Below are 72,089 nucleotides of genomic sequence, written 5' to 3'. Positions count from 1 at the left end.
GAGCTGCCATCGACAGAGAGCTGATATTGGGCTTTGCTCCTAGGCACTGTGGGCTGATGCGAGGGAACCCTAAAGTCAGATACGATACCATGCCCAAGAACGAAGAGTAGGCCAGTTGGAGAAGCCATGTCCCAGGGAGTACGTGCACACCAAGGGCTGGCAACACAGCAAAACACCAGAAGCCATTTGGACCCAGACGTGCCAAGAGGCTAGGATCAAATGAGAAAAGAAGACAGCAGAAGGTAAAATTTACCTCCTGAGCAGGTATGGATTTCTGGCTGTTGCGTGCTGGAAGCTGGGCTCCTAGATGAGGTAATGAGCCAGTTCTGTAAAGACCAGATCATGGTAAAGAGAAAATCACGGCCTATGAATGAATCTAGGAAGCCTCTGGGTGCATTACTTACCTTTGTGGCACAGAATGTAAAGCTAAGAATATAGATGATGATGATGATGAATGATGACATGATGGTGATGCTGATGATGGTGATGGTGATGCTGATGATGGTGATGGTGATGGTGTTAATGATGATGGAGATGATGGTGATGTTGGTGATGATGATGGAGATGATGACGATGGTGGTGAAGGTGATGATGTGATGGTGATGATGATGGTGATGATGGAGATTATGATGATGGTGGTGATGGTGATGAGTAACCAAGAGGGTAGATGATAAGTAGATAAATCATAAAGACATAGATACATAGTAAGATAGAGAGTAAGAAAGATAAACAAATAGGAAACAGTGTGGAATTTAGGACCAAAAAAATGGATTAGGGCTTAAAAGTAAAATATTCAAGTTTTGGTGCTTGCCTTGCCCTTAATTAACAATGTAATCTAAAGGAAATCATATATTTCTTAGAGACTGAGTTTTTTCCCCACCTGTAATATCAGGTGTCAGGTTTGATTTGTCATTTTTCAAACCTTCCATCAGGGCTGAGGTGAGCATTATATATATGAGAGTCCAAGATTCTCACCAAATTCCAAACCCAACTAATTTAGTATTTTAGCTTTTTTACAAAGTTTCATGAATGATGCCACTGCAAAAATAATAATTAAAAATACAGACCAGATAATCCCAAGGCCCTTACAAGATGAAGTGTTTGAGAATTGACGGTTTGGCCAGGTCTGGACATCCCAGTCCCCACACCTGAAAGGCACCTGAGACAGAGACCCAAAGAAATGGGGAGGCTTCCCTAATTACTGCCAGGAACCCCCAGAGTGTCACTCTGTCATTGCTATAACCTGCTACCTGTGCTGTCAGGTGACCTGGCCTGTAGCACATAGTAGTTGCCACATAAATGTTTGATGAAGGAAGATGAGAAATCCCATGAAATAGCGTTCACTCATTCCACAGTTACTGACAACCTGCCTTGCACCAGACAGCATGGTGGGTGCTAAAGTTAACAAAAGGTGTGATCCCTGCCCAGACAGTGCCCACTGGGTACACAATACAGTGTGAAGAGTTAAAGACGAAGACCCAGAGGCTGCAGAAGCAAGCAGGAAGGACACCCAGGTCTGCACGGCTGGGGAAGATGCCAAGGAGGCATCCAGGAGGGGTTGAGCTCTTCCCCAGGGCCTGGATGAGCCCCCTTGGATAAGTGGGCGGGACTAGAGGTGCCTCCTGGCAGAGGCGGTGAGGTGTGCTCAGACCAGGCACCAAGGGAGCAGGGGCTTTGGAAGACCATAAACAGTCCCACATGGTTGGAGAGTGGGAGAGGGCACGCTGGCGAGATAAGCTTCCCCCAACCCGGAGTGAGTGGTTGGCCTGGGTGTGACCCCCCCCCCCCGCCCCCGTGCCCCTGGTGGAGCCATCAGACGTAAGGCAGACCAGAAAGTGGTACACACATGCTCCAAACCTCGCTCCAGCTTCATGGGAGAGTTAGGGTCAGAGACACGAGATGAGGGACCCGGGCAGTCCTGGCGACCAGGGTAGGAGCCCCAGACTACGATAACGGCTTTGGTGATGGGGGAAAAAAAATAAGTGCGTTTGAGAGATAATATTAATTAGTAATTAATCAAATCATTGGAGAGAAAAGTTCTTCTGAGACCAGGCTGTGTGTTTGCAGAGCTCTCACCAACTATATTTTCTCTTGAAGCCCAAATTAGTATGTCGCTAAATCAGGGGAATAGACCTTTGTTTGTCATCACCAGGTAAATGAAAACAGCACTTCCCAGTAGGGCGTCTCTGTCTTTTAATGCTGCTGCTTCTCTTTCTTTTAGGCAGAAGATCTCTTCTGGTGAAGCGGACTGAAGGCCTGGGCCCGTGGTTACACATGAACAATAAATAGGAAAGAAGACGGATGCTGCCTACGACACGCGCGGCCCGACGTGACCTTCAGATTGTGCTTTGAAGCAAGTCCTGAGCGATTGATCAAAAAACCCACAAGGAATTGCTGCTGCTTAACACCAAAGACCTGCTCCGACACGGGCCCCACTCGAGCAGGGGAGACTAACTCGTGAGCGGCATGAAAGGAAAATGTTCTGGAATCCGACAAAGGCGGCGCCCTGGTGGGGAGGGGAGGCTGGCGGTGGGAAGGCCGGGATGAAGCCCCGGGCTCTGCGCCTGCCTCGGCATCCTCTTCTGCAAAATGGACCACACTCAAGTCGCGGTGCTGTTGTTAAAGACAAACTCCGCGAGGCCGGACGTGCAAGCACCCGCTCAGCAGGAAAGCTCCCCGGACGCCGAGATCCCTATGGGTTCTCTATGTTCTCCGCTGAGTGGGTTCTGAAGTACTTGAGACACACACCACACAGGTGACTTCTGAAGCAATCTTCTGTCTGGAAAGGAAAGCGGCGTGAAATCCGGACCTAAATCATTTCCATCCTTTATCTGACCGACAAAGACAGCCTTCCGTTCTGAAACAGAGGAGGAGTATAATCCGGGCAAAATTGGATTCCTGAGCTTCACAGACCCACTTTGGCCTGACACGCCAGCCATGCCATCGCAGCTCTCAGTGCACGCGGTCCGGCTGCCACCCTGAGGGACGAGGTCTGACGGGCCTTCCGGGACGATGGCAGGCTGCCCGGCACGGAGCGCCACTGATGGCGACTGTTCTGGCAATGAGCACCTTGGAGGACGTCAGAGGAAGTCTCTGTCCCCCCCACCTTCTAGAGCCACTGCAGGGAGGGCCGTGCTCCCGAGACATCAAATGTGACGACTTTCTCTGTCCCAGGCCATTTCTGTCCCATCTCCCCTAGAGCCACGCACACCTGTGAGATCTCTAAGATACGCTGAGCCCTGACTCTTGTGGCTCTCCACCTCCGAAGACAGCGTGACTCCTGCATCAACAGGCACGGGGGGACTTGGAATACTTTTCCCAGTTCAGTCCTACAAACTGTCCCTGGGCACCTGCGACGTCAGGTAGCATTCACCCTGAACACACGTGCACGTGTCAAAAATACACGTGGCAGCGTTTTCACACGTGGCTTCACCTGCATCCCAACCCTACTGGGTGCAGGGTATTTCCTGACTACGGAGGAAGAATTGGAAGCCTCGAGTGGCCAAATTGTCTGAAGCCACACCGCTGGCCAGTACAGCAGCCACACTCGAGCCTGTCTGCCTGGCTCCATGTTAATGCGACGTTCCCCACACAAGGCTGCCTTGTGGGCAGTGGGAGAGATGAGTTGCATTGATCCATCTGCTCATCACCAGAGAGCCTGCTGATTACTCCTGTATATCCGACTATGAAACTTGGCCACCATCCAGAGGGCTAGTGACATGTCAGATTCCTGGTGGAATTGAGAAGCGCAGCACTCAATACCCAGAAGAGCAGTGGGTGGGGAGGAGGGGGCTGGGAGCTGCAGGCCCTTCTGCAAATCATTGCACCTCCCCCCGAATGCCTGCTGATCAGCAGGGGACCGTGATGGGGCGGCAGGGTCCTTTCAGATTCCCTGATTCTGCTACTATTGACAGAGAAGGGAGATTAATAACTTTGTGGGGAGCAAGGGACAAGCAAGGAAATAACTGGATCCACCCCCCTTTCTCCCAGGAAACAAAGGCGGGTGGTGCAGGCTAGCCCTCCAAAGATGTGTGCGCTCTGCCCTCTGCATGTGTCCCTGGCTCCGTACGCACAGGGACACGGAGGACCTAGTGCACAGATGGGGTGAAAGCACCGTGACAGCAGGTGCCACTACTGTTTGCCTTTCCCCACATCTGAGTTGGTCCCGGCATCCATCACTGCATTGGCTGCAGTCTCTCTGCCAATGTGAAATCCAAGTGATTGGATTGAAGTGTTCGGGGACTGAGGCTCCATCCACAGCTCTCCCAGGGTCCAGGCGTAGGACATCTCCTGTGCCCTCTCCATCCACTCGTTTTGTGTGCTCCCCAGAACTGAAGGGGAAATCAGTTCTCTCCAGCTTGACCTTTGTCCCTGGCCCCCAGGCCCTCCCTTAGCTCGTTATTCCATGGGCCCCAAACATGCCAGGTGTCCACATGTATGATGTCTCCGATGTGGTGGGATCGAGTCAAATGTAAATCAGACGGCAGGATGATAAGCTGGGCAGTCACACTGCTTTTCTACCACAGTCTCTAATCAAAACAAAACGAAACATGGGGACGCCTGGGTGGCTCAGCAGTTGGGCGTCTGCTTTTGGCTCAGAGTGTGATCCCGGGGTCCGGGGATCGAGTCCTTCAACAGGTTCCCTGCAGGGAGCCTGCTTCTCCCTCTACCTGTGTCCCTGCCTCTCTCTGTGCGTCTCTCATGAATAAATAAATAAAATCTTTAAAACAAAAACAAAAACTGTGCCTCTCTTTTCAAGAATAACAGTAAGCACTTACACTTTGCTAAACTCTGAAGATTTGGACGTTCGCGGTCTGCAGTCTTTGGGTTCATTAACTTCTTCAGTCCCTCCCAACCCCCTTCCCTCCTGCTAGGGACAAGTCATCCAGTGAAACCCCCTCATATCTCAACAGCCTGCTTCTCTCCCCAGTCCCAGGATCCCCACATACTGGTCCTCCAGCCCTCCCTGGCTCTGCAGATGTTTGCACAGAATAACTCTCACTGGCCTCTATCTGGCTTAGCCAACTCTCAGAATCTCTGCCCTGCATTTGCACATCGTAATCACCCCGTCAGAAAGGGGCCCCTGTAGACCTGCCCCGTATGCCACTGAAATCTCACCCTGCAATGGTCCCATAATTGCATCGCTGCAGGGTCTCCACAGACAGATGATCCTTCTGCCACCACTTCTGTGGCACTAGAATGACCATCCCTGCCTTTGTTTCCAAAGCCAGGCTGACCTTCTTGGCCAGTGGGGGTAATGGAGGTTGCCTGGGTTGCATTCAGAAAAGAGGTTGCTGGACTCATTAGAATGTCAGTGGCGTAGGTTCCCACAGCACAAATCCCACTGCCATCCCTTCCTAGACCAACTTTCCCCCCAACACTCACACACCACCCGGACTGAGGGAGAAGTCACTGAAGCCTGACAGACATAAGACGCAAGTGACAGAATGGTGCCCATGTGTAAGCACCCCCTGAACATGAAAGGTAAGGCTAAAAGGAAGAGCAAGCCAAGGGCACACCTTGCTGCTTATTGACCACGTGCCAAGCTGCTGACAGTGACACCATGACTCACAGTCATAACAACCTTCATCTTACAAATTACCACGGCTGAGAATTTGAGTGAACTGTCCAATACGGAACGTGGGTGGATAAACTAGGATTCTAATCTCTTTCCAAGGGAACCCCAAAGTCCCTGTGTTTTAACTACGCCTCCTCTATGGAATTCTTGCCAAAGACAGATGAGATCCCCATGCACAAGGGAGAGGACTGAGCCAGGTAGAGCTGGTACATGGAGACTCAAAGGTGCAGAACATGCAAGTGGGTCGTGCATGACTTCTATTACCCAGGTCACATGGCATAGGATTCCAGCCCCGACCTGAAGATGCACGTTCTTCACTATTCCCCTGGTGCCGGCTTTCATCTGCATCTTTTTACTTGTTCCAAGGTATTTCCACTTCCAGTCTATTTAGAAACATACTGAACTTTGAACATGTTTTAACCATAAATCATGAACATACTTCACATTAACCAGGAGCATGTTTCTTCCAGGTCACACTAATCTCATTTGTTAATTCTGAGGCAGTATTTGAAGAGTGTTTCGCAATGCATCCTTGATCAATGGAGATTCACTTAAAGAATGCCTACTCACATTGTTTTGACTGCCCATGTGGTCTTGCTACTATCTGGGATCTCATAGCTGGTATTAGAAGAATCACCCCATGGAAAACAACTTCAAATGTGGATAATGATTTTTGAAAGTGTTGGAAGGACCAGAGATCAATGAAGGCAACCAGAGTTTAGAGGGGGTGAAGAGGGGGTTCTACAAAGGTGAGAGTCCCTGAGGAATCATTCGAGAAGTCCACCTACCACAACTATTCAGAGAAAACTACTGTTTAGAGTAAAGTCCTAAAAAACAAAGAAAAAAACTCTTAAAAATAGTCAGTGGTATAAAAGAAACCTGTCCTTCAAAGGAGCAGCTATAAGACTGGCAGATGTCTATACAACACAAACAACAGAAGACAGAAGACAATAAAATGACCATTTTAAAATGCTCAAAGAAAATAATTTCCAAACTAGAATTAAATACAAGCAAAAGTCTTAAGTATCAAATAGATGAATGTATTTTTTAGACAAACAAGAATTTAGAATTCATCATGAATAGAAAAATACTAACAGAAATAAAGAAATTAAAAGGAATTTTCCAACAGAAGGAAAATGATCCCAGAAAAAAAGCACAGAAATGCAGGGAGGGTTGAAAATGCTAGAAAAGGTAAATATATGTTTGACTCTAATTAAATATGAAATATCATTAACACAAAGATTAAAAATTCTTATAGGATTCGGGTACTTGGGTGGTTCAATTGGTTGAGCATCTGACTCTTGGTTTCAGTTCAGGCCATGATCTCATGGGTTATGAGATCAAGCCCCACATCAGGTTCCAGTGGGGAGACTGCTTGGGGATTATCTCCCTCTGCCTCTCTTCTCTCTCTCTCTCTCTCTCACTCTCGCTCTCTCTCTAACAATAAATAAATCTTTTAAAAAATTCCCGTGGGATTTAAATTATTTGAAGAATTGAAATATATGACAACAATTGCACAAAAAGCAGGAGTCAAACTACAGCAATGTCTTTGATAATGTTAAAAGTAACAGTTTAACTTAAATGCAAATTAAGCAAAGGTGCACATTATAATCTCTACTGTAATCACTAAAAGATTAATAAAAGCATGAATAACTAATGGATTAACAAAGGGCAACTGTAAAGCTAAAAATATATACAATTAGTTAAAAACTTAGAAGGAAAACATAACAGCAGGTGTGCAAACAAAATATAGACGCTAGATTTAAATACAAGATTACAAGTAATATTTTACATGAAAGTATAAATAATACAAATTAAAAAACAAAGGTCTTATAAATTGTATTTTAAAATCCAAGTATATGTTGCTTTTCAGAGACATGTTTTAGATATAAGAATACAGAACATTTGAAGTAAACAATTGAAAGAAAAAAAAAAAACAATTGAAAGAAAGATATACATTGAAAATAGTAACCCAAAAACATTTGGTATAGTGCAACTTATATAAGATAAAGTAGTCTTTAAGGCCATGAGTATTTTAAAAACAGAGATTTCAACATTTAAAAAGGTATAATTTAATAGGAAGATTAGATCCTAAATTTATATGCACCTAACAACACAATTTTGAAATATATAAAGCAAGAGCTAAGACTTGGTAAAAAGAAAAGACATAGAAATATTGAAATGATTCTCTTAATAAAAACTAAGGTGAACAAACAAAAGATCAGTAACTATAGAAAATGTGAAAACACAATTAACAAAATGGACCTAACTTTTCAAATTCACATGGAATACTTACAAAAATTGCTTATATCATGAGCCAAAAAACAATGCTAAATTCATTTTAAGTGATTTAATATATTCTCTAACCACAGTAGGATTGAGCAAGAAATTAATAACATAACTAAAAATATTTTGGATTTTTACAAGTTAAACAGTATATTTCCAAATAAATGAGAAAAAATTTGAAAGGAAGCAAGAATATATTTTTAACTAAATGGTAATGAAAATATAACATATCAAAGCTTTTGATGTATAGCTGATATAGTGAGTAGAGGAAAATTTTAGAGTATGAACTTATATATTAAAAAAGAAATATTAAAAATCAAGGAGCCAGATATCCATTCCAAGAAGCTATTTCTAAAAAAGAACTGTAAATCATACCAAAAGAAGGTAGAAATGAATAATTTTAAAAATAGAAAAATGAAGTAAAGAAATAGCTAAAAGTTAATTCTTTACAAAGGCAAATAAGATGAATAAATTCCTAGCAATACTGATACTGCAGAAAAGAGCAGGCGTCTACTACCAACATGAGAAATGAAGGTTCAGACATCATGGGGGTGTAAATCTTTGTGACCTCAGATTAAGCAGCAGTTCCTTAAATATGACACCAAAACAACAGAAGAAACACTGATAGTTGGACTTCACCAAAATTAACAACTTTGTGCATCCAATGGCAGTATCAGAACCTAAAGCAACAACGCATGGAACATGAGCCACGTCTGTCAAGGTTCTGTGCATAGAATACAGAAAGGACTCATACCACACAACAGAATAAAACAAACAACTTCAGTAAAAAATAAAAAAAATAAAAAACAGGCAAAGGATTTGAATAAGCATTTCTGCAAAGCAGATGTGGAAATGGCCAATAAGTACATGAAAAGATGTTCGATATCCTTAGCAAGAAGTGCAAATTGAAACCACAGTGACGCAGCCCTTCATACCCTCTAGGAAGGCTATAATTTCTTAAAAATTTTTTAAAAGCCCAACCCATTAGAAACAACAAATACCCACCATTTGCTTCGACGTGGGTGGAACTGGAGGGTATTATGCTGAGTGAAGTAAGTCAATCGGAGAAGTATGTTCTCATTCATTTGGGGAATATAAAAAATAGTGAAAGGGAATAAAGGGGAAAGGAGAAAAATGAGTGGGAAATATCAGAAAGGGAGACAGACCATGAGAGACTCCTAACTCTGGGAAACGAACTAGGGGGGGTGGGAGGGGAGGTGGGCGGGGGGGTGGGGGTGACTGGGTGACGGGCACAGAGGGGGCACTTGGGATGAGCACTGGGTGTTATTCTATATGTTGGCAAATTGAGCACTAATTTAAAATAAACTTATAAAAAATAATTAAAAAATAAACAAAAAAGTCAGAATAAGTTGCTATACCCAAGAACAAAAATAAATGTTATAAAAATAAAAAATAATAATAAAAGCCCAACAACATAAAATAACAATGGTTAGCAAGGAGGTGTAGATACTATAACCCTCATACACTGCTGGTGGGGAGGTATAACCGTGCAGCCACTGTGGAAATCAGTTTGGCAGTTCCTCAAAAAGTTAAAATATGGAGTCACCATAGGATGCAGTAAGTCCATCCCTAGGTATATACCCAAGAGAAATGAAAACAAATCCACATAAAAACTTTAGAAGGGGCAATCCTCTCAGATCCCCACCCTCTTAGGGAGCTTTGTACTGTTTGCTCAATAAATTCTGCTTTACCAAATTAAAAAAAAAGAATAAATACAAAAACAAAAATAACAAAATAAAAACTTTTACACAAGTGTTCATGGCAGCGTAGTATAATGACCAAAAAGTGGAAACAACTTAACTATCCATGAATCGATGAATGGATAAACTACTTATGATACGTGTGTGTGCGCGCGTGTGTGTGTACATACAGCGGAATATTATTCAGATACGAAAAAGATCAAGTACTGACATACACTACAAAACAGATGAACCTTGAAAGCCTCACGGTAAGTGACAGGAGCCAGACATAAAGTCCACGTACTGTGTGACACGCAGTATCTGCCGATACGCAGGGTCCAGAACAGGAACACCCACGCAGACAGAAGGATTGGTGGCTGCCCTGCTAGTGGAGTACAAACTGCCACAACCACTTTGCAAAATTCGTTGGCCTTGTCTCCTAAGACTCCTAAGAGCGCATGCACGCCCGCCAGGACATCAGTTCCTCTCCGGACACGCGTCCAATACACACAGGTACGCTGGTGCGCTAACAGAGGGATTCCTGACTTAAGTGGCAGCACGAGTCTCAATATCCAAAAACTGAAAAGTCTGTCAACAGTAGAATAAAGAAACTGCAGTATCTTCAAAAATTGGAGTACGTCGTAGCGGTGACAGGAGCAAGCCACTGCTACATACAACCTGTGGGTCAACCTCAGGCAATGGTTTTGAGAGCAACGTCTTGCGGACTTCGGAACACATACTGCAGGAAGGAGTTCATTAATATAAGTTAAAAGCAGGCAAACCTACGATGATAGAAATCAGAACAATGAACACCTTTGGTGGGGGGAGAAGTAATGACCCGGAGGAGCATCAGGAGGGCTCCTAGGTTCTGGGAACGCTTCACATCTTGACCTGGGCTAAGCGGCCTGGGTGTGATCACTTTGTGAAAAACATTCACTGGGCCATTTACCCAAAATTCATGCAATTTACCTTATGCATGTTATAGATTTATTTTTACTTTTTATTTTTTATTTAAATTCAATTAGTTAACACACAGTGTATCATTAGCTTCAGAAGTAGAGGTCAGTGATTCATCCGTTGCATGGAACACCCGATGCTCATCACATCATGTGCCTCCCTCATGCCCATCGCCCAGTGGCCCCGTCCCTCCAACGCCCTCCCTTCCAGAGACCCTCAGTTTGTTTCCTAGAGTGAAGAGGCTCTTATGGTTTGTCGTGTTCTATTTTATTTTATCTTTTTTTAAATATTTTATTTATTTATTTGAGAGAGAGAGAGCGCACACGTGGGGAGGGGCAGAGGGAGAGAGAATCTGAAACAGACTCAGAGCTGAGCGCGAAGCCTGATGTGGGGCTTGATCCCACAACCGTGAGATCATGAGCTGAGCTGAAACCACGAGTTGGATGCTTAACCAACTGAGCCACCCAGGCACACACACACCCCCCTTTTTTTTTTTGTTTACAGATTTTATTCTTAAAAAACACTTTAATATATAAACAAGTATATATTTTGGAAAAGGGAACCTAACTCTTACTGGGGGAAAAGAAATATGTCCCCCTTCAACCTGATGCATGAAACATGATCAACACAATGTAGGTACTTGTTAAGGTTTGGTTTGGGTACGTGGGCTTGTTATTTATTATTTAATCTCTTTACTTTAGTGCATGTTTGAATATTTCATAATAAGAGGGTTTTTTTTAGAAGTTGTATCATTGTTTTATTTTTTTAGATTTATTTTTATTTATTTATTTATTTATGATAGACATAGAGAGAGAGAGAGAGAGGCAGAGACACAGGCAGAGGGAGAAGCAGGCTCCATGCAGGGAGCCCAACGTGGGACTAGAACCCAGGACTCCAGGATTGTGCCCTGGGCCAAAGGCAGGCGCGAAACCGCTGAGCCACCAGGGATCCCCTGTATCATTGTTTTATAAGAAAAAGAAAACCCCTCTCTCTCTCTAATCATTAAAATGTGAAAGTCCCCGATGGTTAATATCTGTGACATCAACCTTTAATCTCTTCATGTGAAACTTCGTGGAGGAAAATAAGTACGAAAACCCGCCGAAGCCAAATCCACTGATGAACCACCCAGTCTCCCGCAATCTAGAGTTAGCGTGTCTGGAGAGGCGCTGCTGGGACCCTGAGACCCTCCCTTCCCACCCAGGCCCTCAGGGCCCTCCGCCGACCGCCGCCCCGTGCGCGGCGAGACCCACAGTGGCAGAGGTGATTCAGAAAAGGAGTCACGCCGTCCCAGGAAAGCGCTGCAAAGCGTCAGCACAGCTGGGCAGAGGGGCCCGGGCTCTTGAGGCTGATTTCCAGGGTCTCGTAGAGCCAGCCACGGCCTGTGAATACAGAGAGCTGCCTCGGACGGGATTGCTGAGGGCCTTGTGGAACACCGTTCCTGCCCGCACAAATTTCCGGTGGCTTGACCACGAAGGAAAGAGCAGACACGTGTTCGTTCATCAGGCTCGGGTGCAGGCCATTACTGTTTTATTCAGCGGAGAGGAAAATCATCCAAAGCTGAAATTTGAAAAAAAATTAAAAAAAAAAAAACAAAGCTGAAATTTGAAAAATGGACAGATGTAACCGGGCAGAACCGAATGATGATTGGCCAGCCCTCCGACCTCCGTGCACTGGCTGTTCCCTGCCGGTGCCAGGCAGCAAGTGGGTGCTTTATGCAGGAAAAAGGAATGACACAGCAGTTAGCGAAGCCTCGCGGGCCCCCCCGGGAAAGAAGGTGAGTTTCCTGTGCGCTAACGGGTGGCAGGGATGGAACCCCGTAGGACGAGTGGCTGCTTTTGCGCTCCTTGTCTGAAAGAGGACATTGCCACTCCAGTCCCTGATTGTGTCTACTTGAAATGATGACGGCCAGCCGTCTGGCTCAAGTCCTCCCGCTCTGATTGCCATAAGCTGTCAGGGAGGACCATCCTGAAAAGACGCCGTCCCTCCTGGTAATTACGGGGTGCATCACACGGCTGCCAGGGCCACTTCAGACAGGCCCTCATTCTGAATAATTCGCTTCACTGTTTTGTTCAAGAATTTCACTTCCCCTGGTAGTTCCAGGAAAAGATGACAAGGGGCCAACGCACCTTCACATGCAAAAAAATAAAATAAGATAAAATAAGACCTGGTCCATGGTCTCCTCTGGCCATTTGACATGAAGTTGGACCCAAGGGCCCGGAACTGCAATGTGATTTGTTACTGATGCCTGTTGGAAGCACCCACCGGCCGTTTTGGGGGAGAAACTGTCGATTTCGCAGACTGCGGCTTCGACGTAGAAATGCTGCGAGTGTGCCAAACCTCACTAGCACATTTTCCCGACGGTCGTTTGACCTCGCATACACAAAAAGCCCTACTGTGTGCTGGTGACGGTCATGAAGGGGGCACGATCCTGGTGGCCACAAGGGGCTCCAGGGTGGGCCGAAGACGATCGAGGATGTACGTGGGGCAGGACTGGGAAGGGACGATTCTTCAAATTCCATTTCTACTTCCTTGCAGATTAGTTCAGTCTTTTACCACGTTCTACTGGGAAAGCTGGTTTTGAAGGCAACCTACCGATCACTTTGTTTTTACCAGGGAAAAATCGCCGTGAAGGCATAAAATGTGAGCCACTGAGCAACACGGTCTGCATCTTTTGGGGTTATTTGTGTGCCGCCTCCAACGTCAGTCGCATTCTGATTCTCTGTTGTGATGTCAAGCATAACACCACAGACCAGCCAAAACCGGCGATACTGAATTTATCCGTTAACCCCTTCACTGGGGATGGGATTTTTTGGCCATTGGCTATCTCCTCCCGCCCCAAACCACGCACACGCCTCTCCCCCCCCTCAGCGCTGCGACTAACGTGCATCCCCATCGCATCTCTGGGAGCCCGACACAGGCTCTGCAGACGAGCCTGGAGTAGAGGTTCTAAAATTAAAATATAACTATATAAACCTGTCAATTTATGTTGGCAAAAGCTTGGCGGCATTTACGGACCTGCACACAGAGGGTGCTAAGTGAGGGGCTGGCACACACGTTCGTGTCCGGCCGAGCTCACGGCAGAGGCTCTGGGCTCGGGCGACTCTCTCAGAGAGCGGTGGCTCTCACCGTTGGCCCCCTGGTTAATCCCACCAGGAGCCTGATGACGACCCCTCTCAAAGAAGAAGGTGGGCTCTCAGGTCTCGGGGTGAGGAGACGACTTAGGAATAAGCTCAAGGGCTTTGAGATGGACATTTATCACGAGCGATGAGGTCACTGCCTCATGCACATGCTTCCTTTCTCTCTCCTCTTGTGTGAGATGCGTTGGTCGTGGTTAACTTCAGAGTTTCACCCTGAGTTGAAGACATTACGGAGCATTAAATCTGAATTAGGACAAGAGGCATCACCAGAGCGTGCACCTAGAGCTGAGGGGAGCGTGAGCGCCTGTGTGGATGGATGCCTGAAGTGTGAGACTTGGACCAAAACGCTGAACTTCAGCAGGTGTCTGTGATTCCTTTTTTTTTTTTTTAATTTTTTTTAAATTTTTATTTATTTATGATAGTCACAGAGAGATAGAGAGAGAGGCAGAGACACAGGCAGAGGGAGAAGCAGGCTCCATGCACCGGGAGCCTGATGTGGGACTTGATCCCGGGTCTCCAGGATCGCGCCCTGGGCCACAGGCAGGTGCCAAACCACTGCGCCACCCAGGGATCCCTTTTTTTTTTTTTTTTTTTTTGCTTTCCAACATCCAGTCTTCCTTCCCTTTGGGTAATATTCCTATATTTAATATATTAATGCCCAATTAATACACATCAAGGATGCAATTATATAAATATGCACAATTATATAATTGACAATAACCGCATGAAAATAGAATCGGGCATTAATACACATGTGCCACCTGCCCCATCCCTGGCAACCAGGTTTCCAGCAGTGACCTCATCCACACATCAGACATGCAGAGAAGGGAAATTTGGGATTTAGTCCACACAGTATTAGCATCCCGGTCCAACTGGCACAGCCATGCAATCTGATCGTGTCCCTCGGAGTTGATCCTTATTTCCTGAAATCGAGAGACTTTGACAGACATCCGAAGAGTCGATGGCATCATCTACTTGCTGTCTATCCTTGGACAAGCGGCTCAGCCTCTCTGGGTGTCATTTCCTGGCTGTAACACGATGAATTTACATCCACAGTCGCCCGCTGTCTTTAAAATGACGTTAGCCCATGATGCTAAGCAGACACAGCGTATTACGAAAGTTTCAAAGATGTAATTCGTAGAAGGAAAAACAGGAAAAAGGGACTTGCGCTATTCTGTAGTTCCGACCTCAGCATAAACACCGTCTACACCGCCAGCTTCTGCAAGACTCGCCACAAGTCATGAGATGCTCCTGATGACTGGAAAACCCACTTGGGCCCACAGAGGGGGATGTGAGGACGGCGGCGGCAGCGATCCCTTACGCCCGTGCAAAGCTCTCAGCCTTGGGAGCCACTTCACATGCAGCCGTGCTCTCCTCTGGCCCCCACCCGCACCCCGGCTCCCACAGGGGACCTCTCCGCCCAGGTTCAGCCGAGACCGACTGACCGACTCCCGGGGCGGCTCCCTCTGCGACACGAGCTCCCCGCGGCCGGCGGCCTCCTGGGCTGCGCCGGGGCCTGGCCTTCCTCCGCCTGCTGCTCTCAGCTCACTCCGATGGCACCGACTTCCTTTCAAAACCGGGTCCGGTCCTCTTCCAGTAATGCTTCCCTTAATCGGCCTGAATTACAAAAGGAACCAAAACTAATATTTCCTTTTTGGTTTAATACAATCTATTTTATCCATTTTTAAAGAGAGATTATTTTGTAGAAATGGCATGTAAATCCACAAAATAAACAAAGTCACCTTCCTTTGGACTCTAGACAAATAACCTGAAAATAATCCTGACAAGATTGTGTTTGCAGAGCCAAAAAGCTCGGAGGAGAATAAATAAATAAAGGCCTCACGGCGCCCACGGCTCCCTGTCCCTCTCCCTTCATGTGTGTGAATTTATGCCTTTCCTTCCCGGGTCAGAGTTAAACGGATTCACCAGTGGAACCTGTAATTAGTGCGAGTGGTTAATTCTAAGGCCTCACTGCACAGTCCCGGTGGCACTTCCCAGCAGTGAGAGTGGCCATTATGAGGACGAGCGCTCGCCGGCGAGTGAGTCCTGGAATTAGCCATAAAACGCTTTGTCTCTCCATCTCACATACGACTTGGCTTCGAGGAGGAAGACAGACTTTCCGTGGCGGGGCCTCCGCAAAGTCTCCCACGGCGCGGGCATATGTGGGCTTTGCCGCATACACACGCTTCACACCTCTTTCAGGAAATTCATTACGTGGATTATCCCCAAATGAAGAGGTCGAGGATGCATTGCCCACATGACAAGGAATTTCATCGTAAAAGTATTCCAGGAACAAGTTACTATTTCCAAACTGAAAAAAAAAAAATCCTATGTGTACATGTTTTCTTTGTATATGTTTATTAAGGAACACAGATTTTTTTTGAATAATAAATTTATTTTTAATTGGTGTTCAATTTGCCAACATACAGAATAACACCCAGTGCTCATCCCTTCAAGTGCCCTGGTGACGGGCACTGAGGGGGGCACTTGAAGGAACGCAGATTTTGAACAAAGGACGCCCCGAAGTCACACGTACCATCAACGTACAGATCACGCCATGAATATATGTTGCTTCCCTTTTTACCTTAATTGTTCATAGTGATGAAACTTGCTTCTGAAAGGTTGAATGCTTAGTCCACACAAGCTAGACCTGAATGCAAATTTCAAAGTCGCTCTGAGGGATCCCCGGGTGGCTCAGCAATTTAGCTCCTGCCTTCAGCCAGGGGAGTGATCCTGGAGACCCGGGATCGAGTCCCACATCGGGCTCCCTGCATGGAGCCTGCTTCTCCCTCTGTCTGTGTCTCTGCCTTTCTCTCTCTCTCTCTCTCTCAAGAATAAATAAAATCTTTACAAAAAAAAAAAAAGAAAAGAAAAAGAAAGGCAGTTTCTTAAAAAAATTAAAAAATAAAAACAAAAGTCGCTCTAAATAAGAAATCCAAAATATCCCCTGATCTGACCCTAAATGCTGTCAGCATCCTGAACCAATAATTGAATCAATTGTCCAGAGGTGGGCGATATTTTTCTGTACATAAAATATGAGACTGAGCAAATAATAGTCCCACCCCCTTCTCCAGGGGCCCGTACATGGCTGCGCATCACGAATGCTGCGCGCTGCAGCCCAGTGAGCGGCTGTGTCAGCGGCTACAGAGACGACGTGGCCTTGGAAGGACTCCGTGGCCAGAACCATGACCGGCTTTGGTCAAGTGCTTTCGTCGGAAAGCTGGCTCCGGCGGCGGCACGATGGGTGGACTAGACGGCGACACCAAGAACCCACGGTGGAGTCTTCAGCTAAAGTCACGTCAGTGGGTTTAGGGAGAAATGGGTGGACTCGGGAGATAATCAGCATCTGGGACGAAGAAGGGCTTGTGGCGTGTTTTGGCAGGAAGGAAGCTGGTATTCCGACTAGGGGTGGCTTGGAGTTCAGGAGGTGAGGGCAGCCCCGGGGCCAGTAGAGCCCTTCCTCGCGGAGGAGACAGAGATGGGGATTTGGGGAGAAGAAACAGGGCGTTTGGGTCAGGACACGCAGAGTTCTGGGCGCCTGGGGACAGGACAGGGTGTTAAAGACCCTCAATCCGGCGCAGAAAGCAGCCTCGTCTAACATGTGACAAAGCTGAGCGTCTAGGAGGTGGGGTTACTTGCAAGATGCAAAAATAATTCTGAAAGTGAGTGAACAATAGTCTAGGTGACCTGAGTTCCACCCATTCTTGACGAGAACAGACGTCTCCGGTCTGAGCCCTCGAGTGGCGTCCAACACAGAGGCAGGTTCTCAAACCCACATGGTGTTTTTTTAATGGACCCAATATTTTTTTAAAAAACTGGTTATTCCACAGAAGGAAAACGCCGCTGGGTCTTGGAAGGTCAGAACACCCGGCTCCGTACTTTCCTTGGGGCAACAGTCAGCTGGAGCCGGAAGGTCACCGCCAGCTTTTTCGCATCTCCCAAACGCTGGCGACCCTACCTGTCCTTCCCATCTTGCCTCACATCTCTCTTTGGCAGACATAATACACAGGAGAAGATTATTGTTCTGGGAACCCCTATAGGGGAAACTTTCAAAGCTAGAGTGACTTGAAAGGAATTTTAAACGTTACCGGTATCCATTCTTTAAGAGAAAATCGTGTATAAATGTGCTGCAACGTGAATGATGATTGGCTTGTCGGGACCGAACAATAACCCACTAGTGACGTGCCGCGTGTGATGGTTAATGCTGTGCCTACCCGACTGAACCACAGGACGCCCAGATACGCGGTCCGGCGGTATTTGGGGGTGTGCCTGTGGGGTGTCTCTGGAAGGCAGGAGTGACTCCGGGGGCTCAGTAAGGAAGGCCTGACCCACAAACAGGGCTGCGCCCCAGCTAGCACGGCGAGGGCCTGAATAGACCAAAAGAGGGAAGGAGGGAGGCTTCTTTTCCTCTCTCTCTGACTGCTTGAGCTGAGCTATTAGTCTTCGCCGACCCTGGATGAGGATTTACGCCATCGGTGCCCCTGAGTGAGTCCCCAGCTTGCAGATGGCACATCGTGAAACTTCTCAGCCTCTGTAACCTCATGAGCCCGTTCTTTATAGTAAATCTCGTTTCTAGACAAATATATACATTAGACATAAAGGGTGTACGTAGGTACATACATCCTATGGGCTCTGTCTCTCTGCAGAACCCCTGACTCGTGCCCCCCGTGACTCAGACAGGGACACACGGGTGGTGCCACTGCTTCGTGCAGGCTGGGCTGCCCGGGGAGCAGGAGGCGTTTGCTGCAATCACGACCACCTGCCCCGCAGGCCCAGCCTGGCTCGAGCACTGGTGAACATCACGACGTACAGCTCTTACTCTCCCCTGAGAAATGCAACCTCCTCCCTGGATTTGTGGTGCTGCCCTGGGTGGGCCCAGAGCCCCGAGATGCCTGGCTCAGCAGGTCACCTCCTCCAATCCCACGGCCCGCCCCATGGCTGTTCATCCCCTCTGGGCAAGTCTTGAAGTCAGAAGACTCTTGTTTCACTGCCAACTCAGCGCTACTCCAAACCCTAAGACCCCAGCACACAAGGAGAGAGATCGGGAGGTCGGGGAGACGGCCTGGAAGGGGACATGTCTGCCTGCGTGGATGAACCGGAGTCCCCTCCTCAGCATCCTCTAGAGGCCCCGCCACGCTGGACCACACCTGTGCCTCCCCCGTGTGTCCCCTGCCTGGAAGGGAGGCCCGACGCCCGCACATGCCCCTCAGGGTCGGGGAGGGAGAGCAGAGGGCGTGGGGTTGAGACACGACCAAGCTGGGACTGATGATAAACTCTGTGACCTTCTAGCCCGGGGACTCGGGCAAAGTTACTCCTCCCTTTGCGCCTCCGATTGCTTGTCTGAGTCACTTAGTCTCAATAAAAAGCTACAAGGTTACTGATGTCTGGAGCTGCCGCTGCCAAGTGGAGACCATGAGATGGTGAGCGTGAGAATCAAAGCTAGACCCAGGGAGGCACGGCCGCGCAGGACCCACCTGCAACCTCCCGCTGCATCGGAAAAACACGTCCCCTCCCTCGGCCACGGCTCCCGGGGCAGCGCTCGCAGCCCACGCTTTCCCGCCCGGCACGACATCATTGCGGGACTCCGCAATCCTCTCCTCAAGTCATCATATGTCCTTAACAAGCCTCGTGTCATAAATTTCAGTGTTTTTGTTAAAAACAACAAGTAAAATCCCACTTGTGACCTTCGGTGATGTCTAGTAAAGAGCAGTGTCGTTACCGGCCGATCAGGGCCAGAGTCATCATTCGCTCATGTCACTTCTCCCCAGATAGTTATAAAGGCCCCAGAAATGTGCGTGGCTGCGCTTACACCACGGGCAACCTGCACCCAGGACGCAGCCAGCGTGCCACGGAAAAGTGAGCGACGTCACGGACTGGCCTACGGAAGCCACACGGGATACTCAGGAGAGGGTCGCAGACGGCTCCGTGCGCGTGTAGACTAATTATCACACGGCAGAGACCTGGCGTCGTCGACCAAACATACGCTGCGTCCATGGGTTCGCGGGCATATCTCGCCCCCAGAACTCAATCGCAAGCAGCAAACTCCCTTCAAACAGAAAGTAAAATACAAGTAGACACACGGCCGCCCTTCCGCACGGTCCTTGAGAAGCTCGTGAAAGACTCTTGGCGTGTGTGGTTGACCCTGTCACCTACCCACGTGACGCTGAGCAACCCCACGGGCTCTGCAAACGTCAGAAACCCCGACGATGTTACAGCGATAGCATCACAAACAGAAATACCGGAGGGAAAAGGAGGGCATTTGGCAAGAGCCGTAGCTCTGCCTCCCTCATCGTTCGGAGCCAGAAGTTGCTAACATCTAAAATTAAAACATGGAGTTAAAAATACAATAATTCCAATCTCTTATTGAATGTTTCATAATATTTTCCTTAGCCTTAGAATAATATTTTAGGATATTAAGCAATGTTTTTGGCTCTCATTTCTGTTCTCGTCTACGTTACTTGATTGTTTTTATATTGTGCATTATTATTTATACAAAAACAGGAAAGTCATTAACATTTTTAAACAGGAAATTAGCACTTCTGTCTTGGTCTGGGCTCTCCAGAGAGGCACAGCCACGGGAAGTACATCTACGGGGAGATTTGCCGTAAGGAAGAGGCTCCCGTGATCACGGAGGCCGAGGAGCCCAAGACCGGCAGGCGGCAAGCTGGACGCCTCCCCCCGCCCCGGGAGCCCACGGTGAGCTTCCAGCCCAAGCCGAGCCCCGAGCAGGAGAAGCCGATGTCTCAATTCACTCAGTCAGCAGAGGGGACACCTTGTCGCCTTCTCCCTCGACAGGTTGGACAAGGCCCACCCTCACTGGGGAGCGCCCTCTGCTTTACTCAGTCCGAGGACTCCGTGGCTGATCTCACCCAGGAAGGTCTTTGCAGACCCGCCCGGGGCCGTGCTGAACCCGCTGGCCTGCGGCCCACTCAGCCGCCTCTCCACTAGGCCTTGTAGCAACCGGACCCGGTCCAGACCCCGAGAGGAGCTCCCTGCCCCTGGGGCGGTGCCAGGCTGTGCACCTACACCCACCACTAGAACTTGTCGCCGTCACCGTCCTCCTCAAGGTTTCTTCCCTGGCATCAACTGGAACCCTGCTGGGTGAGGCCCAAGGCTCCACGTGTCTCCGTCTTTAACGGAGGGGAAGAGCTCAAAGGCCGGGCCAGTGTGACAACCGTCACCCCGACCTGCAGGACAACCTCATCCAGAGCCTCATACCTGCTCGTGACGACACTTGCTGCAGTCTCCCGACTGGTTCTCTTGTCTCCAGTCCCCCCTTCCCTGTCACGGGGACAAGACTGTCTGCCCGAGACACAGACGAGTCCGCGGGCTTCCCCTACCGAGCCGGGCGAGCTCCCCACCACCACCCGCAAACCTGACGTAAAGTTCCCAAGGCGCATGCCTTGGACCACGGCTGTACCTCCCCCGGCACCCTTCCCAAGCCCACCCTCAGCCACCCGGCCGCGCCCAAGCAGGCCGCACCCCGCTCCGCCTGGAAGCCCCTTGTCTCGTCCCTCCCCTGCGGGAGGTATTCTCGTTCCCACATCACAGACCAACTCCGCAGCTCCCTGTTCGAGACCCCGTGGGAGTGAACAGTGTCCTCACTAGTGGACCTTCCCTAGACTCACGTGGTACCGGCACCCAGGCCTCGGCGCTCGGGTTCCTGGCATACACACCCCGGGCACCCCCGTAGCTCCGAGGCTGCATTGGTATTCAACGGCTTTTGAATTGCTGGACCCGGTCCTCAGAGGAAGACTTTGGACTTGGGTGTGTCAGCATCTACATAAAGTATCTCAAGATCTGGGCCGTATCCTTATTCCTGCCGCTTTAATCACATGGCCTTAGACACAGCGTGTACCAGCTTATTTTTAAGGTAAATATAAATCGGGATGTTCCTGTCAATACATTTCATAAGTATGAGAACAGATCGATTGGACTTAGCATAATAACCTGCAAATCCTCAAAACTCCTTAATAAAGCGATATCCACAAAATCGAAGGACGGCGAGGACTCCTTATCCTAACAAAGGAAGGCACTCCCGGGCTGGGAGCCGGGCGAGGCGGCGGGCGAGACGCGCAGGCACCTGCTGAGAACGCTGCCATGTGACCACGGGCACGGACCACATGCTCCCGCAGTGCAGCAGGGGCCTGCCCTGCAGAGTGCTCCCGCGCGGCGCCCCGCTTCCCCTCCTCCTCCGCCTCCTCCTGGACTCGACCCTCTTCCGCTCCCGCGTGCGGAGCCCGAGCCCGGCTCTAATTGCAGCTGCATCAATCAAAGGGATTTCAAACTGCAGCACAGCCTGCTCTGGCTGGAGTTAATTAGAACGCTGACATTTCGCAGACTGTCAGCTAAATGAATGCTTAGGAAGATGCGCATATACACCCAATGGGTAAATACAGGCTGTCAGGCTCCTTCACAAAACACACACGGGCACACGCGTGCATGCTCACACACACGCCGCTTCCCTGGTCTGTCACCGAATACTACCAAGAGTGACTCATCACCCCCACACAGGCAGGCTCGGGTCCTGGGGCTCCCTGAGACGCGCCCAGCACGCCCTCCGAGACGTGGTCACCTGGCACACTCACCTGCGTCGGATCCGACCACTAAGCCGCACACTCTTACACACTCAAGCTCCTTGCAATCCAATCAAAGTGTGTTCTGATTTCCCGTAATATGCACACAGTAAACACAATAACCATCACACACTAATTACCAAGTTCCAAGATGGATATTCTCTCCTTTGTCAGGATCCCATCCCGACAGTTCTTGGACTGTCTGGCGTCCCCCCATGAGCTGGACCGTGAGAAGACGGGACAAGGACTCACGGAGATTCACAAATGCAGACACGGAAGGTTTAAATACCACAGCTAACATTTCCATATTAGAAACGAGGCCCTAACTGCAGACTTCTCCTAATTTTTCAGCCTCTCATGGTGAGGCACTTGGAAGGGAAATTTTCATGACAAATGAGAACCGGTTAAGGAAAAATAAATAAATGCTTTACACTGCAGGAGAAATACAGCTAAAAGCTGGGTAAGTCCACGAAGTCACTAAGAGGGTGCAGGTAGCCCAACGTGCTTTGCTGCCAGTAAGAGTCACCCCGCAAAATCAAAAGTGATCGTTAAGACACTCAGACGATTACAATCAAGCAACGTGAGCTCGCAGGGCGACCGTCCCGCGTGGCCTGGATCCACGGTCAGTGCACATGTGCCCACCATGCTCGGTTGGAGCCCCCAGCAAGGTCATGGCCCCACGGCCCCGGGAGGACTGGGTGGGGGTGGGGGGACCACGAGGGCAGGTCCAGCCTGGCGCGGGCGAGGAGGGGGCCCCAAGGGCGGCGAAAACAGGTGCAGAGCTGCAGGGGAGCAAGATGTGCTCGGCGTCGGGGGAGGGGAAGGAGGGCGGGAAAGGGATGTTCCACACGCAGAGCTCCACGCAGGCCGGGGCACGTGGGCCATGAGAGCCCACCGCCTGCAGAGCCGAGGCTGGGGGGGGGGGCAGGCGGAGGAAGAGGCGGCAGGGGAGCAGGCCACGGCCCCGCCTTTCTCGGCTGGGCGCATGCCTCAACTTCCTCTTCTAAAGAACAAACAAAACAACGTGGCTTGCCCTAGATTCCCTCTTTCTTTTCTTTCAAGATCAAATTTATTTAAGAGGAGAGACACGCCCCCTGTCAGATCCATCTGTATTTTCACTCACTGATTAAAGCCAGAGGAAGGGAAGGGGGGGACGGAGGGAGACACAGCAGCACCCAGTCCCCCCTTCGAGGCCCGCCTGCTGAGCCCCCATACCCTCTGCCCGACGCCAGGAGCGCGGACGAGACGGAGGCCCAGTGGCCTGCTGAACCCCAAACCCCACGCGGCCTGGCGCAGCCTTCCGCCACACGCCAACCAGCGTTTCTCTAAAGAGAGGCTAATATTCAAGTCAGTGTCGAAGCGCCGAATTAAAATTAAATACAATTTGCTGTAGAATTTCATCTTAGGAACATGGGACTTGGGGCACCTGGGTGGCTCAGTCGGTGAAGCATCTGCCTTCGGCTCAGGCCATGATCTCCGGGGCCTGGAATCGAGCCCCATGTCGGGCTCCCTGCTCTGTGGGGAGCTTGCTTCTCCCCCTGCCCCTCCCCTACTTGTTCTCTGTCTCTATGTCTCTCTCTCCTCTCTCTCAAGTAAATAAAAATCAAAAAAAAAAAAAAAAAAAAAAAAGGAAAGAAACACTGGGACTAACCGGGAGGGATGTGCCGTGTGCATTCCCAAACTTACACAACTGTGAAATCCCTTGTCATGGAGCATGTCTTGGTAGGTGCGTTCCAGGTCCCTGTTCAATGATTATTTAGGGGCACACCCACCGAGGGGTGCCTACCACTATCACAGATTCTAGAGCCACTTAGCTACTTAGCGTAAGCGCCTGAGACCATGTCTCATGCCTTCATAGCTCCTGCACCTGGTGGGGCCCTGCTGTCCAAGGCGGAACACCTGTGCCGACCGCGCCAATCGTCGGTGCCGGGCCAGGCTGCCCTGTCTCCCCCAAAAGTGCACATCTTCCTCCCAGACCGGGGTGCAGGGCGGCTGTCTGGCCTCCACGGCAGGGACATGTCCCAGGTCCCCGCAGACGTGGGAGAGTCTTCCTTTGCTCCTGACTGGGACGATGACCACACATTGGCATGGGGGGGGGGTATCCAAGCTGTCAGGGAAACCTGAGTGTGTGTGTGATCTTAACGGGACTTCCAGCTCATCTGAACGTCTCCGATCTGAGACAAAATGGTTGAACAAGAACTCAGGACTCAGGACTTGATAACAGGACTCAGTAGTTTGACGCTCCTGAGGCGGTGGCTTGGAATGTCTTCCCACTGCCCCGGCCCATCACCGTTTCTTCAAAGGCAAACTGGTTCAGTGTTCATTTGGATGATCGTATTCCAGCTGCAAGCTTTCTCCCCAACATCAGACATGGTCCAACGTATCCTTCCCCTCTCTGTGTCCTCACATTCTTCCCTTGTGACTCCAAAAACATTCATCCCTCAGACCCTTCTGTGATAAAATGAGAGGGGGGAGGACCCCTTCACCAACGTGACATGCAAGCACAGGAAAGAACCCTGAGAGACATCTCTGTTTACCAGCCAGTGTAGACACATTCCCCTCCACCTCTGACCAACAGCCCTATCAATGCTGCCAGTGTAAACTCTGCAGCTTGACCCACTTCCATTCATTCCTCTAGAAATCCGGCTTTTTTAGTCTAATTGCCAATGTGATTTCCCCAGCTCTGCTTTGCCCAACTTGTCATCACCATGAGAAGAATCACCGTCCCTAAAGGCAGCAAGAATCGGAATGATACAGCAGTATGGTGTCCATTGGGTAGGTTAACTCAACCCATTTGAGAAACCATTCCAGTTCTTGGCCTTGATCTCACTTCTTTTGGGTGTGAGTTGGTTCCCCCTTGCTTGAAACTGTGGGCTAATGCTAATGCATTTAAATCCAATTAAGGATGAGATTTACTTTTCTGTCAAAGATAAAAGTTTAAGTCTCCAAACCTCATACCTGAAGGTGCTCTGTCCTCAATTTCCCAGAGCTCTTTCAACTGAAACCCATCATTCAACAACCTCTCTGCAAAAAGAAGCCTTTGGACCTCTGTTAAATTTAAAGGACTGAGAACATAAATTTATATCTTCTCCCTCCTGTGACCTCACTTCCAAAAAGTTAAAGAAATAGAGAGGTATAAATCCCCCGAGGCGAATGGGAAAGGGGAGTATTAGCAGACAAGCAATTTCAAGTGACATGTGACAGGCAGTGAGCATGAAGAAGAGTGGTTCAGGACAGGGGACAGCCTTGCAGAGAAGGACACCAGTAAGAAGAGACTTGCTCTCCTGACAGAAGCTTAGGGAGGCTCAACACTCAGAAGGGACTCTCACACATCAAAGCTAGGTGCCAGCTTGGCTGGAAATCCAAACCCCACTCTCTTATCCATCCAGGGGAGCAAACGGACATTGACCAATTGCTAGAAGCCTAAGATCCTCATTTCCTGCAGAATTTGAATGGGAGGATGCAGCATAAAGTGGGTGTAGCATGTGCAAGGGGGGGCGGTGCAGTGTGTGGGGCTGACATTGATGGTCTTCGATAGAAGAACTAGAAAGCTGGGTGTCCCTCACCTTACCCCCAGGTAGATGACCACACGTTCCCCCTGGAAAAAAAAAATTTAACAGGCTTTGGTGAAAAGAAGATCTTCTACCTATTGGTATTAAGCCGTCTCCTTATGGAACTACCAGCCATGAACATCCAGGGTCTTATTACGTGAGGACTCCCATGCTCACACAGAGTTCCCGCTATGTTCGCAGGTAGGTGAGTTGGTAAACAGACAGACATGATAGACATACAGACGATGGGTAGAGAGCCTGACAGGTAAGGACATGGCATATCAGACTCTAAGAAAATCTATAAGAGAAAAGACACTGTTTGTCCTTCTCCCATTGACTTACTTCACTCAGCATCATACCCTCCAGGTCCATCCACGTTGAAGCAAATGGTGGGTATTTGTCGTTTCTAATGGCTGAGGAATATTCCATTGTAAACAGTGTATGTTCTCATTCATTTGGGGAATATAAATAACAGTGAAAGGGAATATAAGGGAAGGGAGAAGAAAAAGACTCCTAACTCGGGAAACGAACTAGGGGTGGTGGAAGGGGAGGAGGGTGGGGGGTGGGGGTGACTGGGTGACCGGCACTAAGGGGGGCACTTGACGGGATGAGCACTGGGTGTTATTCTGTATGTTGGCAAATTGAACACCAATAAAAAATTAATTTATTTAAAAAAAGAGAGAAAAGACATAAGAAATGAAAAGCATAACGTTGGAGACATACTGGGAAGAACAGAAGAAAACCTCAAAAGCACATTAGTTAATGTCTTTGGTGTTAAAACTCAACATTTCATACTTAAAACAGGGTTAGGGACACTTAAGAACAGGAGAAAAAAATCTCAGAAGTCAAAAACGGATAGCAAAATATTAAAATTTAATAAATGGTTGAAAGATAAAATTGAAGAAATCGCTCAGGAAGTGGGGCAAAAAGACAAAGAGCAAAGGAATTCTGTGAAAATGTTAGAGACATAAGCAATTAACACAGGAGGTCTAACATCTGACCCACCAAAGACCTCCAAAAATGGAGGAGAGCAATCTAGTGGAAGTTATCATGGAAAAATCAATTCAAGGAAAGTTCCCATATTTAAAAAACATAAATCATGAGATGGAATCGGACAGCAAAACACCCAGCACGAGGTTTGGAAGGAGTCTATGGTGAAATCCATTCATTAAATTAATTCACTAAAAATTAACGTCAGAACATCAGGAGCAAAGAGCACAGTTTTAAAGAATTCCAGAGAAAAGTTGGGAGGTGGAGGGAGCACCATTATCATACCCAGAAGAATGAGAATCAGAATAAGATGGGATTTTTAACAACAAATCTGGATTAAAAATTCAAAGTGAGATCATGCTTTTTCAGAGCAGACGCTTAATTAAAAATTCTGAAAGGAAATCTCCACCAACCCAAGGGAACAATGGGTGCAAGCTGACCACGGATGATGAGAGGCAAAAAGAAGGCATGGGGTTGGCCTTTGATGCACCATTTCTCTGGAAGCTGCCAGAAAGTCTGATCCAGACAAGAAAGGAGTAAATCCAGAAAAAACTCCTGGAAATAGATCAGGGCTGGGGGAGCGGAGAAGAGACATCTTCAGATGAGAGGAAATGTTCCCCAAAGACAGGGGTCCCCCAGAGAGCAGTCGGAGGAGGGAGGGAGGCTGCGGGACCCACGGGTTCATCTGGGAAGGAGGCAGAGGGGCGGGCTAGGCTCATGAGACCAAGGAAGAACACAGCCTCTACCAGAGAACATCGTTGTGGTCCACGGCCTGGTTCTACAGGGAACATCGTCATGCCCACAGCCTGGTTCTACGGGGAACATCATCATGGCCCATGGCCTGGTTCTATAGGGAACATCGTTGTGGTCCACGGCCTGGTTCTACAGGGAACATCGTCATGCCCACAGCCTGGTTCTATGGAGAACATCGTCATGGCCCATGTCCTGGTTCTACAGGGAACATCATCATGGCCCATGGCCTGGTTCTACAGGGAACATCATCATGGCCCATGGCCTGCTTCTACAGGGAACATCATCATGGCCCATGGCCTGGTTCTATAGGGAACATCGTTGTGGTCCACGGCCTGGTTCTACAGGGAACATCATCATGCCCACAGCCTGGTTCTATGGAGAACATCATCATGGCCCATGGCCTGGTTCTATAAGGAACATCATTGTGGTCCACGGCCTGGTTCTACAGGAAACATCGTCATGCCCACAGCCTGGTTCTATGGAGAACATCGTCATGGCCCATGGCCTGGTTCTACAGGGAACATCGTCATGCCCACAGCCTGGTTCTATGGAGAACATCGTCATGGCCCATGGCCTGGTTCTACAGGGAACATCATCATGCCCACAGCCTGGTTCTACAGGGAACATCATCACGGCCCATGGCCTGGTTCTATGGGGAACATCGTCTTGGCCCACGGCTTGGTTCTACAGGGAACATTGTCATGGCCCATGGCCTGGTTCTATAGGGAACATCATTGGGCCCATGGCCTGGTTCTACAGAGAACCATATTTATACAGTTAAATAATACAATGTATTGCACAATAAATCATCTGAAAAACATAAGGACATTCATTTAAAAAATTACAAGTACAAAAGTGATGTATTAACTCAAGAGAAATAACCAGGATGTAATCATCATGCACATCTTGGTTCTACAAAGAACAATATTTATACAGTTTAATGATACAAACACTGATTACTGATTTCACTAAAATTAGTGACTCAATAGTAGTAGGAGGAAGGGAGTGAAGGAGGGCGGTAAACCAGAGCTAAGGCCCCGCATGTGCAAGAACAGAATGTCAAAAAAACCACATGTCGGACAGGTGGGTTAGCTCGGCAGCATTAGAACACTATGGTTGAAACGCGGTTGAAAGTCGTTTTTTCCAGAAACGGAGGTGGGACGTCCGTGGGGACCACTGTCATTAGGACTATTTGACGTTTCCAACAGTGCGTGCATTATTTTCACAAACATTCAGTGTGAGAAGAGAGGAGCCGAGACTGTTGGGATGCCCCCCCCCCCACCGACACTGTTTCTTGTCGGAGCCTCGTCGGGGTGAGGTCTGGATACACCTGTTCACGCTCCCCGCCTTGTGCCGCCCTATGGACCGATCCATGGCGATCCCGTACCACTGACTCGTTTTCTTACAGGAAAGGCGACTGAGTCTGGAAGGCGGGAGTGACATGTCCAGGGTTAAGTGCGAGCCAGACTCTCGCCTCCCTTCTCCAGAGTCACGACTTCCCTCCTGGGGTTGAAACGCCTCCCGCCAGAGCCAGAGCAGTGCGCTAGGAATCCCTTTGCTCTTCCCAAAAGCGGGTGCTAAGAAGATTGTGCACAGGTTGTTGAGACTGACCACACTCCACGCCACTGGGCGTGTGTCCCCAGAAACAGGGCGCTTCCTCTCCGAATGGCCCAGGCTCCTGAGACCAGTGCAACCACCGCCAGTGGGAAGGGGAGGCGACCCCCTGCGTCCTGGCCTGTCCTAGGTGACAGCTGTCTTTCCTCGCTTCCAGGTGAATCCCACCTGTCTCCCCGCACCTGTGCCCGTGCGCCCTCCCTCCGCCTCCACTGGTCTCTGCAGTATTTCAGGGGTTAGCACAGCAGAATGTGCATCTCGGCCCCAAAATGCCTTTGTGTCCCCCTACCCCACCCCGGTCGCCAAACCGAGGCCCAGCTCGGGTACCGGGTGAGGAAAAGCCCACCTCTGGGTCTCGGCCCTCGGGCACCCCGGGAGTCGGGCCTCAGCGTCTCCGTGCCTAGAAGAACAATGCGTCGCTCCTGAGTTGATAAAAAAGCAAACGCCGACTGGAGCTGCCAGTCAGCAGGGACTTGGTGTCCTCTGTAGGCAGACGCGGCCTAATAAAAGCCACAGCGAGCAATTAATGGCAGCCAGGGTCTTTAGAAATTTTTTATAGCTCGAGTACACTTGAGTGGCTGCGTCAGAAAACTGGTCATTCCGTGGGGATTAATGAGCAATTTTCTATCAGAGTGCAGAGTGTATTCCCGAAGAAAAGAGTGACAAAAGAAACTCCATCCCCGGTGGATTTGACTTAACGAGCCTCTTCTTTCTTCATATTGAGAAGGAAATTTGGGAATATCATCACCTGCCAAGACGAACACTCTGATTTATTTCCTCCCAAAATATGAAAAGCCAAGCCCAGACCCCGCGGAACAGACTGGCCCTCCAGGCCCCAGCTGACCGCGCACGGGACCGGGCGCCCTGGTGCGCGGCGCGTGGAGGGGCTGCGTGCACCTGGCCTCACTCGGGTCTCGCAGCCAAATCAGCACCAGCCCTACGAGCAATTAGGCTTCATTTAAATCAGTCACAACTGATTAATTTGAGTTGTTTCACCATCATCGCTTAAATGTCTCTGGGCAGGTATTCTGTTGAAAAGCACACAGATTCAAGGGTGCCAATTTTGAGAAATCTAATTGTGGGCACGAACAAATGTGTCACGGCAGAAAACCCAAATAAAGTTTTCAGTATGTGAAATCCTTCACGGCAAAGGAAGTCTGGACTCGTGTTGATAGTTAAGGATACTACGACCCGAAACAATCGCCTTAAAATTTTGCTTCACTGTTGCCAAGACCCATACATTTGCCAGACAAATAAATAAAGTGGAGGGAACCTAAATCAATATTTTAATTCTGATTTTGTTAAATGGCACATTGGCCCTCACCCCAAATGGATTAGACACAGGGGTTCAGCTCACGCTGCAGGAAAATTTAAAACTCTTGCTAAAGAGCCATTTTCTCTTTGAATGGTAATTTTTTAATACAAACATTAGGTGGTGTGTCCGAAGACACACCTAGGAACGTCGAAAAGTGGAATAAGCAAGGGTGAAGAGTGGAATCTAACCTGGAGGAAAAATGGAGGGCACCTGGGGGGGCTCGGTCGGTGAAGCTAGATCTGCCTTCGGCTTAGGTCATGATCTCAGGGTCCTGGGATCACGCCCCTCATCCGGCTCCCTGCTCAGCGGGGAGTCTGTTTCTCCCTCTACCCCTCTCCCCTGCTTGTGATCTCTCTCTCTCGAAAAAAAATAGAAGTCTTTAAAAAAACATAAAAGAAAAATGAACAAAAGGTCTAAACAAGCAGTTCAGGAAAGAGGAGAAGCGCCTGGTGCACACGCTCATATGAGAGGACACGCACCCTCTCCGGACGCTGAGAAAAAGCGGAGGCAGGTGTACATCGGCTGAGCCCACCTCTGTAGAGCTTGAGCGGTGCCCGCACAGGTGAGGATGCGGGCAAGTGAGCACAGTCAGGTGCGCCGCTCAGGGGATGGCCTTGGGGATCAACCCTGCAACGCCCGTCACGCTCGGACTTGCACACGCCCTGAGAGCGACCGCCCGGCCTGTCCATCGTCCTCGGCCCCCAACAGGAGGCGCTACTGAACATGGATATGCTCCTACCTGCGCATACGCGCTCGATGGGAAGTTGTTGATGAGAAAAAGTAAAAGCGAAACCCTAACACTCTGCTGAATAAGCCACATCTTATCCGGACTATGTTAACTATACACTTCTGCTCAAACCCAAACACCTAAAAAATAGAAATGTGCTGTCTCACAAAACGAGCGGCCCGGACTGTGGGTTCGGAGGCTCCGTGGAATCCTGCAGGAGGCAAGGACTTCCCATCACCAGGGCCCAGCCTCCCCTACAAAATCGTCTTCCACCGCAGGCCTCTCTGATGGTGGCAGCAAGAAGCTGGAGCAGCAGGTACCCTGGCCTCCCTGAACGATGCCCAAGGCTGGCACCCGGCACACCTGGTTCTTCGTCCCACTGTAGGGGCAGCGTAAACGTCCCTAGAAACGCAGGCAGGCACCCTCCCCTCCCATCTCAGTAGCCCGTTCGCGGGCCAGTCACCAGCAAGGGGACTGGAAATAGCAGGATCCTCCGTCTGCCAGTAACGGACACTCGTGCCCGGGGCTGGGGACGACCAGGATCCCAGGATGAACGAAATGGGCGGTTACCAGGTGGGCAGCCTGCAGGGTTTGTCACGTTCGCCGGAAAGGAACTCCCAGCAGCTACCATGGTGTCAGGGGTGTGCCCCCAAACCCGCGTGTTGAAGTCCTAACGTCCGGTACCTCGGAATGTGACCGTGTTTAGAAAGAGGAGCTTTGGTTAAGATGTGCCATACGCCCAATATGACTGGGGTCCTTATAAAAGGGGGAAATGTGGGTACAAAGACAGACGCGCACGGGACACCACCACCTGAACACCGGGAGGAAGGCCGGAGCGGACCCTTCCCAGGGCCACAGGGGCAGGCCGGCCCCACCTAGGATTTCTGGCGTCCAGCCGGGGAGACAACACGTTGCCGCCGCGCCACGTGCGCTGCTCTGTGAGCGCTGCTCTAGCAAACCCACACAGCAACTAAGGCAGAAACCTTCCTACACCCGCGGGGATGCGACACTGCTCCCACCGTAAAGGGGAAAAAGTTGGAATAGGTTAATAATATCTCATTTTTCTAAGACAAAAATATGTGCACACGTATATGTGTTTTGTATGTGGGCTGGGGTTTGTGTGGATGATTGTGTCTCGGCGTGAACTGTCCTCCTGCGAGGTTTTTTAAAGAACAGGGCTTCAGCACAATAACCCGCCTGGCGTCCCGTGGGCTCACCCAGAACCCAGTTCCCCACGGCCCCAGGACCGCACCCCAGAACCGCAAGGGGCCCGAGTGGCACAGGGTGTCTGGATCTCACCAGAGCACAAGCATGGGTGTCCTGGCCTTCCCCCCAGCACACCCTCGCTCCACACCCCGTTCCTGGGGACCCCGTAGCCCCGGAGGCAGATCCTGACCATCCCCCACCTTTGCAGCCTCAGGGAGCACACAGCACGTTTTCCTCATTGTCCTGTGCCCAAAAAGCCCCATAAGCCCAGGTGGGCGGCTGCCTGGTGGGCCTGGGGCCTCGTTGCCCACCAAAGCGGCACAGACAGCCGTCCCGGGGCCCCACGTTGGACCCGGCTGTCGGGGTTCTAGTTTCTTTGTCTGTCGTCGTGAACCACACCTGTCAGGGTTGCCCGTCGGGTTGGAGACGGCAAACCTGGGCCCAGAAGAGAATGGAGAAGAGGTTCCTCGAGTGGGGACCGTCTTCGCACACCGGGTTTCACTCACTCCTCAAAGCCACCGGCCAGGTGGATGTCACGTCCTGCTGCACAAGACGGAGCCCACCCAGGAAGCCTGGCAGGCCGGTCCCAGGTCGCTTAGGAAAGTCTCAGAGGTCAGGCGCCCCCTCTTCCAGGCAGCCCTCCAGCCACTGTGCTGGTGCACAAATGACGGCTGTCCCTACTGGAAGGAAAGCAAGACACAGACAGAGGATGCCTGCACCCCCTGCTTAAGGTGCACGGAGCCCCACCAATAAATCCTGCGCCAGCCGTCTGTCCCACCTGGACACATGTCACACGCAGGGCCCCAGGCAGCGAAGCCTCAGTATTCCCGTTCGGGTCTCACAATAAAAATGACAACAGCCATCCCGGAGGCTCCATGGGCCTTCACCCACCCATTCTTTCTCAACAAGCCCATGCTTGTGCATCACACCCACTGGACAGGGAAGGGAACTCCCGCAGATTAATCAACTTTCCGGGTTTCATGGGGAGGGGGGGCGGTCCTGGGCAGGTCAGGGGTGGCAAGCTGAGAACTCAGGCTCTGGGGGCGGGGCGGGGACGGGGTGGGAGGGTTTGTGTCCCCACTCCCCACTCCCCACCCTGTGGCCCAGGCCCAGCCCCGCCCCTGCCCCACCCAGGCCCCGCCCAGGTCCCCCCTTGCTAAGGCCCCGCCCCCACCGAGGCCCCGCCCCCAACACGCCCAGGCCAGCCCCATCCTAGCCCCCACGCCCAGGCCCCGCCCCCACAATGACCCCGCCCACGCCCCACCCACGTCGTGGCCCCGCCCCTCCCATGCCCCGCCCATGCCTGGCCCCGCCCCCACCCTGTCCAGGCCAGCCCCAGCCTAGCTCCCCAGGCCCCGCCCCCGCCGTGGCCCCGCCCCTCCCAGGCCCCGCCCGCCGAGGGGAGTACCATGCCTCTGAGATGCGAGATGCTCAGGGAGGCGCCGAGCCCTGTGCCCCAGGCCTCCCACTCCACGCACAGTTACGATTCCTGGGCTCCCCCCACCCCCGCGGCTCGCCGTGACGCCCTGCAATAGAGAAGGTGCCCGCGGGTTTCCAAATCAGCCTGGACCGGGGCGCAGGAGGCCCACAGGGCCAGCAGTCCCGGGGGACCAGGGCGCGCCCCGCAGGACCCCGCCGCGGCAGCCCCGCCCTGCTCATCCTCGCGGGAGCCCCGGTCGCCCCCAGAGACCTCCCCAGGGAAGCGCGGCTCCAGGCCGCCCAGCACCTCCCGGGGCCTGGCCGCGCTGCAGACTCGGAATCACCGAGCTCCGTGGGTCATTCCTGCAACGTGGCACAGTAGGGAGTGGGATTTCCTCCTGACACGCGAGCTCCCTACATTCCCGACACCATCACTTCCCTTCTTCCCACAGATTCCAACTGTAGGAATGGTGCTGGGCTGGGTGCTCTGGGCGATGATGTGGGCGCCAAGCCCCCGCCCTAGGCCCTGGGCCCTGCAGCTCATTGGGGTTCCAGGCGCACAGGTGCTGGAGGCTGAGTCTCGGGGGTCCTGCCCCCCGCACCCCACCCACCGCACCCACCGGAGTCAAGGAGATGCAGGGCTGCTCCATTTTAAGTTATTTTTTCATTTATACAAGGAGGAGAAAATGAAATTCTTCTAGATAGCAGCAGGGACCCCCCCCCATCTGTCCCCTCCTAATGCCATCTCAAATACAGGAAACTCATGGAGACAGGCCAGGTGAGAGCACCCACCTGTGTGCCCTGCGCAGGGGAGGCGAGCTGGCCAGAGCCTCTGTCCGCTGTGGATGCAAACCAGCATCACCAGCGTTTGCAAAACCCTCCGAGGAAACTGTAGCTAAATACAGTTTCCTAAAAGTATTAGCAACAGCAATTAATAACTTCCACACGTTACAAAGACACCAGCAGTGCTGGAATCTGCCCTTACAATGTGTCCTTCACAATCCTCTCTGAGTATTTTAACCTTAACAATCCTCTGCAGCCTCAGCAATGCGGGTGAGCTTAGCAACCCACGAGAAAGAAAATGATGTGGGGGAAAGTGGTTTTCAATTTCCTCCTTAAAATCACAGGAGATGATGGCCAAGGTGCTTCACGCACAGGCGCGCTCTGGATCCCAGCAGCAATCGGAAGGCAGCCCTGAGAGAAGGGAGGCGGGTGGTTACTGGATGCAGCTCCTTGTCCGGCCCCCCAAAGCCCCTCCCACGGCTGAGATCTTGGGTCCTCACCGCTGCACGGCGGCCACCCCTGCATGACATTCAAAGAGGTTTGCTTACCACCTGCCTCAGGAGTGGGGGCAGGTTCGGGTTCCCCAGGGAAGGGCATCTGTGGGGAAGCAGGAAGGGACCCCGGGACGGGGAGGCAACTACCGGGGATGCCCCGGCCACCGCCACCCTGCTCAGGAGCAGCTGGCTTCATCCTGAATGACAGCTTGGCACTGGATGCAGGCGTGTGCCTCAGGGTCCCCCCGCTGCCGGTGAGGCCCCCAGGGAGGGGGCACCAGGTCCCCAGCACCATTAGCCACGCCCCCAGGTATCACTGAGGACACAGACTGTGCAGCTGGAAGCACCGCATGAGTCAGGTCTGAAGTGTGACCGCCAGACCCTGACAGCAACCACTCTAAGACCAGGCAGTGACCCGGTCACTTAGGTAGGAAGGGGAGAGCTGGCCTCCAGCCTGACCGCCAGGAAGCCTCCTCTTTCTAAAAACCATTACGATTGACGGAAGGCACAAAATCGTGTTGACAATTTAATGGTGACAAATGCCAAGATTGTGACTGTTTCCCCTTCGGTGGACAGTAATCACCATCCCCCTCCTGCCCGATGGAAACCAGAGGCGTTTTCTTGCCCGGGGAAATCTGCTTATGCTCCGAGGCTACGCAGAGGGTGCAGGCAGCTGGAGCCTCCTGGCCCCTGTTCTGCTCTCCCGGACTCCTGGGGTCTCTCAGAGCCCCTTGCCTCACACGGGTCCCAGCACGGAGGGACCCGACCACTCTGAAGGAGGAGACCTAAAGCCTTGGTCAGTGCCACCCCTCAAAGGACCCTTGATGCTGTGGCAACACAGGTCAGACCAGCCAAGCAGAGAAGGAAGCCCTGTGACCCGAGGAGGGGACCCAAGGAGGGGGCCCGAGGAGGGGACCCAAGGAGGGGGTTGCAGGAGACGGCGGGTGTGCTGAGGTCTCGGGCATTGTGAACTTTCTCCTGTGTGACACAGGGACAAGACCTCTCCTTGTCTGGGTTCCTGGAAGTGTCAAGTGGCATAAAATGGGGGCCCAGGTAATCAGGTACCAGGCTTTTCCCACTGACTACAGGGAAGTACTTAGGATTTCTATAACTGGGAGCCTTAATAGAAATAGGTTAGTGTAGTACGTTAAACACAAAATTTGCAGGTCCAGGAGACACTTCCTTATTTTCGGGCAGTTGGCTAGTGTAGCAGCCATCTACCGCCGTGTAACAAATACCACAGTGTAGCAGCCTGTGCAGACATCTGTCGTCACCTCCCAGTTTCTGTGATTGGGATTCCTGATCATTTCAGCCCAGGCCTCTGCTCGGGGTCTTACGAGGCTGAAATCGAGGTGTCCGGTGGCTGTATCCTCATCTGAAGGCTCAACGAGGGAATGTTCCGCTTCCAGGCGCCCCGTGGTTGTTGACACAATTCATTTCCTTGTGGCTGTATGATGAGGTCTCATCCCTTGGGCTGTTAACCAGAGACCACTCTCAGCTCCTAGAGGGGCCCTCGCATCCTGCTCCCCCCCCCCTGCCCCCCAAGTAGGCAGTTCCCACATGGCTGGTTCTTCTAGGCCAGCAGGAGCATCTCTGTGAAGAGGGAGTCTTGTACGATGTAAGGATAGCACGAGAGTCACCACCTTGTCACCTGTGTCTCAAGACATAACCTAATCCAGGAAGGGACTGGATTCACAGGCAGGCATCTCCCACACTTAAAGGGAGGGGCTCATGCAGGTGCACACGCCGGGGGCAGAGACCCTGGAGCCCTCTTAGAATTCTGTCCACACGAGCTGCTCATTATTTGGTTTAGAAAATGTCTTCCTGGTTAGTAGCTTACTCTTCCAGGGTTAGACTTTCCTCACCTTTATAGGAAAATATGTATATATTCACCAGTTATCTCTGTCGAGTCGTGGTTTAGAGGAGCAAGCTTTCACATTTGTAAGCAATGCTTCGATGCACGTGAAAGTTGCTATTTGTGCAGATATATTTTTGTTTCTTTAAATGGGAGCGTGATGTCATTTTTTTCAGGAGAGGCACTTTCCTTCATAAGGACACAGGATTCTTCACGAAACCTCTACCAGGCTCTGGGGGTCGACGTCGTAAAAGCCAATCCTTGTCTGAAGGAAGAAAACCCCAGGAATGTTTGGGAACGGCGCAACTCGTAGGCAGCCAGCGTGTTTGTTAGTACTGATGTTGTCAGACTTTAAGAGCGAGAAAGTGACTTCAGAATCAACGGTCTAAATCAAAGAGGAATCAAAGACACTTGAATTCGCCTTCCTGCTGGGGAGAATTTGCACCTTCCCTCTGGAGTCCTGAGTCTGCAGAACCCAGGACGCCCCCCCTGGGTTCACGCACGCAGCTCGGGCCGTGGGGGCGCGGGGATGCACACCCACCTCAACAAGCTAATTAAATTTGTAAAACAAGATGTTAGACATTAGTTACTCACATCTGGCTCGAGCGTGGCCCCCCTTCTCTCTAGTCAGACGTACTGTGCATCAGCAGTCATTCGATCATTTTTGGCAAAGGAAAGAAGTTGCCCCCTCTCAGAACCCTACAACTGAGCATGTCCTCCCCACAAACTGGGAGGGAAGGCACAGCCACCCTGGTGCTCCCTGCCGGCCGGTAGGTGGTGAGGTTTTCTCTCAAACCAAGAACTCACTCCGCCCTACCTCTCCGCTCAAAGATGTTGGTTTGCTCCCAATTCCTTATGTTTTTGCATCAAATTAAATTAACCGGTTGGATACTGACAGGCCACAAATCAATAGCAGACCGAAATGCTTAAAATATTCATGTGCTAGTTATCTCTTGGGACTAGCATTCATGAGGATAGATTAGATTGCCTGCCAGGTTATTTGAAGATAAGTCTGCCTCAGTATCTGGATTTTTCCTCTCCTTCTCGCTTCATGATTCCGTAGCACGTTAGTTGTGCTCACTAATCCCTGCTCAGAAGACAATGAGGCTAAGATTTGGAGAGCAGGGAATGCTGAGTTATTTGATTCACAAATGGGAATGATGAAGACCGGGACTGCGCAGTAATCCTGAGTTTTGCTCTAATCAAGTATCCGAATTTAAACAAATAAACGAGCAACAGTCACACCAGCAAGCTGTGTCTCGGGCGATATAGGCGGTAGGTCTACCTGCAGCCCCCCAAGTGTCACTACGGCAGGTGTTCAGGGGCCATCATGTGAGTTAACATGTTGCCTCACACATGCAGGCAATAAAGGCCACGGGCCCCACGCTCTGTCCAGGTCCACGAGCCTACCCGGCACGGGCGCAGACGGGGCTCCTCACCCCGCGGTACCCAGATCCCCGCCAGCGGGGCGCACCTGTACGCTCTCTACTTTGCAGCCTCCACGGAATGTCTGTGTTTCTAACATCAATCCATACGCATTTTCTCTTTTAATTTTAATTAACAACCTTGGGCAGCCCGGGTGGCTCAGTGGTTTAGCGCCGCCTTCAGCCCCAGGTATGATCCTGAAGACCCGGAATCGAGTCCCACGTCGGGCTCCCTGCATGGAGCCTGCGTCTCCCTCTGCCTGTGTCTCTGCCTCTCTTTCTCTCTGTGTGTGTGTCTCTCGTGAGTAAATTAATAAAATCCTTTTAAAAATTTAATTAATTAATTAATTAACAATTTCATTCTAAGTTTTGGAAGAACTACTTTTCCAAGCCGTCTCTAGTGATCCTGTCTTCTTATTTTAATTTTCCTTTTTATGTTTGTCAGGGTCTCCCTTACACTTTATTTGGAATTGCTCGACTGTTCCTTTTCTACTTTCTTAACAGTTTATTTATTGATCATTTCTCAATACATATGTTTAAGGCTATGTGTTTCCCCTGGCTATTTTGTTGCACGGTGCATTTAGTGTTGTTCAAGACAAAATATTTAATATTTCGCCTTTATTTTTAAAACATAAGTATTTAGGGGATCCCTGGGTAGCTCAGTGGTTTAGCACCTGCCTTTGGCCCAGGGTGTGATCCTGGAGTCCCCAGGATCAAGTCCCGCATCGGGCTCCCTGCATGGAGCCTGCTTCTCCCTCTGCCTGTGTCTCTGCCTCTCTCTCTCTCTCAATCTCTCTCTCTCTCTCTCTGTCTTTCACGAATAAATAAATAAAAATCTTTAAAAAATATATGTATTTAGAATTATTTTCACAATAAAGATTCTATCAATAAACCATATCCAATAGAAAAACAAGGACTAAAGAAAAAGAATGTAAAAAAATTTTTTTTTCACGACTCTGAAATAACCATCTAGTGCTGTTGATGATTATCCTTCGTGGATGTCCTTCATGTGTCCTTATGCATGCGTGTACACACATGGAATTCTATGAACATGTGTACAACAACATGGGTAGGTCTGGAGAAAGTATGATGCTCAGCAAAATAAGTCAAATGGAGGAGCACCTGTTGTGAGGAGCAGCAGGTGATGTACGGATGTGTGGAATCATGATAGCGCACACCTGAAACCTGTGTAACACAGTATGCTAATTACACTAGATTAAAATTAAAAACTTAATAAAAAATTAATAACTTTATGTAAATAGGATATCATGAATACTATGAATTTTTAACATTGAGTTTGCAAACATATAGTTCTAAGGAGCATAAGTACTTTTTCTGCTATAATTTTATTGTTACTATTATCAGAAAAAGATGGTCTTTATTATGTAAATTCCTTGGATTTATTGAGAATTCCTTTGTGGCTCCATTATAAGTAGTTTTTTAAATCTTCTATTTATCAGTTGAAATGTACATGCTGTATTTACTGCTTGCATGTGTATGTGTATACGATCAAGAGTAACTGTATTATTTAAGTAATCTATGAGTTTGCTTTTTGTAAACTTCATCTATCGGTGTCACCTGGTAATAACTCCCGCTCATTATGGATTTTTCAATTTCCACTTGTGGTTCTGTTGAGTTTTGTCATGTATTTTGTAAGACTATCAGTTAGGTACATACCAGTTTGTAATTACAGCAAGTTACTGAGAGATTGTTTCCTTTGTGATACATTTTAGCCATAATTTCCCCTAAAATGTATTTCATTCCATATTAAAATAGCTATTTTAATTTTTAGTTACTTTTCTGGTATACATTTTTCTATCATATGTTATTTAATAAATGTTTTAAACATGTCTTATAAATTGCATACAGAGGATTTTCAATATCAAGTCTCTGTCTTTCAGACAAAACATAGGAGAATTTTATATTTTCACTTACTGTGATGAACTGATATGTTCCTAACACCTTATTTTGTATTTCCCATTTGCAATTTAAATTTTTTTCTTTGGTTTCTCCTTCTCTGCCTTCTGTAAGGTGAATCGTTATTTTTTGATTCCTATTTTTCCTCTACTTGCTTGCAACTCCTCTATCCCATTCTACTATTTTAGCGATGACCTTTATATCTTCTAACTTGCCTATCCTTTGCACTTTTCTAAAAAAAATACAAGGTTGGTCAATTTCCATACACTCCCTCCAAATAAAAGAAACACTTATGAACCCACTGCTCCCCTGTAAACTCCCTCTGCCAAACTCCCTGGTATTGTCGTGTGGGACTCTTGACCCACCATGCTTTATGGCTGGGAAGAAGCACCTGTTACATTATACCAACCTGATTTATTCTTTCCTCAATCACCATTTTTCCTCTCAGCCAGTTCTCCCCAACTAGTTTGGTTTTCTCCTTGCTGAAGTACATCCTTCAGTAGTTCTTTTAGCCAGGATCGTTTGAGTACCTGGAAATGCCTCTATGTCACCCGCACTAAGGAAGCTAATTTTTAGCGAACTAGGACGCGCAATGTATCCACCACTATCCCTCTCACTCCTCTGTGAGCCTGTACCAGCATTCCTGCCAGTCCACAGAACAAACTGGCTACTTACACCCAGTTGGGGATGCAGTGATATTCCAATATTGGACTGTGTCACCCTTTTCCCTTGTGCTGCTTCAGGATGGACACGGTGGGGCTCGGAGACATTGTAGGACCCACTGTGTCAGAGCTCTGTCCCCTTACTTGGCCACTCATTTAAAGATTTATGAGTGACATTGAATATTTAATTATTGCCAGTGAACATTTTTGCAATGTTTGGTTTTTACTTTTCTTTATTTCATTTGGTCTTGGTACAGGAAAGAGGTAGCTTCTCTCTATCATCTTCAACTTGAATTCCTCTGTGTTACTTTTAGAGTTTGACCAAAAGTTTCCATTTTCCTTCTCTAACTTCTCCAATAAGATCTTTGGGAGACAGAACATGAAGACTCCTAACTCTGGGAAATGAACTAGGGGTGGTGGAAGGGGAGGAGGGCGGGGGGTGGGGGTGACTGGGTGATGGGCACTGAGGGGGGGCGCTTGATGGGATGAGCACTGGGTGTTATTCTGTATGTTGGCAAATTGAACACCAATAAAAAATAAATTTATTATTTTAAAAAAGGATCTTTGTGGGGAGAGATGCTATAAGCTGTTATCTCTGAAACTTTCCCTACCAACCTATTCCAGAACCCTACATTAATCAGACACTTGGAGAATGTCATTACCCCCACTGGACGGTATTCTTAGAGTCGGAAGTATCTGGATTCCTACAGGGGGTAGTGATGGATGAGGGAGAGGACAAAGGCAGTCACCAGGCCGCCGTGTGCACCCGACCTTGTAGGGTACAGAACTCCCTGGATCTCATCTGCCCCAGATCTTTCTGTTGAGAATCCAACATTGCAGACACGCTCTCCACGTCATATAAGCCCCTTTCCTGTAGGACGCAACAAGAGGTCAGCTTGATTTATGTGATTACCTTTATAATAACCAAAGCAGCACTGACTGCTGGCTCTTAATCAAGCAGCGCTGGATCAGAAGAAGTGATTTCAAGTATGCCTGTGCAGCGTGAAATCAGAGGACTGGTCAAGGGTGTGACTACTGTGATCAGAAACGGAAGACAATCAGAACCCGAAAACTGTACATCGATAACATAAATGGGAGCTCATAATCATTTCAATTTTTTGCGAAGGCAATGTGCACACTCCCATACATGTGCAGACATGCACACGTGACACAGACGCAAGCGGGCACACACACCACACACACCACACACTCTCGAGAAATACAATATGGTCAAGATTTCCGTGATTCAGAAATTAGCCATAGTAATTTATGCAGATAAATTGTGCGAATTCTACTTCAAGTAGTGCTCCCCGGCCCTCAGGCTCCTGTACGTGCTAAGCACGAAAGGCCTTCCTGATCAAGGTCTCTTCAAGTTGTTTGCCCAGCCCGAAGAACACTGCAGTGACTCAGCATTACACCCGGTCGACATGATCCATTATATTAGACCACAACTAAATTTATCTTTTTATTAGCAGGAAATGTGCTTGTTCAGGAGCCAGGAGGTCTGAGTCCTTCATCCTATCTCCGGGCTATAGTTTCCTTATCAGAAAATGAGGTCTTTGCCTAGGAGTCTCCTCTGATCTCTCCACCCTGGGACTAACACTCTATCTCAGGAAATCAAGAGATCAGTAAATGCCCATTTCCATGGTCCAAGGCTTCAAGACAGGAGACGCCATGCCCCGCTGTTCATGGGTGCCTCACACACATTCTCTAAACAGTGGCGATAATAATTGCCACGGTGCCTTGTCACTCTTCTGGGCGTTGGCAGTACATCACGGACCGTGAAAGCACACACTGGAATCACACCCTCCTGCTTATGGCAACATGTTCCTTCTTTCACGTATTCAACAAATATATTTACAACCAGCTTTCAATTCACGATGTCCCCAGCACTGCTTAAAGTACTGTGGGCAGAGCAGAGATGACCTGGACACATCTTTCCCCCTAACTACAGTGTCCCCACTCCATGTCCCACGTGACAATGGTGCTAATGCCAGGTCTGAAGCATGAGAGGCCGTACAAGAAGGAAGAGGGCCCGGGGCACAGGTATGAAGGAAGCTCTCGGGGTGTGCAGGTGGGTGCATCCTGAGAGCATCCAGAGCCAAAAGAATATCACTTGGCAGAGGCAGGAACTTTCAAGTGAAAACTGTACGTGAAGACTTGGGAGTCCCAAGGATTGATGTGGCTCAAATCACACAAACAAGGTAAAGGTGGCTTGCAGCAGTGGGGAGGCCTGGACACTCCTGCTGGGGGCTGGGATCCGGCTGGACGACCCAAGCAGTGCACGCAGGGGGCGGGGTAACCCTGCCGAGCCTCCCTCCCTCACCACAGCCTGGGAACAGCAAAGGTCTCTCACAGATGTGTTACCAGGAATTGAAGAAAACAAAGTGCTTAGGGGAACCAGTGCGGCTGTGATTTCAGATTTCTTGGGGGAAGCCAGCGCTGGGCCACCCAGCGCCAGAGAACGTGGACTCTGTCCTGACACAGGACGTCGCTTCTACAACTGCAGGTGTCATATAAACTGCCCAGAGTATCAGCATTTCCAGAAACCTCGCATAGTCCAGGTACTAAGGAAACAGAAACATGACTGACCGCAGTCGCCCTGGTGTGCGACCCTGAACCTGAGGATTGCAGAGCAGCCAGGCCAAGCCGGGGCGAGCACACGCGCCCCCTGGACTCTCACAGGCAAGAAATCCCAGTGTTTCAGGAGTTTTTCATTTTCAGAGAAGAGGAATACAGCCGCCCTGGTGGTGCTCCTGGAGCTCTGACATTCTGGTTTTGTCACAGTCATCTCGGACTCCAAGTGTCATTAGATGTGGCATTAGCTGTGTGTGATGACCGCGAAAGGCAATTAACTTGGTTTTGAAATTTCCCAACACCCCTGAGGATAATTCAAGGCATCGAGTGGGTTCAGGAGCTGCTTCCCAAGCCCCTGCACTGATTTTCCCAAAGGAGAGAGCTGCAGGGGAGCGGAGCCGCAGGCACGTCCCGCCACAGCCCGCGCCGTGGGCGCCCGTGAGCCACAGGAGGCCGGCACCCCGGGAGCCACGCGAGCAGCGGCGGGGCGGGGGGACGAGGTGCCCGGGGTTGGGGGACGAGGTGCCCGGGGCAGGGGGGAGCGGCAAGACAGGCAACCAAAGGGGATGGGACTATGGTCGCCTCCGGGGAAGGCAGAAAGCTCCAATTTCTCCCAGGACTGCGTCCCTTACCCCCAAATTGAACAATGTCACTAAACCCACAAATAAGGAGGAGCAGTTAATATCCAATTTCATAAATAATTATTGAGCACCTTCGACATGCCAGCCGCTGCCTGAGGTAGTGGGGTGGAGAGAGGTACGGGGGAAATGTGAAGATAAATAAGTCATAATCCTTATCCTAAAGGAGCCCTCCGCCGCATACATGTATAATTCAAGGCAGACGTGGCACGTCTTAAAAGAGGAAGCAATGTTTATCCCCAGCTGGGTTACATCAGGGAGAACAAGGCATTTCATCTGCATCTTGAAGACGGAGGAGGATTTCAGCTTGCAGGGCGTGGGGAGAGTAAGACTCTGCAGACACAAAGAACCGCTCAGCCAAGGCGGGAATCGGGGAGCCAGGGCGGGCTCCCAGGACAGCAAGCAGCCTGGTTAGCACGGCGGGAACGGGGGTGCCGGTGAGGGAAGGAGGGGAGAGGCACAGCTTGCCTGACTCCCCACCGCAGCTACACGCACATGCATGTGCACACACGTGCACACTCTCACACGTGCATGCACACGCTCTCACACACTAATATACACATGCAAGCACACAACATTTTCACATGCTCTTGCACACGGACACTGTCACATGTGCACACTCCCTCATGCACACTCACACACGTGCAACATGCACCCAGCCTCACACAGGCATGCACACTCACACAGATGTGCACACAGGTGATCACACTCATACACTAATCATGATGCACGTACACACTCGCACATGTGCATACTCTTACAGTCACACAGCACACTGTCACGCACTATACTTGCTTGCACTGACACATGCAGATACTCTCACAAACAGGCACTACTCACAGGAGTACACACTTGTTCACAAGCGCACACACACAAAGACTCACATTTGAACTCACACATTGACTACCTCTGCATCTAGGGAGTGTCCGGAACCCAGGAGTTAGACTCGCAGCCCCCGTTGTTGGCACCTGCAAGCTGAGTCCTACAGCTCAGGCAAAAAAGCACAAGCGCTGTGGACACAGTAAAGAAATCCCTTCTTCGGAGACATGGAGAGTAAAATCTCAGGTCTTGGGCAAGTGTAACACATGCCTGGCTGTGTTGATACCTGAGAAGAAAATAAGCAGCACAGAGCTTGAAAGAACCTCCTCTACAGACAGCATTTCTCCTCCAGTTAGGGTCCGTATTACCCCGCTGCCCCTTCATGACAGAGCCCTGGATTCGAGGAGTCATAGCAGATAGCAGAGACTGACTGACAGACGTGAGGAGTGTGCAGCGTGACAGCATCCAAACCACGGGGGCCTTCTGGGTCCAGACTGTGAGCTCCTGAGCTAGACTACCCGAGGGGCCAGGTGACCCCCAGGGGCCAGGTGACTCCCAGGGGTGAGATCTGATTTCCCATGCTTCTCCCTGCTTCACCGACCTGGGCTTGTAAGGTCTGGACCTGCCACGATGGTCCCTAGGTGCTATAGCCACCTACCTGACAAGGTCCTAGACACCTGAGTGGAGATACATCCACAAGGAAATGTCATGTCACACCTCCCCATGACACACCGCACACAAAACAGGCCCAAGTTATGTAAACATGCTTTCCCATACATTCAAGAGCAGATGCACAAACTACTGAAACACAAATGAGTTGAGACAACTAGATAATGAAAAACAGAGAAATATGATACAGGAAACACAGAAGCCAATTTCATGTACACATGCCAAAAGGTCAAACAGAATGTTGTCAAACTAACTGTAAAATATATTAAATATATTAAATAAAGCTCATATCAATAATACAGTGATGATTCCCATGCAAAAGATATTATTATGATTTACCACATTAATATATTAAAGGAGAAAAAACATGATTAAGATATAATCATCTTAACAAATGCAAAAAAGAATGTTTGGTACAATTCAAACCCTATTAGGGATTAAAAAAAAAAAAAAAACCCACTCAGTGATTTTTGAAAAAAGAGAGAGACTTTCTTTAATGGAGAAAAGGATAGCAACTAATAACCCGGAACAAATGTATTTAATGTTGAAACTTCAAAATTAGGAAGGAGACAATAGTGCTTTCTGTAAATGTTTTCTTGAATGGGATTAGCCTTGTCTAGGAGGTTCTACCAAGCTCAGTAACAAAAGAAACAAAAAGATAATTTTAAAGATTTAAATTAAATTGTCAGTATGCATAGAGGTATGATTATCAATATATAAAATGAAAAGAATTTCCAAACACCATATTAGAAGTGAAGAGTGAAGCAAAGTTGCTGGAAGCAAGATCACTATAGCAAAATCAGGTATGCAGCCAATGAGCAAACAGAAAGATGCATTTTTTTTTTTACCAGATACCACCTGCTTTTCATTGATTGGGACAGCTACAGAGGATCCAGATGCCAGCTTGAAGAGGGTTCTATTGGCTGAATTTGGGATGATTGAACAACAAAATGAATAATGACCAAGTGAATTATACATCTTTGAAGTGAATCAATCTAAAATAATTAAAGAATGAGGAAGAAGGTCTTCAGGGTAGAAGAATGCTAACCAATGAATCAGAAATAAATTATGGAAACAGAAAATCACTATTTTGTCTCTGGCACAGGAATGATTCAAACAAGATTCAGCAATGGCCACTAAACCATTGGATAAAAGACTCTGGTGGGAATAGGATACAGTACCTGAAAGAATCACCCCCCAAAATCACTTTCAATGGGGAAACCTAGAAAATGCAACTTGACCAAGTGGTCAAACTTCACACCCCAGTAATGGGACAAACCATATGCCTCCCAATATGATGCAAAGGGACGAGTTGCAAGTGAATCTGACAGAAAGCCAACAATTCAACAGCTTCAGGCACAGCCAAGTTAAAAGACCAAGGTCCTGTAGCAGTACTGTGCAAAGTGTGATGCTTAATAGGGTTCTAAATCAGATAAAGGGGGGATGCCTGGCTGGCTCAGCGGTTAAGTGTCTGCCTTTGGCTCAGGGTATGATCCTGGAGTCCTAGGATTGAGTCCCCTTTCAGACTCCCTGCAAGGAGCCTGCTTCTCTCTCTCTCTGTCTCTCATGAACGAATAAGTAAAGTCTTTTTTAAAAATAAATAAATAAATAAATAAATAAAAATATATCAAATAAAGTGCAACTACAACAAATATTATGATTAATCAGTGACATTTGAATGTGGATGGCATATTGATAATAGTATATCAATGTTAAACTTCATGAGAGAGACAGTCATGTTGTGTTTATGTTTTCTGTTCTTAGCTAATATAATCTGAAATAAAGTGGCATGATGTTGGTAAAATATATATACATATATACATACATAGGTAGAAAGAGAGGAAGTAAATGTCACAAGGTGCTAACAACTAGTGAGGTCAGGCAAAGGGCATGTGAGTGTTCACTATGTCATTCTAGTAACTTTCCTATAGATTTTTCTAAAGATATTTTTAAAGTTAAGTAGCTTCTTAAAAAAATATATTGTATTTATTTATTCACAAGAGACATAGACAGAAGGAGAAGCAGGCTCCTCACAGGGAGCCTGAAGGGGCACTCGATCCTGGAACTCCAGGATCACGCCCTGAGCCAAAGGCAGATGCTTAACCACTGAACCACCCAGGTGTCTCACTTTCCTGTAGATTTAAAAAAAAAAATTAAGTAGAAAATAAAAAGATGCTACTTAAATCACAAAAGAATGGTAATATCTCTAGTAAGAAATATAATAAAAATTTCAAGGACATCATGGCTGTCATTCAGAATAGGAGACTTGAAGAGTTTTCCAAACAATAACTAAAGCAGTTTATGACCACTAAACCAGGCCTACAAGAAATATTAAAGGGAATTCTTGGAATAGAAAAGAGAAACCAAAAATGATAGTATAGAGGTAGGAAACACAAAGTAGTAAAAATGGATATTTCTGTAAAACACCAGTCAAGGAACTCACAATATAAAAGGATGTAAAGGTTTATTCCTAGGTATCTTATGCTTTTGGGAGCAATTGTAAATGGGATTGACTCCTTAATTTCTCTTTCTTCAGTCTCATTGTTAGTGTATAGAAATGCCATTGATTTCTGGGCATTGATTTTGTATCCTGCCACGCTACCAAATTGCTGTATGAGTTCTAGCAATCTTGGGGTGGAGGCTTTTGGGTTTTCTATGTAGAGTATCATGTCATCAGCGAAGAGGGAGAGTTTGACTACTTCTTTGCCAATTTGAATGCCTTTAATGTCTTTTTGTTGTCTGATTGCTGAGGCGAGGACTTCCAGAACTATGTTGAACAGCAGTGGTGAGAGTGGACATCCCTGTCTTGTTCCTGATCTTAGGGGAAAGGCTCCCAGTGCTTCCCCATTGAGAATGATATTTGCTGTGGGCTTTTTGTAGACGGCTTTTAAGATGTCGAGGAAAGTTCCCTCTATCCCTACACTCTGAAGAGTTTTGATCAGGAATGGATGCTGTATTTTGTCAAATGCTTTCTCTGCATCTAATGAGAGGATCATATGGTTCTTGGTTTTTCTCTTGCTGATATGATGAATCACATTGATTGTTTTACGAGTGTTGAACCAGCCTTGTGTCCTGGGGATAAATCCTACTTGGTCATGGTGAATAATTTTCTTAATGTGTTGTTGGATCCTATTGGCTAGTATCTTGTTGAGAATTTTTGAGGTAAAGGATCTATACCCTAAAAACTATAGAACGCTTCTGAAAGAAATTGAGGAAGACACAAAGAGATGGAAAAATATTCCATGCTCATGGATTGGCAGAATTAATATTGTGAAAATGTCAATGTTACCCAGGGCAATTTACACGTTTAATGCAATCCCTATCAAAATACCATGGACTTTCTTCAGAGAGTTGGAACAAATTATTTTAAGATTTGTGTGGAATCAGAAAAGACCCCGAATAGCCAGGGGAATTTTAAAAAAGAAAACCATAGCTGGGGGCATCACAAGCCAGATTTCAGGTTGGACTACAAAGCTGTGGTCATCAAGACAGTGTGGTCCTGGCACAAAAACAGACACGTAGGTCAATGGAACAGAATAGAGAACCCAGAAGTGGACCCTGAACTTTATGGTCAACTAATATTCGATAAAGGAGGAAAGACTATCCACTGGAAGAAAGACAGTCTCTTCAATAGATGGTGCTGGGAAAATTGGACATCCACATGCAGAAGAATGAAACTGGACCACTCTCTTGCACCATACACAAAGATAAACTCAAAATGGATGAAAGATCTAAATGTGAGACAAGATTCCATCCAAATCCTAGAGGAGAACACAGGCAACACCCTTTTTGAACTCGGCCACAGTAACTTCTTGCAAGATACATCCACGAAGGCAAAAGAAACAAAAGCAAAAATGAACTATTGGGACTTCATCAAGATAAGAAGCTTCTGCACAGCAAAGGATACAGTCAACAAAACTCAAAGACAACCTACAGGATGGGAGAAGATATTTGCAAATGACGTATCAGATAAAGGGCTAGTTTCCAAGATCTATAAAGAACTTATTAAACTCAACACCCAAGAAACAAACAATCCAATTATGAAATGGGCAAAAGACATGAAGAGAAATTTCACAGAGGAAGACACAGACATGGCCAACATGCACATGAGAAAATGCTCCGCATCACTGGCCATCAGGGAAATACAAATCAAAACCACAATGAGATCCCACCTCACCCCAGTGAGAATGGGGAAAATTAACAAGGCAGGAAACCACAAATGTTGGAGAGGATGTGGAGAAGGGGAACCCTCTTACACTGTTGGTGGGAATGTGAACTGGTGCAGCCACTCTGGAAAACTGTGTGGAGGTTCCTCAAAGAGTTAACAATAGACCTGCCCTACGACCCAGCAATTGCACTGCTGGGGATTTACCCCAAAGATACAGATGCAATGAAACGCCGGGACACCTGCACCCCGATGTTTCTAGCAGCAATGTCCACAATAGCCAAACTGTGGAAGGAGCCTCGGTGTCCATCGAAAGATGATGGATAGAGAAGCTGTGGTCTATGTATACAATGGAATATTCCTCAGCCATTAGAAATGACAAATACCCACCATGTGCTTCAACGTGGATGGAACCGGAGGGTATGATGCTGAGTGAAGTAAGTCAATCGGAGAAGGACAAACATTGTATGTTCTCATTCATTTGGGGAATATAAATGATAGTGAAAGGGAATATAAGGGAAGGGAGAAGAAGTGTGTGGGAAATATCAGAAAGGGAGACAGAACATGAAGACTCCTAAATCTGGGAAACGAACTAGGGGTGATGGAAGGAGAGGAGGGCGGGGGGTGGGGGTGAATGGGTGACGGGCACTGACGGGGGGCACTTGACGGGATGAGCACTGGGTGTTATTCTGTATGTTGGTAAATTGAACACCAATAAAAAATAAATTTATTATTTTTAAAAAATAAAATAAGATAAATAAAAATAAAAGGATGTAAAATATGATACCATATACTTAATATTGGGGAGTAGAGGAGTGAAGAATGAGTCTAAACTTAAATGAGCATTAACTTAATATAGACTGCTATATGCAGGAGATGTTATATATAAACCTATGGTAGCCACAAATCAAAAACCACTAAAAAATATGCAAAGAATAAAGAGAAAGAAATCCAAATATACCATTAAATAAAACCAGGAAACCATGAAAGAGAAAAATACAAGAAGAGATCAGAAAAAATATTTATTTTTTTAGAAAAAATATTTAGAAACAAAAAAACAAGTAATAAAATGGCAATAAATATACATCTATCAATAATTACATTTTTTAATTTTTATTTATTTATGATAGTCACAGAGAGAGAGAGAGAGAGGCAGAGACACAGGCAGAGGGAGAAGCAGGCTCCATGCACCAGGAGCCTGACATGGGATTCAATCCCGGGTCTCCAGGATCGCGCCCCGGGCCAAAGGCAGGCGCCAAACCGCTGTGCCACCCAGGGATCCCTATCAATAATTACTTTAATGTAAATGGACTAAACACTTCAACCAAAAGACATAGGTAACAGAATGGACAAAAAAACAGATATATCTATATGATGCCTACAAGAGACTCATTTAAACCTAAAGACACCTACAGATTGAAAGTGAAGAGATGGAAAAATCTCTATTGTACAAATGGATGTCCAAAAAAAGGTACAGAAGCAATTTTTGGACAAAATAGACTTTAAGACAAAGACTGTAATAAGAGACAACGAAACACATTATACTATAATAAAGGGAACAATCCAACAAGAAAAAGTAACAATTGTGTTTATGTACCCAACATGGGAGTCCCCAAATATATGAAACACTTAATAGGGCAGCCCAGGTGGCTCAGCAGTTTAGCGCCACCTTCAGTCCTAGGGGTGGTCCTGGAGTCCTGCATCAGGCTCCAGGCATGGAGCCTGCTTCTCCCTCTACCTGTGTCTCTGCCTCTCTCTCTCTTTCTGTGTCTCTCATGAATAAATAAATAAAATCTTTTTTAAAAATAAAACACTTAACAACAAACATAAAGAGCCAATTCAATAATAATACAATAATAGTAGAGGCCTTTAATATTCCACTTAATCAATGTACAGATCATCCAAACAGAGAATCAATGAGGAAACAATGGCTTTGAGTGACATATTGAAACATAAGATGGACTTAACAGATATTTCAGAACATTCCATCCTAAAATAGATTGTACATTCTTTTCAGTGCACACAGGATATTCTCTAGAATTCATCATATATTAAGCCACAAAACAAGTCTCAACAAATTTGAGAAGATCAAAGTCATACCAGGCATCTTTTCTGACCACAACACTACAGAACTAGAAATCAACCACAAGAAAAAATCTGGAAAAACCATAAATACATGGACATTAAACAACATGCTATTAAACAATGATTGGGTTAGTCAGGAAATAAAAAAGAAATTTAAAATTACATGGAAACAAATAAAAATGAAAACATGATCGTCCAAAACCTTTCAAATGAAGCAAAAGCGGTTCTAAGAGGGAAGTGTATAGCAATACAGGCCTAACTCATGAAGCAAGAAAAATGTCAAATAAACGACCTAACTTTACACCTAATAATAAGAACAGGCAAAACCCACAACCAGCAGAAGGAAGGAAATAATAAAGATTAGATTATAAATAAATGATATAGAAACAAACAAAACAGTAGAACAGATCAATGAAACCAGGAGCTGGTTCTTTGAAAAAAACAATCAATAAAACTGATAAATCTCTAAGGAAAAAAGAGAAAGAACCCAAATAAATAAAATCACTAATGAGAGAGAAGAAATAAAATCAACAGCACAGAAATACAAACAATTATAAGAGAATATTATGAAAAACTATATGTCAACATATTTGAGAACTGAGAAGAAATGGATAAATTCCTAGAAACATACAAACTACCAAAACTGAAACAGGAAGAAATAGAAAACTTTAACAGGCCAATAACCAGCAAAGAAATTGAATCAATAATCAAAAATCTCTCAACAGACAAAAGTCCAAGACCAGATGTCTTCACAGGGGAATTCTATGAAACATTTAGAGCAGAGTTAATACCTATTCCTCCCAAACTATTCCATAAAATAGAAAAATAAAGAAAACTTTCAAGTTCATTCTGTGAGGTCAGCATTACCCTGTTACCAAATCCAGATAAAGTCACCACTGAAAAAGAAAACTATAGGCCAATACTCCTGATGAACACAGATGCAAAAATCCTCAATAAAATTCTAGCAAACCAAACCCAACAGTATATTTAAAAAATCATTTATCACAATCAAGTGGGATTTATTCCTGGGTTGTAAAGGTGGCTCAATATATGCAAAAACAATCAATGTGATACATCACATCAATAAAAGAAAGAATAAAATCCATATGATCATTTCAATGGTTGCAGAAAAAGCACTGACAAAGTACAACATCCATTCATGTTAAAACCCTCAACAAAGTGAGTTTAGAGGCAACATAACTCAACATAATAGAGGGCATGTATGAAAACCCACAGCTAACATTATACTTAATGGAGAAAAACTGAGAGCTTTTCCCTTAAGGTCAAGAAGAAGACAAGAATGTCCACTCTCACCACTTTTATTCACCAATTTAACGTAGTACTGGAAGTCCTAGCCACAGCAATCAGACAAGAAAAAGAAATAAAAAGGCATCCAAATTGGTTAGGAAGAAGCCAAACTTCCACTATTTGCAGATGACATAATACTACATATATAAAACCCAAAAGACTCCACCAAAAAATTGCTAGAACTACAAACAAATTCAGTGAAGTCAAAGGATACAAAAATCAATGTGTAGAAATGTTTTGGCATTTCTGTACATCAATAATGAAACAGCAGAAATAGAATTTTTTAAGTCCCATTTAAAATTGAACCAAAAAGAATAAGACACATAGAAATAAACCTAACCCAGAGATAAAAGACAGATAGTCTGAAAACTATAAAACACTGATGAAAGAAACTGAAGACAACACAAAGAAATAGAAAGATATTCCATGTTCATGGATTGGAAGAACAAATATTGGTAAAATGTTTATAGCCAAAGCAATCAACACATTCGGTGCAATCCCTATCAAAATACTAACAGCATTTTTCACAGAACTAGAACACATAATTCTAAAATGTGTATGGAACCACAAAAGACAACAAATAGCCAAGCAATCTTATAAAAGAAAAGAAAAGCTGGAAAGAGTACATCCCAACTCTAGATTTCAAGTTATATTACAATGCTGTAGTCGTCAAAATAGTATGGTATTGGAACAAAAACAGACACATAGACCAATGGAACAGAACAGGAAACCCAAAAACAAGCCCACAAATATATGGTCAACTAATCTTTTACAAAGCAGGAAAGAATACACAATGGGCAAAGGACAGTCTCTTCAACAAATGATGCTGGAAAAACTGGACAGCTACATGCAAAAGAAAGAAACTAGACTGTATTCTTACAGTATACGCAAAAATACATTCAAAATGGATTATAGACCTAAATGGAATCCTGAAACCATAAAAATCCTAGAAGAGAACACAGGCAGTAACCTCTTTGACATCAGTCATTGCAACTCCTGAGGCAAAGGAAACAAAAGCAAAAATAAACCAGTGGGACTACATCATAAAAAGGCTCCTGCACAGCAGAGGAAACAGTCAACAAAACTAAAAGACAACCTACAGAATGGGAGGGGTACTTGCAAATGGCAGATCTCATAAATGGTTAGTATCCAAAATAGAGAAAGAACTTCTAAAACTCCACACCCAAAAAAACCCAAATAATCCAATTTAAAAATGGGCAGAACACATGAACAGACATTTCTCCCAAGAAGACACATAGATGGCCAACAGATATATGAAAAGATGCTCAACATCCCTGGTCATCAGGGAAACACAATCAAAATTATATAATAAGATATCACCTCTCACCTGTCAGAACGGCTAAAATCAACACCATAAGAAACAGGCATTGGCGAGGATGCGGAGAAAGGGGAGCGAGCCCTCTTACACTGTTGGTGGGAATGCCAACTGGTGCAGCCACTCTGGAGAACAGTGTGGAGGGTCCTAGAAAAGTTAAAAATAGAGCTGCTCTAACGATCCAGTAATCCTACTACTAGATATTTACCCAAAATATACAGAAACACTAATTCAAAGAGATACACGCACCTCACTGTGTAGAACAGCGTTATCTACAATGGCCAAGACATGGAAGCAGCCCAAGTGTCCACCGACTGATGAGTGGATAAAGAAGATGTGGTGTCTGTACACAATGGAGTGTTACTCAGCCATAAAAAAAAACCTTACCATTTGCAAAAACATGGATGGAGCTAGAGAGTATGACACTGAGCGAAATAAGCCAGTCAGGGGAAGACAAATACCATATGATTTCACTTATATGTGGAATTTAGGAAACAAAACAAATAGCAAAGTGGGGAAAGAGAGAGAAATCAAGAAACAGACTCCTGACGACCGAGAACACGCTGACATTATGGGGGGCGGGGAGGGAGGGGGGGAGGCAACAGGTGATGGGAATGAGGGAGTGAAGGAGGCACCTGTTACCGTGAGCAGCAGGTGATGCGTGGAGATGTGGAGTCACTGAATGGTAAGCCTGAAACTAACATAAGACTGCATGTTAACTAACTGGAAGTAAGATAAAAACTAAAAAAAAAGGTAAAAAGAAAAGAAATCTAACATACCACAGAAATAGATAGATAGATGATAGATAGATAGATAGATAGATAGATGATAGATAGATAGATAGATAGATAGATAGATAGATAACATGCCTGGTCCTCTGCAAGTCAGGTTCCGTTCATGCCGGACTCTTTCCCTTTTGCATTAGTGTGTCACTGATTAAAATCTGTCTTGTCCACTTTAATTAGTGTCCGGCTTTGTTTGTCTCTGATGAGATGCGCATATATAATGTGCATGTTTAAGAAGGGTCAGTATCCTAGACACTGCATTAATTCTAAATTAATGTAGAAGTTCATTGCAATTCCTATTAAAATCCTATGGAATCTTTATAGAACTTGATAAGCTAATTCTAAAGTTTATACCAAGGACAAAAGAGCCGAGAATTGCCAAGACAATTTGGAATTCATAAAAGTGAGTGAAAGCAGGGGAGCAGGGCCCTTGCCAATGGCAAAACACGTCCTCCAATAAACTGGGGTGTAAGCCCAGAGCTGACCCACCGACCCATGGCCGGGAGGGACACCCAGGCCTGTGTGACACACACACAAGGGCTTGATACGTGGCGAGAATCACATGGAAAGTCAGTGGGGAAAGAATGGGCCGTTCAACAAATAGAGCTGTGATGACTGTTTCCATACTTACAGAAAAAGATAAATTTAGATCCTTACTGTATACCCCATGCAAAAGTAAGTTCCAGATCCAGCAATGACCTCAAGCAGAACTATACACAGAGCTGAAGAAAATACAGAATTGCATTATGGCCTTAGGGGTAAGAAAGGGTTTCTTACAGACGGAAGCAAAAAAAACAAAAACCAGAGGGAAAAACTGATCGATTTAACTTTAAAATTAAGAATTTCTGTTGCCTAAAGACACCCTAAAGAGAATGAAGAGACCATGCACAAAATAGGACAAGGTATTTGTAACACACACGCGTCCAACCGAAGGGCAGGGTCCGGACCGCATACGGCACCCCCGTAAGTCCACAGGGAATAACAGGGAACGGAGCAAAAGGCGGGAACCGGCCCATCACAGACGCAGAAACCCCAGTGGTCAGAGAGAGGAAAACAAAGCATAACCTCACCTCCGTGGCTGATTTGGGAAAGCAAATTAATCGCTCAACCCGAGAGGCTAAAATCTGGGGAAATCCAGCGTCGACAGAGTCGTGGGAGTGTTTGCCCCGGTAGTGAGCAAGCCCAAGTCCCAGCGGCGTGTTCACGGGACACGGTGGAGGGGGGGGCGCGGGCGGTGGGGGCAGGAGATCCAGACGGGGTTGGGGGGAGGCCGGTCTCGCCGCTGGTGGAAACTTGACCCTCCTGACGCCAGGCCGAGCCTCCCAACGTGGCAGGGACATGGCTTCGCCAACAGGGAGGGCCCGCAAGTCACAGGGAGATGGGGACACGCCTCCCCCAGACACAGCTGGAAACGCTCCTCCATACACGTGGAACGACCGATCCCTGTCGGCTGCTGGAGGAGGTGCTTGGAGAAAGCAATTTGGCCTTACTTACTCGGTTCAGCCAACGTCCCCGCACCCAGCCACGTCCCAGGCGCACGCCCCAGGGGACTCCAGCTCCCGCTCCCGGAAGGCGCCAACAGGGGCCCTCGGACCAGCGCTCACTCTTCCCCAACTGCAAATCCGGCATGAGATGGGACAACGTCCCACAGTGACCCGGAACACCAGAGATCAGTAGGCACAGCCTCGCCCGGGAGCACGCGTGAGCCGCCACGCCGATGGTGAGGCAGACGAAGGCAAGTCAGTGATGAACTTGTGCCGTATTATTCATTTTATTTGCAGATCGGAAGCAGAGGAACTAGACCGCTGGAAGTTTCCAAAGTGTTGTCCGTTAGAGACAAGCCAGGAGCTGCTTGACACAACACGTGGAAGGTAGACGGCCGGTCCCCTGGGCGAGAGGGACGCGGGGAACGCTGGCCGCAGAATCAGGCAATGTCCCATTTTGGAAACGAGGGTGGACGCTTTACTCACTCGGCTGTACGTGCGCCTCCGTGCTCGTCTGGACATAAAGGATATTTCAGGGTAATTCTTAGGGCAGGCTGCAGGGGCTCAGGTGTGCTGGATGCGCGGCCAGGGACTGGCGGCCGGGGTGGGCGGTCCCAGCGAGCGGGCTCGGCCAGCGCTGCACATTCACCTGTGCTGAAATCCTCACGTGTCCCCACAACAACCCCAGGAGGCACGTTCCCGCCACCGTCTCCATCTTACAAATGAACCCTTGGGCACGGCCGCCACCTGAGCCAGCCCAGCTCTGCCTCCCAACAAACAGAGACAAGGCCCAGGGAGCATAAAACCCAACACAGCACTGGCTACGGCCGAACCCCAAAGGCGCAGGGGCACGAAGACTTCTAGCCCCTCGATTCCCCCAACCCCACACCCCAACCTCGGCCAGGGTGCAGTGGGCTCAGGAATAGCAGGGAATGGGGATAGCAGCTCCTGGTCCCTGGGCCTGCCGTGGGGTCAAGGCCCGGGTCTCGAGGTGGGAGAGGACAGCTGGGGGGTCTGGAGGGACACCAAATGGAGTCTCGGGGGTCCCTGTGGAGAGAGGCAGAGGGAGGTCTGACACATGCATGGGGAAGGCCGCGTGAAGATGGGGCAGAGAGGGGTCTGAAAGCCCTGGCGGTGAAGACTGGGGGAGGAGGCCACCAGCCAAGGACTGCCGGCCGCCGCCAGGAGCTGCGAGAGGCAGGAGGTGCTCCCTGCAGCTCGCGGGGGCGCGGCCCACCAGCACCTGGCTTTCAGACTTCTGGTCTCCAAAACCGTAAGACAACAACATTCCGTGGGGATGTGTCACGGCCGCGCCAGGACACGGGCAGGAAGGTGGAGAAACAGAGAGGTCCACCTCCCTCGGCGTGCACGGCCCCGCGTGAGTAACACGGAGCCGGGGCCACTTTCAGCTTAAAGCCCCGCGTTCGAGGGCTCGTCTTGGTAGCCGCGCATCTTCATCACACACATGAGACCCTCTATCTGCCCTCGGGAGGCCGAAGGACCTCTCACCGGCGAGACGTGCCCCGGTGGACATAACTGAGCGTGTTTCGCTGAGGCCCGGATCCTTCCCGGCCATCCACCTCACAGATGAGATTCGGGAAGACTCGCCTGAATTTAGAATAGAAGAATTGGTAAGAAAATAATTGCCTACAAACCCGTCGTTGCTGTTGTGTGTTTTCCCTTTGCTGCAGCCTGGCCCAAGAATAATTACAAAGGAAGGAAACAGACACTGGAATGACATAATATATTTAAAGGAAATTTTCAGAAGCTAAATAAAGCTGTGGAAATGAAAGAGAACGGTCACGTTTGACAGACCCGCCGCAGGTGGGAGCAGTGCCTGTTTCTCCGGGAAGCACTGGGGAAGGTGAGCTGCTCAGGGAAGGCTCGCTAGGTGCGCGGTGATGTTTGCTTCACGTATTATCCCAACGCCTACATCTCAGCAATAAAGGCTTTTCTTTCCTGCCCTTGGCTCAGAACTAAAGCCCCAAGGCAGTCATTGGAAAGACTAAAATAAAACAAAATTTACATAAACAAACTCGGCTCCCGCCAGCCCAGATGCACAGCTGCTCAGCCTCCGTCGTGGACGGCGTGATAAGCGTGGCCTCCCGCGGAACGGGGAGGAGCACAGGAAACGCCCGCGTGCAGAGCTCAGCTCACACACCCGGCTCCGAAGGGGAGGGCAGAACAAGGCTCCCAAGGCTCGGCATTTGGGACACAAAATTTTAAAGTGACAAAACGATCTACCCCAAACCCCGCTGGTTGGTTCAGGACTCTGTCTTTTTCTGGGACAACGTCAACAGTGTCTCTACCCATATTCCCATGCCCAGGACGCTCCCCCACCCCAAACTCTCCTCACACTGCTGCTGGGGTGACATTCTGGACTCAGCAGAGGTCCCATGTGGGGACATCACCGTTAGCCCTTGTTGGGGGTGGAGCTGGGTCCCCCGAAAAGCTGTGACAATATCGTAGCCCCAGGCACCTGGGAATGTGACCACAGGTCTTTGCACACGTCCGGGAGGAGGGTGGCCCTTAATCCAGTCAAAGGGGGTCCTTACACGAAGAAGGACTTTGGGTCCAGAGATGCACAGGAGGAGGACCACGTGCCAAGGAGGCAGAGCCAGGAGCGACGTGTGGTGCCTGCAGAAGCCAAGGAACACCAAGCAAATCCCAGAGTCTCCAGAGGCTACAACACTCTCCCTCAGACTCCCTCAAGGCCTCGGAGGGAACCAACCCCGCTGGCACTTCGCCCTGACTTCCCGCCTCCAGAGCGGTTGTTGTAAGCACCCAGTTGGTGGTCATTGGCCATGGCAGCCCCAGAACCTAACCTGCCCTGAATTCATGCAGTCTGGACACTTCCAGACACCTGGTGGGATGAACCATCATCCTCAGGGGCAGGAGCAAAGGACACGGGAAACGTGTAGGGGACAGACGATGGAGTGACCACTTCTAAGGGCCTCAGTCTTGTGTGAACCGTGGAAGCGTCTCCTGGAGGTAGAAGCTGAGTTGGAGATTCAGGACTTTGGACAGTGGCTGGGAAGAATTGGGAAGGAGAGCATCAGCCACGTAATATTTGGGGGGAGCGTGCTCCCACAAACGGGCAGAAGTGGTTGGGTTTGCCTGGGATGAGAAGCGGCACTATGGGGGGGGGTTAAGACAGGAATGCACAGCGACACCCGTGAGGGCTTGGCCACCCTGGCCCGCACAGCTGTCGGCTGTCGTAAGAACCACCGTCCACACTCTGGGTGGTCCCTGTTCACACATCAGATCCTAGTCCTCAGCCCGGACACGTCCTGGCAGCCTTTGCAGTGGCCCTGAGCAGCCAGGTGACCACAGAGAGCCCAGGGGAGGCGGGTCAGAGGGCGACGTCCCAGGTCACTAACCGGGTGGCACTGATAACAACGGTCATAGCAAACACTCATGTACCTCGTCCCCCGTGCCAGGTACCCTTCTAAGCAGTTTATACATTATTAGCTCATGTGCCTGCCCTACAACCTTATTATCACCCCACCTTACAGAACAAGTCACCGAAATACTGAGGTTTAGCAACGTACTTGAGGTCCCCCTGCCACGAATGGCAGAGCTGGGATTTGAACCCCGGCGCCTGATTACCAGAGACCATGCTCTCCACTGGGCACAGACCCCAGAGGCTTGCTGACTGGAACCTCCCCACCGGATATGTATGGCATGGTCCCCCTGGGTCTCCCAAAGCTATTTGCAAAAACTGCTATTGGTCCTGGAAAGGATACAGGCAGAACAGGACAAAGGCTACATCATGGTCCTTGTGGTGACCCCCTTCACCGTCAACCAATCATGGTGTCAGTGGAGGCCATGTGGGGGGCAGTCCTGGCATCCCCTGCCCAGAGGAATCAATGGGGGTCCACTGGGGAGTCACACCCCCACCTCTGCCCAGCAGCACGGCAGGGCTTCCCCATCTCCATGTCACGGGGCCCAAGGTTATGCTCCTGCTGGGCAGGAAAGAGGCGGCACTTCCCTTTCCCTGCCAAGCAAGCAGAGACAGACCCTTAACAATCTCCAGTACGATCCCATCATACCCCAGTCGTCCAGGCTTCAATCAAAAACCACTTGTCATATTAAACACCAAGAACATCTCAGACTGAATGAAGAAAGACAATGAGTAGACACCAAAACCGAAATGACCAACGTGTGAGAATTCTCTAATGAGGATTTTAAGACAGCCATGATAAAACTGTCTCCGCAAGCACAGATACACTAGAAACAAATAGAAAAAAAAAAAAAAAGAAAGTTTCAGCAGAGGAACAGAGTTCAGCACAGTAGGAAAATAATTAAATACCACAACCTACTACAATTGTTTCTGGAATGCAAAGCTGGTTCAATACTCAAAAACCAATCAGGGTTGGCCATCTATATGTCGTCTTTGAACAAATGTCTTTTCCTATTTTCTGCCAGTTACCAGAGGAGAGGTGGGTGGGGGACAGGTGAAATAGGTGATGGGGATCAAGAGAACACTTATGACAATGAGCACTGAATAAAGCCTGGAATTACTGAGTCACTATATCGTAAACTTAAAACTAATACGAAACTGTACACTAACTATGCTGGAATTGAAATTTAAAAAGTACAAGGAAAAAATTAAAAATAAATAAAAAAAGAAAAAAAAAGTACAAGGGCCACCTGGGTGGCTCAGTCACTTGAACATCTGACTCTTGATTTTAGCTCGGGTCATGATCTTGGGGTCGTGAGATTGAGCCCCACGGCAGGCTCCGCACTCAGCACGGAGTCCTCTGGTCCCTCTCCCTCTGCTCCTCCTCCCCACTCTCTGTCTCTCAAATAAATAACTAAAATCTTTTTTTAAAAAACGTAATAAGTGGGATCCCTGGGTGGCGCAGCGGTTTGGTGCCTGCCTTTGGCCCAGGGCACAATCCTGAAGACCCAGGATCGAATCCCACGTTGGGCTCCCGGTGCATGGAGCCTGCTTCTCCCTCTGCCTATGTCTCTGCCTCTCTCTCTCTCTGTGTGACTATCATAAATAAATAAAAAAATTTTAAAAAAACTTAATAAGCAAGAATACCTGTGTACCAAAAACAAGAGTGAATTCAAAACTGAATAATAAATATGTAAAAAGTCTGTCAATTAAAAAAAGGAAAGAAAACAAAAAAATCAATGTAATCCACCATATTGTCATGCTGAAAAATAAAAATCATACGGTCGTGTCAATCGATATAGAAAAGGCATTTAAAAAAAATGGCATCCATTCATGATAGACTCCCAGGAAAGTTAGAATGGACGGGAACTTGCTCAACTTAAAATACAAACATCTACGATCAGCCGAAGCTGACTTCATCCTCGGTGCTGAAGGGCTGAATGCTCGCTCCTAACTTTGGGAACAAGGCAAAGATGCCCGTTCCGTTGGGATGGGGCCGGGAAACCAGGCCAATGCAACGAGGCAAGAAAAGTGAACGAAAGCGGACCAGGAAGGAGAGAATAAAATGGGCTCTACTTGTAGACAGCAGGATGGTCCGTGCCCAGAGTCCCCAGAACCCGCAAAACGCTCGGAGCGCTAATAAGTGACTTGGGGAAGTCCGCAGGAGGCGGCTCGGGGGCAGAGGTCCGCTGCCTTTGTCCACAGCCGCCCCGAGCGGCCAGCGCCGAGAGCGACACCCAGCAGCGCGCAACCGCGCTCAAGATGAAGTACGGAGGCGCAGCTCCAACCAAGGCGGTGCGTGCGGGCCTCGTCCGCTGACGGCCACGAAGTGCTGAAGAAAACAATCCGAGGAGATAAACCTAACGGGGAGACGCGCCGCGGTCGCGATTGGCAGACGCGACACAGCAAAGATGTCCATGGCCTCCAGACTGACTCCTAGATTAATGCAATGCCCGCCGGCACTCCTGTGTGTACAGACGAGATTATGCTTTTCTTAAAAGATTTATTCATTCATTCATTCATTCATTCATTCATTCATTCATGGGAGACACGGAGAGAGGAGCAGAGACACAGGCAGAGGGAGAAGCAGACTCCCTACGGGGAACCCGACGTGGGACGTGATCCTGGGACCCGGGGTCACGCCCTGAGCCCAAGGCAGACGCTCAACCACGGAGCCCCCCGGGCGCCCCTAGACAAGATTATTCGAAAACTTACAAAGGACTTGGGAAGGAAGGAAAAGAAGCCAGTGGGGTGACCCTCAGCGAGCAAGAAGGCCAAGAATGCAGGGTGAGGGTGACACTTCACCCAATTACGTCAAGAGGCCCAGAAAAAAAAAAAAAAAGCTGCCTTTGTAGCCACAGTGCAGGGAACTTCCCACAAGTCCGTGTTCCCGAGACGGATGTCAAGGATATACTGTCTTTAATGATATTTCAAGAAGATCCATTAGAATAGTTTAAATATGTAAGGGCCATACCAGTAGCATAATTTATTGATTAAAATACATAAATATGTGCTTTGTCATCTTAATATAGCAAGTGACATCTGAACCGGAACGACAGAACACTAACACCGACCACGGGGATTCTAGTGGACGCAGGGTTAGCTGCCCGCGCAGTGGATTTTAAGGAAAAACTCACACCAGGCCACGTGAGGCCCTACAGGTCGGGGTAAGGATTTGGGATTTCCTTCCAAGTGTGAGAGAAGACTATTAAGAGGGCTTTCGGAGGGGCAGGGATGGGAAGTAATTTACATTTTAAAGAGATAATTATGGTTCCTGCAGGAAGCAGGGGCTGCAAGGACAGAGGGGGAGCCATCGGGTGGGGAGCTGTCACCAGGCCGCGCCCCAGCTAATGGCCAGAAGGAGCACGGGTGGGCCTCTGAGCCGATGGCGGGTGGGGTCGGCCGGCGGGACTGACACCTGGAGCTGAGCGCAAAGGGGGAAAGCGGGGTGACCCTCAGGTTTTTGGCCCGTGATATGAGGGCGGTGGTGCCGGGACGCAGACGGCTGCACAGGTGCCTCCCAGCAGGGTCCGCAGACGTGTGCCAGACGCAAAGCAGGCAGCCCGGGGGGAGTCGGGGCAGGAGAGGCGCATAGGGACCAGCGGTCTGGATCCCGCAGTCCTGGGAGCCAACGGGACCCCAAGGAGGGGGACAGCAGGGAGGGGACAGAGGGATACGAGCTCCGACGGGCGCCCAGGGCAGGCGGGTGTCCACGCAGGACAGCGGGCGGACGCCACAGCCACTCCACCTGCGGCCGCGATCTAAGGCCTGGGGACGAAGGTCCCACAGTGACCACCCTCCAGCCAGAAAGATCAGCCGGTATTTTTTCTGATAGAGAAATAGTTCATGCCTCTGAAGCTTTAGTCACATCAAATAATTACGCGGCCAGGAAAACCAAGATGCAGATTCTAATTGCACTTTTTTTTTTAACTTTCAAACTCACATGATCTCGTATGATACGGGAAGTGATTTCTGTGCTGCGACAAATTAAGTAAAAGATTCCAAAATATTTATAGGGACTTCCCTTTGGCTTCAATCTAGGAATCCCAGCGGCCACTGTCCTCATAAAACTTCGTGTGCAGAGTCAGAAGGTACAGTCGGGTTAGAGTTTGGTCCAGGGAGCAGGGGCGGCAAGGGCCGCTACTGGGTGCCACATCACCAAATAACACGCAGCCCAAGTGACCGATGAGGGGCGGGAGCGGCGAGCCCACGCATGACGCAGACGGCGGACGGCGCGAGTGTAAGCTCCAGGGCTGAGAACAAAGCACACGCCAGTTTGCACCTGTTGCTCTTTCAAGCACAACTGAGGCGGAACAAAGGTCTCTGCTCCCAGGCCCTGGGTCACAGCAGGCGACCCAGGGCATCAGGGACACGGGGCGACGTGCCTGGCTGCACCCCAGGAGCGGCGGGCGGGTCCTCCATGCACAGCGCTGGGCCCCTGGGGCTTCTCCGGGTTGGGGACAAACGTGGGACCCCTCCCGCTGCCCGGGCCGCCGCCTCCTCAGGCCACCAGCTGTTTCCAGGCCATCAACACGCGTGGCCCCCGGGCCTCTGCAACGGGCCGAGCTCCCGGGACAGCGGCCCTCCTCGCACTGTCCTGCCTCACGGCCCCCGGTGACCACAGGGCCCTGGTCGCGGGTGAACAGTGGCCCCGGGGGAAGCCAGCCCGGCCCAGAGAACTGCCCCGCAGGCTGGGTCCCCGGCGGGTGTGCACCTGCTGTCCTCCCAGTCCCCCTGGTCACCCTTCCTCCCCCTGCACCCGGGCCCTGCCCTCCCCTCCAGCCCCACAGGCACCGTCTTCCTTCCATGTCCTGACCTCCTACGCCCTCCGGCTGCTGCCCGCAGCTCTGAGTGTCCTGGCCACACCGCTGACACCCCCTGGCTCAGGTCACCCCCGCTTACTGCCTCCCGCCGGCTCGGCAGCTCCCAGTAGAGCTGTTGGCCAAGGCATTCTGTAAGAGGCCGAGAGGACCCTGTGGTTTCGGGGCCGCATGGTCCCCTCTGCGGCCAGGGGCGCTGCCGCCGCCGAGCGAAATCAGCCCAGGGTGGGCACTCACAGGACCCCGTGTTGGGCTGGACGCGGCCCGCGGACTTGGTGCCACCTCCGCCCCGGCGGGTAAAGCCTCAGGTCTCCGTCAGGGCGAGGGGCCTGGCATGTGGCCCCGCCGACCACCGACTGTGCCGCCCACTGAAGGTACAGAGGAGCCAGCGCCTTGCTCCCAGGCCCCGGGCCCCAGGCCGTGGCGACGTTCTGGCTGGAGGTCCCCTCTCCCCCTCACTTCACGTTTTCCTCCCACCTCGTCCCACCCAGCCTCCCGGTGCAGGTCGGACACATCGCCGCTCCCGGAAACCAAACCTGGGCACCAGGTGAGCTTCACTGGGCTCGCCCTCCCGCGTCGGACACGGTGACCGCGTGCACGTTGGTGACGCGGGAGGCATCCTGGGCGTGGGGCATTGTGCAGGGCTGGGGGACACGCGGGGAGGAGGGCCGCTTAGGGGCTGTGACCAGCATTCAGGCCGGGTCCCCCCAGGGCCCCGAAGGGCGTCACAGGATTGTGCATCGCAAGGACCAGGGGCAGAGGCGTGCCCCAAAGCTGCCACCCCCAGCCGGCTAGGCTCCCCTGCAGGTGTCCCCAGCTGCCCCGGTGCGTGCTGTGCTCCCTCTGACATCAGGGTGGGGGCACCCCACCACACCCGGGGCCCCCAACAGGTGGGAGCGCCTCCGCAGGGCTTCCCACGCAGCCGCCCCCTCGCCTCTCCCCTGGGCGCTGACACTCCGGGCAGACGCCCCCAAGTCCCGCATCTTCTTCCTCGAGTCCCCACGGCAGCTCGCTCACCCGGGGAGAGGCAGGCCAGTCACTCCCGCCGGAGGCACTGGGACCCTGGGGACCGCGGGTCCAGGGGCCATGCCGGGGTCTCATGAACAGGGCGGTAGGAAGTGACAGGGCCACTCAGCCGTCTGCCACGTGGACCGTGGTGGCACGGCCCCACGTCCACAGTGAGACAGTCCTGCCAGGTAGATGGCAAGGCCAGTCCTGCCACGAGGCGGGAGGCCTAGGGAGGCAGGGGGCCCAGAGCAGATCCTTGAACCCCACTAACCCACACGAGGGTCCAGTGAGGCAGGTCAGTTAAGCCACGTTTACAGGGAAACCGAGGCACAGCGAAGTTACACAAGTGGCAGAAACACGACGCAAACCTGGGTCTCAGTCTCTAAAGTGTGTGCCCCGCCCCCTGCACCCCGTGACCCCACAGGGCGGGAGAAAGACCAGCCTAGGAGAAAGGCTTGGGTTCAGGTGAACGGCACGCAGGGCTCCTGGTTCAGAGAAGCACAGGGTCACCCCGGTGCCCTCTCAGTTTATCCTTCCCCAAAGACAAGAACCACAAAGGGCCAACCCTAAATTACTGGGATAAGAGCTTATTCCTCGTGGCAGGGGCCAAAACCCTACAGAAATCCCAGGAAAATGAAGCCCATTATGAAAATGAACTTGAATCTAAAAAATACTGGTAATCCCCCATGTTTGTACCTGAGATTTTTTTTTTTTTAACGCGTTGGCCTCCCCGCCGGGGATTTCCCTTGGTGACCGTCATGCTGTCCTCGTTGCGACGGCAGACGAGCCAGTGAGATGTTCCGTCCGCCTCCGGGAGCATCTCCGAGGGCGGCTAAGCGTCTCTCGGTTGCGAACAAAGAACATTCGGTTCTACAGAGAGGGGCCGGGTCTTTATTCGACTAAGAGAGATTTGTGGAAGAGGAGATTATATTGCTTAAGTCATAACAGTGTGAGGATTTTTTTTAAACATCTAAGGAATTAGCTTTATTCTTACTCCACCAAGACATTTTTTTAAAGAAATTTTGAGTCTGAGACACCCAGTGGTCAGAACAAAGAAAGGCCCAGTCGGGCATCTGCTGGCGCATCGGTGGTGCCTCCCCACACGGACCCCTCCCTCAATCCAATTTTTTTATGATTTTTTTTAAAAGATCTTATTTAGTTATATTTTAAGTGACCTCTCCAGCCAACGTGGGGCTCGCACTCACAAGCTGAGAGCAAGAACTGCAGGCTCCCCAGCCGGCCAGGCGCCCCCGAAATGCAACGTTTAAGTATCTACTGCGTCCCGAGGACGGGGCAGGTCGGCGCCATGGGCACAGGGGAGGAGTTGAGGCTGGACAGGCCGGGGAGCCCCGGGGCCCCGGAGTCTCACAGCCCCCGCCGTCGAGAAGGTCGGGGTGGGGAGAAGAACACCAAGGTTCTTGCATTGTCTGCGTCTCCGCCCGGCCCCGCTCTCCTGTCCCTGCGCCAAACAGGGACTAAAACCCTTGCGGACAGGGGGTGACAAGGTGCTTCCTAGCGCTCTGCCCAAAGGCCTGCGTCTACTGTCAGGAACAAAAATGTACCAGCTCCTCTTGGCAGACTGTGGGTGTTTTCACGTACAGTCACCACCAGGTCAGGGAACAGACCTTAAGAGAGCGTGGTTGGGGGCGGCCCGGGTGGCTCAGTGGTTTGGCACCACCTTCGGCCCCGGGTGTGATCCTGGAGACCCGGGATCGGGTCCCACGTCGGGCTCCCTGCATGGAGCCTGCTTCTCCCTCTGCCTGGGTCTCTGCCTCTCTCTGTCTCTCATGAGTAAATAAATAAAATCTTTAAAAAAAGAGAGAGAGAGAGAGAGCAGTTGAGGGTGGGCGGCTCCGCCCCACTGAGGTTTAATGGACAAAATCGGATGATCCTTACAGTGCACAGCGTGACAATGTGACGGGCACACGCAGCGTGAAAGGAGCCCCACCGCCAGGACGACGCACACGACCGTCCCCCACACCGTCACCCGTCAGCAACCGTACGCGCCGTGTCACACGTTAGACCCTCAGACCCACTCGTCCCACAGCCGCCTGCGCCCTCCTCCCAATCTCTTCCTATTTCCCTATTCCCTATTCCCCCACACCAACCCCTGGCAACCGTGTTCCTACTCTCTGTTTCTACGAATTCAGCTTTTTTTGTTTTGTTTGTAGATTCTGTCAGTAAGTGATACCACACAGTATTTGCCTTTTTTGTGTGTCTGGCTTATTCCGCTTAGCATCATGCCCTCCAATTTCACCCATGTTGCAGCAAATGACAGGAATTCCTTCTTTTTTTTTTTAAGATTTATTTATTTGAGGGGGATCCCTCGGTGGCTCAGCGGTTTGGCGCCTGCCTTCAGCCCAGGGCGTGACCCTGGGGTCTCGGGATGGAGTCCTGCATCGGGCTCCCTGCATGGAGCCTGCTTCTCCCTCTGCCTGTGTCTCTGCCCTCTCTCTCTCTCTCTCTCTCTCTCTCTATCATGAATAAATAAATAAAATCTTTTTTTTATAAAAAAAGATTTATTTATTTGAGAGAGAAAGAGAGAGAGAGTGGGGCAGACGGAGAGAGAGAAAATCCCAAGCAGATCCCAAGCTCAGCTGTGCTGAGCACAGAGCTCGACGCGGGCCTCAATCCCAGGACCCTGAGCTCACGACCGGAGCTGAAATCAAGTGTCCGATGCTTAACCGACTGAGCCACCCGGGCGCCTCAGGAATTCCTTCCTTTTTAAGGCTGAGTAGCAGAAAATCTCCCCAAGATAATGGTTTCATTTCCTCCCGATAAACACCCAGAGGCGGGGTTAGCGGCTCGCACTCCCGCCAACAGTGCACCAGGGTCCCTTCCCCACGTCCTCGCCAGCACCTGTGAGCTCGCGCCTCCGTGATACCGCCCGTCCCGACCGTGTCAGGTGGAGCCTCCTCGTGGTCTTGACTTGCTTTTCCCTGACAACGAGGGACACTGAGCATCTTCTCGTGAGTTGTTGGCCGCCCGTGTGTCTTCTTGGGAGAAATGTCTGTTCGGGGCCTTTAATCTGTTTCAGTCTGTGGGGTGGCTTTTGTTCTTTGTAGTATTGAGCTGTATGAGTTTCTTGGATATTTTGGATACTAACCTCTTTTCAGAGAGACGGTTTGCAAACATTTTCTCCCGACTGCAGTTTTCCTCTCGGTCGTTGGTGGCTTGTGTCCTTTGCCGAGCGGGACCTTTTCAGTTTGATGCGGTCCTACGTGTTTATTTGTGTTCCATGGCCTTTGTTTTTGATGGCCTTTGTGTTTGGTTTCATATCATCTCCGAGACCCATGTCAAGGAGCTCGCCTCCAGGTCTCCTCCAGGTCCCACAGTTTCTGGGCTCACATTCGAGTGTGTCTTCGGGGGTGCTGCAAAGTGGCACCCTGGTCTTCGTCGAGAGGCAGCACCAGCTGACTGGCCCTCTGCTGGCGGAGACTCCTCGTCCTTGTCCACAGAGATCCCGCGGGCAGCGTCCACGGTGAGCAGCTGCTGGGGGCAGGGGGCCCAGGAGGAGGCCCGGGGCCGGGGGACGGCAGGGAGCATTTGGTTCAGAGCTGGATTCTAGCGAGACAGCTCACTCATTTCCTCAGCAGCCTGTCACCACCTGGGGTACAGTTCTGGGCTCCTGTGTCCTTTTTTCCAAGCCTCAGTCAACAGCTCGCACACCGTCACCAGCAGGAAGCCTGAGACGCTTCCTGGAGGATGCCCAGGCCTCGCAGGAGAAAGTCTGCTGCTGAGCACCAGCTGCCCCCTCGGCCCCATCCCATCCCGGTCCCGGTCCTGCGAGGGTCCCACCTCTGCCCTCACTGGGATGAGTAGGGTTTCAGTTCTTTAACTAAAAATCCAAGTAACCAGCTGGTCCAAAAGACCTTCCTGGATCCCCAGAACCCAGGGCCCTGGGAGTAGGCAGGGTCAGGGCTGTGCGCGTCCCTCCCACGTGGCTGTCCGCCGGGCCGCCTCATTGCCAGCACAGTCCTGCCGACAGAACCCAGCGGAGCCAGAGCCAAGGAACCGTCCGCCCCAGGAGCCAGCTGCACCCACGTGGGAGCACCATTAGAAACAGGCCTCGACGGGCCACGCGGGCCCATCCTCCACAAGAAGCCCCACGTGGACCCAACGCCCCAAAGCAGATTCATCAGAATGAGGAAGATGCTCTCGTGCCCGCACAGCCCTGAGGGCTCCCAGACAGCGGCAGGGCAGCGATATCAAGGTAGGAGAAGCTGCGGGAGCGGCTCCGCAGATGCTTCTGGAAACCTCGCCTGCAAAGTTCCCCTGACAGCCCTGCTCTTGGGAAACAGGAACGCGTCCCCATCAAGCCCCCGACGGGCTCCCCCACACCTGCACGGCCTCGGGAGTCTCCTCGACTTAGAGCAAAAACAGCAGCGTGCTCCCCAGGCCCCACCGGGGCTCCTCGACACGTCACCCACAGGCACAGCACCTAGGACGGGCCAGGCCCTCACGAGGCTCGGGAGATGCAGGACACTGAGCTTACGGTCCAGAAACAGACACACTCGCGGGGCAGCCGGGCATGCCCAGCGGGGACAGGGGCACAGGGACAGTGCCGGGAGGGTCGGCGGGGGGAGTGGGAGGGAAGAGAGAGATGTGGGGGCGGCAGAGACCCAGAGAGACGCTGAGAGAGGCAGCGCTGCCTGGAAGCGTGCTGGAAATCAGAGAGGTGGCACGAGGCCTGGTCGTGCTTAGGTCAGGTCTTCCGGGGCAGGGTCATCGAGCCCATTCACGGAGGGGCCAGGAGACGTGCTCCTCTGAAAAGCACGGGCCTTGAAGGACCTCTGTGCCTGCAAGGAGAAGGGAGCAGACAGGAGACAGCACGGCGGAGTCCAGAGGCAGGAAGAGGAGCCCCGTGACCTGGCGCGAGGCCTGCGAGGACCCCACTCGGCACAGCAATCCGTGCAGCCCAGAGGACTGAGACCCTAGAGGCAGCACGACGCGGGACGAACGCAGCCCCGGGGGACGCTTTGGGCCGCGGGGCCTGGGAAGGCACCCTGCCATCCAGGGGTCTCGGAAAGCTGCATCACATCCACCTTCTCATTTGGAAGAAATCCCAGGTTCACGTGATCCACATGATGCAGAGGCCAACACAGCAGCCCAGAGAGGGTGCAGTCGGTGGCCCCACCTCGGCACCAAGAGCCCCGTGAAATGATTGAGTAAAAAGCTAAGTGTAAACCCTAAGAACCAGAAACGTTAAATTCTTACAGGAAAGCACAGGACCTGTAAATTCCCATGACGTTGGATTTGGCCACAGTCCTTGGCTGTGACACCAAAAGCATAAGCGACCAAAGGGAAAACAGATAATTAGACTCCATCAGGACTAAAAACTCACGTGCTTCAAAAGACACCTTGAAAGACTGGAAAGATGAGCTGCAGGGTAGGAGGAGATATCTGTAAATCACACTTCTGATAAGGATCTAGGGCCCAGAGCATATAAAGAGCACCCACAATTCAACAACAAAACATAAATAACCCAAATGAAAAGATAAGCAAAGATTTGGAATAAACGTCTCTCCAAATAAGAGACCATACACCGGCCGTGAGCACATGAAAGGATGCCCGGGGGGTCCTGCTGTCCCTGGAGGTCAGAGCCACGCTGTGGGCAGCCAGGAGCGAGGCCCGCAGGTGCTCGGGGAGCCTGGCCAACGGCGTTTCCCTCCTTCCTCCTTCTGCCTTGGAGGGAGGTCACGTGCTCCGGCTTGGGGTGGCTCAGGCGGACGGAAGCCAGCTGAGGAGTCTGAGGGCCCTGAAAGGGGCAGAAGGGTCCTGGACGTGACGTGTAGCAGTCAGTGTTCGCCCCGATGCGTGAGGAGCACTGCATGTGGAGTCAGCTTGGCTTCCGTCGTCCACTTAGCTCCACCACCTTGGGGGAGTCTCGATCTTTCTGGAGCCCCGATGGTGCACGTACGGAGGGAATACGGGATATGCACCAGGAGGCGGGAAGATCCTCGGATAACAGAAGGGGAAGCCCCCCGGGGACGGCGCTGTCCCCAGAGCTGGCTGGGCCCCGAGTCATTACACAGGCAGCCCACGGCC

Source organism: Vulpes lagopus, chromosome 5 (assembly GCF_018345385.1).
Source record: "Vulpes lagopus strain Blue_001 chromosome 5, ASM1834538v1, whole genome shotgun sequence".
Taxonomy (NCBI): Eukaryota; Metazoa; Chordata; class Mammalia; order Carnivora; family Canidae; genus Vulpes; species Vulpes lagopus.
The sequence above is the reverse complement of the archived record's forward strand: the minus strand, read 5'-3'. Positions refer to the sequence as shown.